Here is a 58,838-nt window from a genome sequence, read left to right as displayed (position 1 = left end):
GAAGCACAAAAATGGACCCATAAGCAATGGAAAAAGTTGATGAGTTTTTACAAGCCAAAGATTTACAGATTTAAGTCAAAGGAAGCTTACAACCAACAATGTTTGCATGTTGTTGTTGCCACCCGTTAATCATGGTGGTGGATCTGTGTGTGTGAGTGTGTGTGTGTGTGTGTGTGGCTTTGCCACAGGATGTGTGTGATGCATCAGTATAGTGGTATATTAGTAGAAAGCACATGCTGTGTACCTGCTTGGTTACTACTTTTCTGCTCTCAACCACTGACGCTGGCTATCTCCTTCAGGGGTGAAAGGAGGAGCGGAGTGCTTAAGCGTCCTCTGCCAGTACAAAGCCTCTCCACCGCCAAGACTCCTCGTGGCTGCACATGGCAGCTGGGTCCTGTACAGTCCCAGGCTAAGCTGTGCAGGATCTCAAAGCAGCAGCTGACCCCTGAGACAAGGTGCACAGGTCCATTAATGTGTGGATATGCCCTAGCACTCATCAACCACTGCCCCAGCTATGGGCAAATCGCTCCACTGCCTTCGAGATGTCTTGGTGAGACAAAGACTATGGGAGTAAACCCAGAGAGAAAATCTGAAGTGGGGCCCAAAAGGCAATTGGATGGCATAACTGCCACCTTCCAGCAGCCCCATACAATCACATTCTAGATAATCCTGTGCTTCCCCAACAGTTTGGGGAAGGTCCGTACCTGTTTCAGATTGACAATGCCCCCAGGCACGCATATAAAAATGGTTTTGTCAAGATCGGTGTGGAAGAACTTGACTGGCCTGCACAAAGCCCTGACCTCAACCTCATTGGACACCTTTGGGATCAATTGGAAAGCCAACTGCGAGCCAGGCCTAATTGCCCAATCAGTGACCAACCTCACTAATGCTCATCTGGGTGAGTGGAAGCAAATCCCTGCAGCAATGCACCAACATCTAGTATAACGCCTTCCCAGAAGAGTCTGTGTTGTTATAGCACAAAGGGTGGACCAACTCCATATTAATGGCCATAATTTTGGATAAGATGTTGGATGTCAGGTGACCACATACTTTTGGCCATGAAGTGTATATAGTGAAATATGGTGAAAGACACCGGTTATTACGTTTAAGGGGGAAACTATTTTTTTTTACATGGGTGATATGGGCATTTGAAAACTTTTTTCATGAAATAAATGAAATAATGGCTTAAAATGTGTTTTGTGTTTACTCAGGTTTCCTGTGTCTAGTATTACATTTTGTCTAAAGATATGAAACCATTCAGTGGGAGAAATATGCAGTAATAGAGGAAATAAGGAAGGATAATAAGGAGCTTTTTCACGACACATACAACACATGCATGCGGAGGGACAATTGTAAATGACTATTTACCTGGCAATACCCTTTTCAACCACATAGATGTATTGTAAGAGCAGGTTTGGTTATAAATATTTGGTTTTAGTAACAATTAAATGAAAATAATCGGAGCTTTTGGGTGACGTAAAATGCCCAACATCTAACAGACTGTTTTAGCCGTATTTTGATATTTTGTGGTGTAACTTTCATTTGTTCAGTTTAACACAAAATATCTAGCTACTGCATGCTGTATGTAAAGAAGATATCTGCACCCTAACCAGGGGTTGGCGCTGCAGACCCGTTCGAACTACCATTACAGCAGCTGGCGAAAAACACTTCCTGCAAGTGGTCCACCGTGTTTACTGTATTACACACCAAACAGCCCTAAAATACTGCTGCGACATCTGCAAAGAAAATGCTTTTATCCTGTGTCATTTGACATTCTTAAAACGCACAACGTGCACATGTGTACAAAAGCAGCACGAGTGACCTTGGGAAGAAATATAATTGTTGTTGTTGTTACCTTCACAAGCTTAACGCGCCTCATTTTGATCTCTTTTTTCTTCTTCATTATTTTGAGAATTACGACAGCAAACAGGATAGCGCAATACACTAAATACAATCCGGGTGTGAATTAGGAAAATGTTCTCACCGTTGTCGCAGCCACCAACAGCTACGTTGACTAATACCGAATCGAAAATCTGAGGAAGAAGCACAAACAGGAGAAAACACAATCGTAAATGGAAGTCTCGCCCCAACGAACAAAGAAACTCTTCATGCAAAGACAGCACCAAAATCACATTAAGGAATTAACAACTGGTTACCGAAGACGTGTTGGTTTAAGCGTTATTTTTTTCTTTGACTAATAATAATAATTCCTTCAGCGTTTTGGCGCTTCTCAAGCTTTTGTTCAGAAACATTCAGGGCCAGCAAGCACAATGCTGGATGTAAACATTGACCAGCTGACGCTCTGACGTCACGCGCAGTAACGCAGAAAATTCAGGGTAAGTAGCCTATAAACTGTGAACTGTGTAGCCTACGTCAAGATGTCAGTTTTACCGGTTTTCCCTCGCTGCTTATATAGGCTACGCTTTGCACTGTTAAGAATATATATAGCCGCAATACATAATTTTAGTTTGCCTTGCCTGAAAAATTCTCATAAAAGTAACTAATTTTCTGAACGTTACGCGCGGGTTTGGGCCTGGAGCTAGTTTACAGCCTCATTTCAACATCAATGCGAATGTCACTACCTGGATACACAGTCCTCTGTTTTAAAAGTATTTGTTGTGTTTTTTTTTTCTCTTCTTTCTTCTTTGTCTTAGTTTCTTAGTTTGTAATAAAAGGCGTCCAACGTGTGTAAGCAGCCAAAGCAAATTCGTTAGTTTACTCATTTCCGAACTAGTGTGTGTGCGCGGGCATGCGTTCGTTTTTCAAATTTATAGCCTAGATAAAATTATGCATATAGGCGCCTCTTTTCACCTGGCACTGACAAGGAAGCAGTACTGCTCTACATGTAAAAGCACAGACCCACGTACCACAGAAATATTTAACCCTTTCTGGACCTATTGAAATACTGTGTGGGGGAATATGGATTTAATTTCCATGACAATGTCGGATTGATAAAGGCGGGCTAAAATTAGAAATGTATGGATTGCACTGTTCCCCTGGAGTCCATCTACGCTGCCCTGGGCAACCGCTGGGAAATGCTAATAGTCATTATATAGCCGTGATATTGCCAACTGACCTCTCTGAAGCAGATGGTCGGCTGCGACTCTAAATTTCATTTCTGAATCATCAAACAGCTGCGAATGCATTTCATTTTTCCCAGAGGAACTCGAATTGCGGGCTATAGCCTACCGCGTTTCCCCCTGTTATTTTCTGGATGTATTTTAAGCCTATAGCGAAAACATTCTGTCATGTTTAATATTTCTTAAATATATGCGCATGGTATCTATTTGATCAATGTCTCGAATATTTTGCGAAATTGTTTTCCCCAGCTGAACATTACATTGGTGTCAGTGCTGAACGCGATTACCCAAGGGCAGAATGATTGTGGTCTCCTAAAGCGTGTCGACTAGAGCGGTGATTGGACGTTGTATATTTTTCCGCAATTATTTGGCTGCAGTATCTGACATTTGTTTTTTCATGTTCCGTTTGTGTTCCAACAGAATTATTTTAAATAAAAAATATTATCATGCCACCAGGTGGCAGCATTTATGTATAAAATATTCACCGTGTAGGAATTCTAAGTCACCCATTTTGTATACTGAGGGAAGGAAGTCATGGGCAAACAAAATAAATGCTACTGAAAATGCGTACTCAAAACGTCTATCACTCGGGATAAAATGTACTGAAAAGTGAAGTGGTTTTGCAAATATAATTCCGGTCGATTATACAGAAGACGATGCAGGTGAGGACGATAAAGATGACAGAGAAGCTATCGGCTAAGCTATAGTTGTAGTTAAGGCACATAGTTAAGCATCAGGGTATAGTTATACTAGTTAGAATAACTAGCGGAGATTAGATGCAGTAACTGAGAACAAGTTAGTGTTACGACAGCCTAAACTCCCATCTGTCAGCTGCACAAATACTGTACGTCAACACAGACCTCTGAGTTTCTGAACCAAGGTTTATCTTGAATGCAACCCAAAGGTATTATTGATATCAGTTTCTGTCACATTCTTTATTCATTATTTCAACTTTCAGTCGCTTGAACACTTGGTTGCTTTCTGGGAGACCCACCTGGGAGAGGCCACTGGTGTTTTTTAAACCTTAAGTAGACAAGAATTCAATGAATAGGCTATATGCACATTTATTTAATAACAAATTATTGAATATACAAAAGTATAAACATTTTTCAAGTGATACCTACAATAACACAAAACTATTTTTAAAGAGTTTTACTGAAAAAATCATATTACACATGACTTTCCTCAAAATAGCCTCTTTTGGCATTAATTACAGTTAAACAAATTATTGGAAGTCTATCCAATCGTTTTGCCAATGGGGAGGTGGGAGGGAGGTGGTGGGGAAGTTAAATTGAGTGAAATCTTCTCTAAGTTTATTTTTTTTAAATTAACCAGAAGTAGCCTAATGTCGTTGGCCTGTAGTGTAAGTAAAATAGGCAATAAAGTTGTATGAAATACGGCAAGGTTATTCGCTGTGATAAATGGCAAAGTAATTTAAGATTTCCAGGTGCAGTGTTAAGTACACACTCAGAAGGGTCCAGCTGATGGGCAGTAATGTTAAGAGGAGAAGGAGACCAGGCAGGTCAAGAAGCAGTAAATAAAAAAAATCATCTGGTGTCTAGCAAAAGAAACCATTGTAGTATTGCACCACAACTACAAGAAGAACTCAGTGCAGCTAGAAAGAAGCCAGTTCACCTGACTACAGTGAAACAGAAACTATGTCCTACTGGTCTGAAAGGATGTGCTATTTTATTTGCACAACATACTAAAGCTATTAGGTTACATGGGGTTTCAAAGAAAAACTTAATGTTGATCTGATTTCACTCAATTTATTCACTTGCCTCCCACTTTGCAAAATTATTAGATAGACTTCCAATAATTTATTTAATTGTAATTAAAGCTAAAGGAGGCTATTTTGAGGAAAGTTGTGTCAAAAATTATTTATAAGTAAAAGCCATCTTTTTGTGTTATTGTAAGTAGAAAAAAAACTACTTGTTTGTTTGTTGTTTTGTTATTCAATAAGTGTCCATTTATTACCTATGACTTTTTTCATATTTTGCAGCCTCTGAATGGCTTCCTTGGCTTTCATTGGCACAACTCTGGTCCTTATGCTGATAGATATTCCTGGAGATCTGTAGGTTTTCATTTCAACCTTAATTTGGCATGCCTGATTGTATTAATTAGTAGCTCATTGAGATCTCTAGCTGTTGAATAAGGTGTGCTTTATTAGATTTGGAGTGAACACCTACAAGACGATAGATCTCCAGGAACGTGGTTGGGCAGCCCTCCATTAGGGTCTGTTCATGGCGCATTTCTCCTATGTTTTCATTCTGGTTGGAGCACTGTAAGCTGGCATCTTCATAATAATGATTTTTTGTCTCACACGCACACGCACACACACACACACACACACACTCACACACAGACATACACAACCTATCATTCTGGAGGCAAGAATTGTTCCATTGTTTTATAGACATAGTTGACTGCTGTTGTACCCTTGAGCAAGATATTTAACCTGAATGGCTTTGCTAAAATAATTCTGTATAGACAGATAATATATTAGAGCATACCTTGCTCTAGACTGAAAAAAAATCTCATAAGCAAAGAAATAGCCTAACAGTTAAGTTCTACAAGAATGATATTAGTAAATACATTCTCCATTGCGACTAATAATTTTAATATGACTATAGATACTGTTATCATGCGGTGTAAAATAGAAGAAAAAAATAATTCACAAACATAAATCACACACTTTCTTTTTTATTTATGAATGTGTCCATAGATAACATTGAAATGGATCATACTCTGACAATAACAGACATCACTTCTCTTGTTCATAACACTGACACTGGTACGAAAGTCCACAGGTTCACAGACACGGCTTCACAATCCAGGAGGATTTACAGAGTTCACTTCAAAAAAAAAAAAAAAAAAAAACACAAATCAGGCAGTCAAGGCTTGGCCTGCTTTAGAAAATGGTAGGAAAGCAACACTGCCTTTGAAAAAAACCCTAGAGTTCATCATTTTGGAAGTGCTTGCCATTTTGGAAGTACCCTTGAAATTTCAAAAGGATATCAATATCAGTACCTAAAAAATCACCAGTAAAAATAGTTCCTCTCTGTAAAAATGTGTTAGCAGGGCAAACCTTGACCAGATAATTCACATACTGTGTGCACAATGTTTTTTATTTTTATTTTTTATTTATTTAGTACAACAACAACACTGTCATTTAATACAAATTTGTACAGAGAATTCCACTTGTTTCAAAATAATGCCCTGAACGTATGCATTATCTATCTGTTAGTGTTTATTCATATCTTTCCTCTAAAATAATTGAAATATTAATGCAGTTTGGTACCTGAATCATCTTATCAAATCACAGTTTTGCTTTATGTATTATTATCATTTCTCTCTCTGAAACAGAATGAAAGCGTCGCCATTTTGCACTCTATATATATATATGTGTATTTTTTCCCACGTTCTCTGGCAGTGACACGTTTCACATGGTTTCCCCCCATTCTGTTCATTTTTTCAGCCCCCTTGGGGACTATGCCATGCACTCTTTAATAACATCCTGAGCGAGATTTGAAACCAGTTACAAATGTAAACATACCCTTTTCTGCAATGAATGGAGCCAGAAAGGCACAAATGATAAGACCTACACAGCTTTAAGCTACAGTACCTACAAGGGAATTTTGGTTATATTAGCTTAATAGAAAGTTCCATTCTACCAAACATGCCTTTCTCTACTGTGTGTTTGTGTGTGTGTGTGTGTGTGTATGCATGTGTGCTCATTTGTTTGTGTGTCTAAATATGCATTTTTTAAGTTGTCCTTTTTAATTGAAAATTCAGGAGGGTGCACATCTTTCAAGTATAGGCAAGTACTACCTCCTCACCTATTTTCCAGCTGAGAACAACTGTGTGTGTACTTGTTCTACGCATCATGTGATCAGTGGCATGAAACAGCTAGGGATGTCTTGAGCTAGCACTACGTGTGTGAGTGGGTGTATGTGTTTGTGTGATTACAAAGCCAACACATGGATATGCCCAAAGAACTTTATGGCCCTCATAGCACTTTAACTGGTAGAACTGGATTTAAGACCATGAGGAGAGGATACCAGAGTTAAGTTAAATCTTTATCATGTTTAGCGTTGGTCCGGGTGGTTGTGGTTACTCGCATTGCATTTACTGAAAAGTTATTTTGCAATGACATTATCCTGACTAGCCAGTCACCACATAGGTGCTAATTGCTTAGTTGTTATAAAGAAGTACCTTAGTATTTTTAACAAGGTCACAAAATATAATCAATTAAAATATGAATATTAATGAATACTGAAATCTTTCCACCATTCATATGCAAATGCAAACATGTTCTATGTCACCATTAAATCCACAGACACCCCATCATTTTGGTTGTAATGCCCCATTATAGTACCATCATGGTTGTCATGCAAATCTTTGTTTCACTGTGTTCTGGACACCTGAAGACAAATAAAAAATCTTGTTTCACCTTCAGCCACTTCAATCAGTGAAACAAACGTCATAGGTTAGAATTCGATATGTCAAAATTTAAGAGCGAGCATATTCAAGAACTTGGTCAAAGAGAATATAATTGATATGATTTGTAGTTTATATCAATATGAAAATAGAATCATGTTTATCGGGAGAAAATATATTTCCCAGTCAGATGCATTAACTTTCTCCCAGAATCAAGCTCCAAAGTAAAAAAAAAAAAACAGAAAATAAATGAATACATAAATAAAATCAGATTTCTTTTTTGATATCAAATCCAGTTTATGCTTCAAACTCCACTTCGTTCTTCTGGTACAGGGGTACAGTACAATAATCTCTTTACCCATGTTTCATTCTCTTTTTCAAGACAATGACTTTATCCAATCAAAGCTGGAGCTAGGCTACAAAGGATTATTGTGCTGTAAAAATGGTTGTTCTATTATTAAAATGAATGATGATATAAGTATCAATTCAAACAAAATAAAAATTGTGCAAATTAGAACAAAAATAATACAGCCTGACGTATGTCATTCCATACACTTGTTATTTGTTATTCTATGAAAATTATTATTTGCTATTTAAGAGAAAAAGTGAAAACCTAGATTGGATCAAGTCCCTTGTCTTTGAACCAAAAAACATTCAACAATTGACACAGGACAGAGATTTACATTTAGTAACAGCAAACAAAAACATACATTTCTCCCAGTACACATTCTGGTGTACTGAATGGATTATTGGCTGACAATCAATGCCAAATTCTCAGGGTCAAGGCTAAAAGCTTTTGTTGGCATACCTGGTCATTTTCAAGAGGGCACGACATTTTGCTGTGTGTTATTGTCTATTGTCATTTCAAAATCTTTCTTTGTATTGTATGAGCTTCCAAAACATATTAGCAGAATGCTGCAGCTAGCTACCACATAACATTTCCACAAGTTTGCTTATTAGCTTGGAGACATTGACTGAGACTGTAGCGTGTAGACATTACCTGTCTGCAGCTTCACAAGCTTCACAAGTTCATTTACATTTTCATATCCATATCTTAATGAATTTTCTTGAATAAATTGACTGAACACTCTTACCAAAGTTGTAATTACCTGACTACTGTACATGTGACTAAGCAAATGGAACATCCACAGTTAACAGCTTGTGCAAGGTACAGTGTCTGAATGGGTACTTCAAAATTACCAAATTGTGATTTCTTTGTCTCCAAAGACAATGATTTAGTCAAGATTACCAACAGTTATCTACACTATATATACTTAACACATTTGTCTAGGTAATGACAGAGTTTGTTGAAGGAGATCAAAAAGATCAGCTTTCAGCTTTGAAAAAGCTCATTTACCAAGAATCTTTCTTTTTTAAAAGCCACCTAAAGCCACAGTCAACCTGGTCTGTATCAGGATTAACCTCTTGAAAATTATACAGTTCACAGAGTCATTTAGACAAATATCAACTTTAGCTTTTGATAAGCTACAAGTGAAAGAGCAGAGTTAACAATTACACTGGAAAAATATATGTATATTTATATATAGTTTTTTTTTTCTTTTTTATTTATTATTTTTAATTTTTTTACAGAATGTATATATAGTGTATTTATGGCCTTCCTGGCAAGAAATAAAGGCATTTATAACAATCACAACTCTATTGTAAGCCACGTACGAGTGACCAGAGGGTAGCGTCATTGCTGAATGAGAATACAGAAAGTAAGAGTTAGTGGCACTTTGTGCATTGAAAATAAAAAACGAGAATAAGGCTACAAGGGTATATGCTTATCTGTAATAAGTTGTCTTAGGATTCAGCCATCCCTAAAAGAGAAATTTCTTTCAGCATGTGTTTTCAGACCCATTTTGACCAGAAACACGTTTTGGAGACAGTGTTATACGTTCCAGTATGTCATCATGACAGACTGATAAAATAATGCAATGGAAATGAAATAAGCACAAGGCAGTCATGATATTAAGAATGTTTCAGGAGAGCCAACTATGGCTGCTACAGAGTGCTCAGAGGTCAGAGACGGTAACTTTTTTTTTGTTTTGTTTTTTGCAGTCTACTTTGCCCTGTAAAAATCAACAGGTCCAGTGACTACACAAACTCTGGGACCTACAGCAAATGTTTCTTTTTACAATCTGATAGGAAGAACTGCTGGTATATCATGGAAACATTATTAGTCAAGGTGTTGTGCAATATTTTTTTTCGGAACATGATTTTTCTTTTATTTAAATGTCAACGGAGGTGTATGTTCATACTCAGCCACCACAAACACACAGACAGAACAAAATAAATATACAATATTACCATTCATGATTTCTTAAATATTAAATAAATAATAAATACATCCTTTTCATCTTATTTCACTATCAGTTGCAGATGTTCACAGATACTTTGTGGGAACAAAAAAATAATATTAATAAAATAAAAACCTTTAAAAAATTATCAAAAACCTGTCAGTTATAAAATACTTGCACTTAAAAAAAGTTTTAAAAATCCCATCCTTCAAAATAATACAAAATATAAAATAATTAATCATGGTTGATATTCTAATTATTTTTCTTTTTTAAACACTAATGAAAGAGACTTCTCTCTTCCCTCGTGGTCATTTAAAAACATTAACAGTTTGAGTTGCATTTTGTCTTACAAAACAATAAATTCAATCAATAGATAAGATTAAATAAATAGGCGAAATCAACATAAAATAGAATTAATAAATTACAAATTTAACCTTCACAGATTCATCTTAAATAAGTTATATAACAATAAGTCGAACTACAAACTACTCATTCAAATGAAGTGCAATTTCTATGCTCATAAATACTATCAATATTACTAGATGGAATTGGAGTTTATTTACAGAATATATCATAGTAGTTTCTTTTCAGGAGAAAGAGGCTGAGATTGCTGCACTTTGAACTGGTTTTCAGTTGCTGTTTTCTTTGACTGAAGCGTTATTGGGGGATTTGTCCATAGAGGTTAAGTGACCAAGGACCGCCTGCTATATTGGTAACACTATCCTTGACCATGTGCGCATGTTCCTGCTCCTTGACTCAAGAAACCACAGTCCGCAGAGCCCCGACTCTGGTTTGTCTTCTGCTCTGGTTTGTTCAATTCATTCCTTTCTTTTCGCTATGGTGGGCCACTGCCAGCTACATCTCAGTCCCACCCCTTTCTCAAAAAAGTGAGACAACACAATGTGCAATTTAAGGCCCTAATGCACACCATTGTGTTCATTAAGGAAGGAGCCTCTTCTCACAAAGGCAGAGGGCCACTGTATTTCTGCTAACCGCTATATACACATAAATAACTTGTTTTGATGGGCCAATTGCAGTTTCTTCAAATACAGCGTGCTGAGCAAACACACAGGGTATGAGTAGACATTCAATTCATTTTCTTTCCTTTGTTCATTTCTGCAGAGGCAGGTGCTGGCATCCAATCTGACATCTGCGTGTTTGATCCTGATCATTATTTTTTTATTTTCTTTTTTTTTTCAACAGCAGACTGAAGACTGCTGAGTATGACAATCTGGGACAGCCAAACGTCAACAACAGAAAAAAAAAAGTAGAAAAGGAAAGAATTTGGTTCCGATCCACTTGTCCTTACAATCCCAGTGGCAGCAGCATGGTTGGATTTGGTCCTGGTATTTCTATTTATTTATTTATTTATTTATTTACTTATTTATTTTTGTTATGGAATGCTCCCTGGAAAGACGTACTTTGCAGCTGTAAAACCTGAATGCCCTTTTTTTGTATTGTTTGATTATTTATATATATATCAATATGCATGTTTCCTTAAATTCTTCAGATTTTCTTATCAGACCTTGATGCCTTTTACTGCTTGGTTAATGGTTTCTAGCAGGGCTTTATTCTCTGGGTTCTGGTAGCATTCCTTATTGGAGTACATGTCAGTGAGGATATTCACGTAGGCGTCGAAATTCTGCTCAGTTATTGGCTCCTGCTGAAGTAGAAAAGTTCAGACATTCAAGGATAGAACTAAGTAAAAGAAAAGTAGAACCTGCTGCAAAACGTAGTACAGAATGGCATAATTTCCATGTGACAGTTATACAATAGTGTGAGGCGGAATGCATAGCTAAAATATACTACCTCTGGTTCTATGCCTCCTAACAAGATTTGATTTGAACCAAGATTCATAAGCATAAATATGAATATTTTCCCAAATGTGAATGCGCATGGACAGTAGGTTGTTGACATCTTAAAACAGAAGGTCCCTTAGAATTTTGCTTCAAACATATGACAAATAATTATTTATGACAGCAATCCAAATAAAAAATATTAACATTTAACATTAATTAGAATTAACAATTAAGAATTAACATTAAAAGTTAAATTTAAAAGATATAACCCACACTATTCTGTGGCAGTCTGTTTACTTGACTCACTACACACTTTTTGACCTGGCCTGACATACGCTATATTCAAGTGTTAAATCAACTCTAAGTCCAACAGGGACCATATGTACTCTGTAAGAGTTGATTTAACACTGAACATTTTACCGTGTATATGCAAGCATGTGCGTAGTTGAATAAATGAGCTTGGCTCACCATGTGTGGTAGGCGAATGTTGGCCAGGCTATGGACCAGAGCCTGGCTCAGTCCCGACAGCTCCATGAACAGGGCCTCGTTCTGCTCTTCAATGATTTTGTTCTCTTCCTCAATGTTCTTCAGGTTCTTCTCCATGGATGAGATCTGTGAACACCAAAACCAGTGTTTTCATGTATTGGAATGTTTCCATAAGGCTGATATCTCTACTGAAAAACAGATGGTTTTCATCTCTTCCGCAAGAAATAGAACGTAAATCCAAAAGTTACAACCTGCAACATCCTGTTCCATGCTTACACTCAGCTTAAGCTTAAATAGTGAAGCAAAAACTAGAGTAAATGAAGACTTCAATGGATAAAAGGCCAATGAACATACCTGTGTCTGAAGGTTGACCATGTCAGCCTCCATCTCAGAGTTGGACTCATTCAGTTCACTGATCTCTTTGTTCAGTTGCTTGATGTCTTCATCATTGTCTAGAACTAAGGAGAAAAGAAAGGACACTAAGCATTTTTAACCTGAGAGAAAGTGGAACCGACTTTACCCAATGATTCACTTGTTCGTCAGAACCACTTTAACCTAACATTTGAATTAACATTGCTTGTGGGAAAAAAGCTTCATAATGTCCTTCCTTCCAGTCTTACCATCACTGGCCCTGAATTTGGTGCTTAGATATTCATCCCCAGGAAGCTTGGCTTTCTTTTTGGCGAAGGAAGCTCTGGGGCAGCCGGAGAGACTGTGGACACAAGTGGAAACATCACCTTTTTAGAGAACCTTTGCTGACACATGACTTACGCATGTCTATTCATTGGTTTCACATGACATAATATTCCAGATGTGCCCCTATATGAGGTCTTAATATGAGGAACTGTACATGGGAGTCAATGGTGCAGTACAGCTTTGAGGTTCTGGTTCTGTTTTCAGTGGTAGAAACACATTTGGCAATCCCAAGTACTGTCATTTTTCAGAATAGTGTTTCTGAGCATTTGAGTGTAAAACAATTCCACTTCATTATTATTTGGGGTTTAGACACACTGTAGGATGGTGAATATGACAAGTTGCCACGGAACAAAAACCTATAAAAAACCTCCTGTATGGGTTGTTATAATTGTCATCGTGACATTATTGTATTAATTTATCAGTCTCAAAGAGCAACATATAATGCAGGAGAACATTTCTATGGCATTTGATAACGCGGGCCCCAAGAAGCCAAGCCCCTGTTTCCTGGCTTACCTCCTGTGTGTGAGGAAACTACCGTTGGCGTGGCCTGAGCCATCACAGCCAGGGGTGGGGCAGGTAGGGCCCTCGGTCTTGAAGGACTTCCAGGAGAAGGGAGAGCCATTGAGAAGCCCCTCCTTCTGTCTGCGTGCAGCCAGTGGGCACCCGTAGGCACTGCGGTGGGTGGCGTACTTCCCACTGATGTGACCCAGACTGTCGCACCCCGGAACCGGGCATCTGAAAAATGGCATTGGGAGGAGGGGGGAGGGGTGGGAGTGGTATCAAGGGTAGGAAGGAAGAGGGAGATGATATCAGTGGGCAGCAGACAGAAAAAATGTGGTCGAAAGGCCAGTGATGAAGACAAGTGAAACTGGTTGAAATATCACCTTGTAACAGTCATTTTGCCACAGTCTCCTGCTATGATCATGTTTTTAGGTTTACATCAGGGGTTTATTATTACCTTGTGCTTTTGAAAGTTGAAATACCAGCAATACCCCGTCAATTTGAATCGTGCCAGCACTCCACTGTGCAATTTCCCATAAAACCTTTCAAATCTAAATTTGCAATGAGGGTTTCCAGAAGAAAGGCACTTACAGATGTCTGGGAGATGGTATCACAATAATGAAGCCTCCATCAACTTACTACTCCAGCAGAGACGGGAGTATTCTTCCTGATTGTACAAGGTAGTATTTTACCAGATAGGATTTCTCATTGCCTTGATATTTTCATGGCAAAATACAAACATCCAGCACAGGGAGAAAAAAAAAAAAAAGGACAAAGGACAGTTTGCATCGTCCTATGAGTAGCATGCTACGAGCAGTCACAATCATTTCAGAAGTGATCTGAAATGTTGTCCTATTTTAAAACTTTAGGATTAGTACACATAACCTACACTGGTTTACTCTACCATGAGCTGCAGCAGTATAACGCTGAGGTACCAGGGCACCTCAGGTGGGGATGGGCATAGGAGAACATGGCGTGGCGGCACTTAAGAGAACAAGCTGGATGGGACACACGTCTCCCTGCCACACGGCTGAGGGCGGGAGCGGCTGTCTGACCGTTTTGTTACCAAGGAGTATTAGCATAAAAAAAGACAAAAGGTGTGGCTCTCTTTCCAGTACGAACTTTAGGAGCTCGGAGTCCTCCTTGTCGTCCTTGGTGGGAGTTGTTTTTATTCCACCTTTCTTGGCACGCGGGCACCCAGACAAACTGAAAAAAGAAAGCGTGAAGCCGATAAAAAAAGGTGGGAAACACCTTCCAACAATTTCTTGTTTGTTTTTTTTTTTGTTTCTTTTTTTTTTTTGGTGTGGATGTTGCTGTTGAACAAAGGGGATGGAGAGATGGACAAAAAATAAAGAAGATATAAACCAAAACGAACAAAACAACGGAACAACTTATGAAATTAATAAAAACGAAAAAGTAGAAAAAAACTAAACGCATGTAGTAAAAAAGGTTAAAAAAAAAAAAGTTTCAAAACGTGTTATATATGCGAGTGTCCTGTCTAAAGATGCGTTTTTCTGTGAATTTCAAACAGGGGAGACTGACTACATAACTCTAAAGCTGTCCTTCCAATGAAATGGCAAGCAAGAGAATGATGGTGATGATAATGCATGCGTACCTTCTGTGGGAGGCGTAGTTTCCAGTGATATGACCAGACCCATCACATCCTGGAGTGGGGCACCTGCGAGGAGAGAAGGGGGGGTGGGGAGGTACAAGGAAGGGACATCAGCATGACCAATATGCTACAGAACGGTATACGACAGCATGAAACTGCATGCACCCGACTGTACAACGTCTTCATACAAATACACTGCTACTTAATTTCATGTCAGATCACCAACAGCACTACTTCAGTATTCCATCCCATTAAACACATGCTGGGCAAATGATGACAGATTCTTTTTTTTTTTTGCTTCATTCAACAACCCATACATCAAATAACAGTGGCAGGACTTTAATAAAAACTGAAGTGTGACTACAGCTACAGGAAGTCAAACAGACATGGCACTCCAGGGACAATACTGGTCCTCAGTATGTAAATTTATGTATTAGAGACCATGTCACAATTTTTGTAGTTTGCACACCGTGCTGACAGTATTGGTTCAGCTCAACTCTAAACAGCAGATTGTGAGACCACAGCAGAGCAAGCAAAGCCCGGAAAATATGATACACCGGACATGCGGTCTTTCTCTCATTCCTTTCATGAAACATTACATGAAATGATCAATAATTTGTCTTTAAATCAAGTAAATAGATATTTTAATTGGTTAACTGATCAGGATCAGAAATTGAATGGAATTTGACAGGGCTGAGACTGTAGAGGCAGGGCAGTGGAGGTTCAAGGCAGACACAGTAGTCAACATGGTAGCAATAGTACAGTCAAGTTGGGAAAATAGCACAGTTGAGAACAGACATACTTGAGCTCAGCAGAGTGGGCTGCCATGAGGGACCGCAGGCTTTTATCAGCTAGAGGACAACCAGACAAGCTGGAAGAGAGGGAGCGAAGGAGAGAGGAGGAGAGAGAAGGAGGAAGAGAGAACGCGAATCAGGTCAGAGGAAAAGGTGGAAACGGAAGAGAAGCCTTTCCATAAATAAACCACTCTTTAAAAAAAAATACAAAAATTAGCTTAGCGTAATTATGCGCATTACATACATTTAATCCAAGGCTGGAGTGAGATAATGTGACTCCGCTAGAGTTTAAACATTGTTGGGCACTGCATATCTCTCTATAGCATACCTGCGATGGGATGCATAGTTTCCAGTGATGTGGCCACTTCCGTCACAGCCAGGAGTAGGGCACCTGGAGGAAAGTGCATGAGGGAGACACACTTGAGCCAACTGGACTGACATCACAAGTTTATAGAGCTTTACAGACTAATTTTCCATGCTAAATTGGCTTCCCAACTGAATTATTTCATGTTTGACTCCTTCAAACGCATGTGCTATCCAAATGAGTTGCTTAATTTCTGTGTGGAATGCGTGTGAAACCATAATTAACATTTCACATCGGTGCTCATCGGTACATACAAAATGTGACAACCTTGAGCAAAACAACCTTCCTGTAGGAACTCCATCGCTAATGCAATGGCTTAGCATTCCTGGCCTGGGTGCTTCATTCCTTGTAAACAAAAAATTTAAAGACCTACATCTGACGATCATTTGTTCTGGATTCTATATCAGATATTAGTTTTGTGATTGGTCGTTAGCAAGTGCAAGTGACCACACCCACAGCTACGCTGCAGGGTAGTGTACTTACAACAGCAGCTCTTTTTTGCAGTCCTTGGTCTGGAATTTTACTTTGAAGCTGGGGGTCGTGACCTCTCCAGGGTACTTCCTGTCTTCCAGGCAGTCTTGCATCATCTCGCAGTCCTCAGCATCAGATGAGGCAAATGACTGTGCAGTCTGTTCCATCTGCGCAAATAAACCAAGATATTCCATTTCTTTCTACCTTGTGAGATCCTGGTGATATTAATTTGCCATGATGAACACTACTTTGTTTTAAATGCTTTGTTTTATTTCAAGTATAAAAAGAAATAAAGAAAAAAATAAAGCTGACCTCCTCCAAGTCTTCCTCCCGCTGGCGATTGGGTTTGGTGTAGTCCAGAGGCCCCTCCCACTCCTCCTGTTTGTAGGCGTGGCTGGGATGGGGAGAGGTCATGTCACTGCTGCCTGGGTGCTGGGAGGAAGAGGAGGAGGAAGGGTCCGGCGAGCGCACCCCAGGACTGACACAGGACAGACTGCCTTCCCGCTTGACGGGTTTCTTCATGCTGAGGTCCAGCGTGCCGTTCTCATCCACTTCAATGTCCATGCTCTGAAGGCGGGAGGAGGTCAACCATAATCAAGCCCTGACATCATCGTACATTACTGCTGAAAATGTATTTCCTCACACGTGTCCACACTGTCAGTCTGTAAGTGATGGCTCCATCCATCCATAGCCTAGACTTCATTCATGAAGAGCCAGTGCAGTGTTTAAAAGGACTGATAAGAGCTGGGGGAAGGCGAGTGAGCACTAGGAAGGAAATGGGCTTGCTTCCCAAATAGCTCCATTCCCCCATTTATCATCCTTTTTATCCCAATCCCAGAAAAAGAAATTATATCTGGAAATCGAAAAGTGGTGGAAGTAGTCACTCTCTAAGGAGCTGAAAGCTTTTAAAAATCACTCTGTGAAAAAAGTGCTGGTGCAATTATACCACCAACAGGGAAAAAAAAAAACATTTTTACCCACAGAATGTCTGATTGTACCAAGTGGTAAAAGAGAAAGGCCACCTGGCCACTTTAATAGACAGCCTGGCAGGAAGCAAAATGTAAAAAAAGGAGTGCACCAGCAGAGAATGATGCAATTTCAGCTCAATATTTTTCTCCTTCCGCATATCAGCATTCTACCACTTCTGCTACAGCAAGTAACACAATGATTATCACTGTTACTACGGCCACAACTGCTGCTGCGTATACAATGACTATGACTATCTATTAATTGCCTCGGCTACTCTGTAAAGCACTGTACAGCATTCTTCTCATTATTATTATTATTATTATTATTATTATTATTATTATTATTATTACCACCAGCAATACTACTAATGCTGCTTCTACTGCCTCTACTACAGCTTCTACTGTTAGCACTGAATGTTTTATTAACCTCTTCAGAAATTCCTCTGATATGAATCAGAGGACCAGAAACAGAATGGTGGAAGAGGGAAGGGCTTTAATGCTTGGAATGAGAGGACAAGGGGAGGGAGAGGCCTACCTTACTGGCCAGGTCCTGTTGTTTGGTGCTCAGGTTCTCCGGCCTCTCCCAGCAGCGGGTGGAAAGGTTGAGAATGGCGGTGGCGGCCATGTGGGCGGCCTCAGCATCATGGGAGTAGTCATACCCGCTGGAGGAGGAGGAGGAGGACGAGGCGTTCTTCGCATAGCCCCCCGGCAGGCTGCGACTGGGGGACGAGGCCTTGGGGAATGGTTTGGCTGCCAGGCCGAGAGGGACAGACACCAACAATGTTACACTTCAAAAGGCTGCCATTCCTCTTTCCAGCTCAATGTATGTGAATTTCTTTTGCAGAAAGGTACGAAACCTTTTCAGTTTGGAATTTTTGCACTCATTTTTGCCCACATGCCCCATATAAGTTGCCCTATAAGCCATATTGCTGCATATGGTTACTGAATATAGTTACATTGCGAGCCACCTGTAGTATGGAAAATAGCATAGAAGAAAAAGACTCGGAACAACACCCAGAAAACTATAAACTCTACAAGTGCAGTGCAGACTTCAGGATCCTTACGTTTAAAGGCTTTTGGTGAGGTTTCACTGGTGTGTATCTTTGGCGCAAGCATGCGTTTTCCAAAGACCTGAACGTCGAAGCTTGCATAATCAAAGGAGACTTTGGAGTACTTTTCCAGCTCCTTGGCCAGGTTGGCGCGGGGTGTGGTGGGGAGCACGTTGGGTCTGTAGCTACCGTACTGAGGGATCTCCAGCTGCTTCACAAAACACATGGGCCTGCGGGCGGGCGGGAGAGAGGAGACAGAGCTGTGAGAGGAGAGGAAACAGGAGAGAGAGAGAGAGAGAGAGGAGAGGTGAGGCGTGGACAATGGAGACAATGACAAAAAAATTGTAATGGGCGACCGAGAGCAAGAGAGATGGGAGGGTTCAGTGACAGCCGAAACACAGGAGGCACAGCATTTTTTTTTTTCAATTTCTGTTTTAGTTTTGGAGGGAGCACAGCAGAAAAGGGAAGCAATAGGACACGACAGAAAGATGAGGAAAAAAGAAAGAGGAGAGATAAGAGAAGGAATACAGTGAGAGAGGAGAGTGTGGAAGAGGAAACAGGGAGGTGGTTTAAGGAGGGGGGAGAGAAGGGGGCGAGGGGAAAACCTGGTGTGGGAGTTCAGTGAAGGCAGAAAGATGAGAGAGTGAGCAAGAATACAGCAGAGAGAAGAGAGGGACAACAGAGGGGAAGAGATAGTTGCCTTGGGAGTAAGAGGTGCAGGGTTTAAAGCTGTCTTATCAGCACAGGGCACATTTACATATTGTACTGCCAGGAATTTAAGAGCTTTAAACCCTCTCATTTTCTTGGAGAGCGGAGTGCCCTGTCAGATGTGCTTGGGTAAATCCACCAGCAAACGAGTGCGTCGAAACAGATTCCATGCTCTTTTTTTCATCCGGGGCCGGGCAAATTAAAGTGGGAAAGGTTGGAACGATATCATACAGCTCCCTCCCATCTCGTCCCAGTCACAGAAAGGCAGGAACTGATTCCATTTACAACAAAACCTCGGTTAAAGTCGCCCGTGCAGTGTGGTTCTAACCCAGGGCTTACTGCTGGAGGAGCCAGGCTTCTCCTCAGTAAAACACTCTTAATATAGAACAAAGACTGCAGGATTAGTATGACTAATCAGTTGTATTTCCACATCTTATTTCTCTAATGTGAACAGTCCATTAACAGACAGAATGCGAATTTATTTAAGTCTCTTTTATGTTTTGCATGTATTGTTCACAAGGTTTCACATCATATAAATGCTCATTTGAATTTTTAAAAGGAGCTTAGGTTTGTTATGGCTTAATCCTGCATGCTTTGCCTGGCCATAGATGAGATGCCTCAAAGAAAGCCATTTTTTCTAGACTCAGAATGCCCTATAACTTACATAATTAGCTTATTTGCTGCATAATTAAAATACCCAGAATGTAACATGCACTCAGCATAAAACCACGCAAGTCATTAATTATAATTCTTGTATATGTGAGGAAGGGAGGGGGGAGGGGGTGTGTGCTGGTGCACAGATGCTTGGATTCAAACTGTATTTTTAAGAACTGACCAATCACATAGTACTTGCTGGAACTGCCGTTTGATTGAGAAAAGCAGTAAAGCAATCACATTGTTTTCTGTAGTTTCCCTCTGATTACTTGTTCACAGACAACTAGAAATACCATTGTGCAGACACACCACAGTGCATTGTGTGAGTGAGCTCCGAATGAAGTTTTAGTACCAGTTAGGACTGAATAAGATTCAGTGAGTATTCAATGGGACTGGGCCATCAGTAACCACTTACCTGAGTACTCTGTCAGAGTTGGGGCTCCCTTTGGGGTGTTCGCTTATAGGCTGAGGGAGCTGTTGCTTCTCGTGAGTTTTAGACAGCTTCTCCGCTGCTGCGATGGGGCACCCTGATAAACTGGGAAGAAAAAAAATGTGACTTGCGAGAGCAGTAGGGATTATATTCTAGAATAACTTCCGCAATTACCTCCTTACTAGCTATTGTTTCACCTAATTTCCCTGTGACTATATGACAAAAGAAGGCACACACTGTACTGTTAATTGTGTATCTATGTGTATCTTACCTTCTGTGGGTGTTGCGGTTGCTGTTGACATGACCCTGTCCTGTGCAGCCAGGCGTTGGGCACTTCAGCACGTTTTCGTGCATGGCCAGGACTGTGTGTGTGGACAACAGGCAGAACAAGAGGTGGTTTAGATCACACAAACTGATGGGGGCAATTTAGACCAGAAGGAGGGGGGTGGGTAATAAAGCATCCTAATGAAGCATTTTCTGGTTTGTTATAATTATGCTTTGTGAGTTTTGTCTCTTTAGTGTGGCATTTTAATGTGCGTATTTTCCTAATGACACAGTAAAAATGCACTATCCAAGATTAAATGTGCCTTAAAATGTGCTAATGGGTCCACTGCTTGTTAGTCTTGGAGCCATATGGGTCTCTGGAGAAAGTTTTAGCACAAACCCATACTCGATTAAATTTGTACAAATAATGCTGTTAATACTGATGGGCTGGACAGGCTGGGCTATTAATCAAAAATCAATCAGAAAAAACTTTAAACTGAAAAAAAACTTATACTGAAACTAATTTGTGTCCAACAATTAATGGGTGGATAGCCATTAAGAATGAACCTGTACCTAATACAAATTTCCTGTGCCAGATTCTATCCAGTGGCAGACTGAGGGACAGACAGAAGAGAACAGTACTCACTCTCTGGAGGGATCCTGTCCTTGTGCGGGCAGCCAGACAGACTGCGGTGGTGGGGGTACAACCCTGTCACATGGCCTGTCCCATCGCACCCAGGGGTGGGGCATTTGATTTCCCTTTTCTCTGGCCTAGAGCTTTCTGTGGTGGGAGAAGTGGGGAGCACTGATGGTAATGCTAATCATTCTCAAAGACCTTGCCAACTACCAGAAACAAAAATAAATATATAACTACAGACACATTTATTATTGTAATTATTCTCATTATTTATGATGATATGATTCGATTTTAATATGTACCAATTATCACAGGCGAGAAAATTAAAAGCCTGTGGCATCTTGGGCTCACTGAAACAAAAAATTGCTCTTATTAAGCAGCTCTTAGGGCCCTGCTCCGGTTCGGATATGTTTGCATTTCTCTGATTTAGGCAGCAACCTCTACAGACAATAAGAGTGAGGCAACTGCTATAGATAGAAGAGAGAGCAAGAGAGAGAGAGAGAGAGAGATGTGCCGCTCCAGTGGCCTGCAAATTGAATGTTAACAAGACATGCACCTTCTAATTAAAGCTGGGCAGAGTGTGAGCTACTACACGGCAGGAGAGGACTCATTCCACTGCACCCACATGAGTAAATGGAAGGGAGAGTGGGCACTGAGCCAGCTCAGAGGAGGCAGGTAATAGCACAAGAAAACAAACAAGGAATCAATCTAATCATGTCACATCATTCCCTCTCCTCTCCACACTTCCTTATGTAATTAGTAATTATTCTGTCTATCTTTATGAACCAATCCACGGAGAGATACTTCATTAAGAGAGCTCATTTACATATATATGTATATTTGTGAGGGGTTATTTGACTTATACCTTTGAAATAGCCCTTGCGAATGGCGTCCATGGGCTTACTGGCACGGTCCTCCATTGTGAAGTACCTGAGGTGGTCTGGGGCGCGGCCGAGCTCACGCGGGCCCTTCACCTGCTCGGCTTTGAGAGCGATCGCCTGCTCCAGCAGCCCCAGGTTTCCCCGTGTCATGTCATACATCTCCGACTCGTCAGTCACCACTGACTTCTGAGAGAGGCTGTCATCGTCCTCGTCTTCCTCCTCGTCATCCCCATCCTCGTCGTCGTCCTCGTCCTTCTCTGACTCCTCTGACCGCACCTCAATGATGACGGAGGCCCCGGCCTTATGGGAAGTGTAGTCCTCTGGGGGTGTGGGCCTGTTCCCCTCGCTCTGTGATTCAGTGTCCAATCCCTGAGCTGGGCTGCCGGTGGTGATGGCACTGGAGGTGGCGTGTGTAATGCTGGCCCCCTCTTCCTCATCATTTTCATCTTCAATGTCCTCCTCTTCTTCCTCCTCCTCCTCCTCTTCTTCATCTTCCTCCTCCTCCTCCAAGGTCTCCTCACACTGTCTCTCCGGGATGGCCTCTTCCTCCACCACTTCCTTGGCTCGGAGCTTCTGGAACTCTCCACTAAAATATTGGTGGTCTGAGTTGTCTTTCTGGCTTGTGCATTGCTTCCTATCCTCTTCTTCTTCATCATCATCTTCCTCTTCCTCATCATCCTCTTCCTCTTCCAAGGTTTGTCCCTCTGCTAGCCGCTCCACAGTTACTCTTCTTTCCTCCTGTGCTTCACCTGTGCTTTCTCTCTCGTCTTCATCATCCTCATCCTCCACGTCGGCCTGGTCCTCCATGGCATCGTGCTCTGCTTCCTCCTGACTGTCCGCCTCTGTGTCCATGGCAGCCTGGATAGGTGCGTCTTCGGCTGGGCTGTGGCTCTGGTTGATCTGGCCCAGGTTGAGCAGGGAGCTGGCCACCATCTCATGGTAGCTGGTGTAGTCCTCCTTCTGAGCAACGGGAGTGGGTGTGGCTTTGGGCGACTGCTCGCCTTCTTTTGATTTTACAGTGCTTTCCGATTCCACTACCAAACATTCTTCTGTAAGAGAAAACATGTCACAGACAAAGTTAACTATTAGAAGCTTGTGCCCAATCAGAGTTGATAGCAGTTAAGCATATCATTAATAAATAATCTTGGCTGTACAATTTTAAATGAATTACAATGACTGTTTCTACCATTATTAATCTGTCTGGTCTGAAGCCATACCATCTGCATGTTCATCTGTACTCTGTGTCTCTCTGGTCTTCTCTTTCTCCTCTGTCACCTCCTCCTGCTGCTCTTCTTGGGCCTCCTCTGACTCCTCGGCGGAGTCCTCCTTGGCCTCCGTGTCCTCGCTGCTGCCGTCACTGTCCACGTTGTATCCCTCATCCAGCGCTAGCTTCAGGGGGTGAGACTTCCTCTTAGAAGTGGGCTGGTCCTGGTCCGTCCCCGCCTCCTGGAGCTTCCTCTTCCGGGCCAAGGGACAGCTCAGTGCGCTGTGTGTGTAGGAGCAGGGGCGGGGTCAGGAGGGACACAGGGGGAGAAAAGGGACGGGTGGAGAGGCAGGGCAAGGCTTCTGTCCCATCCCAGCCACACAGCATAAACTCATTCATCGGGCATATTGATCATGGCCAAACAACACAACAGCAAAATAAACAATAATGTAGCCATTCATGAGTAAATGACAGGGGATTTGATGTGAATAATGGATAGACGCTGAGAATAATCTCAACAGGGAGCAATGTGTTAGCACACAAATAATAATATGCAATTGACTGGAAAGTTTAATTAACAAAAAAAGGCAGTGGAGGGCAAAATTCAGTGAATCATTTGCCTAGAAACAAGGATAAAGGGAGGGGAGGGAGGGATCTATAATATGGATAGTCTAAAATTGGTTCTACAATAAATACACTTGTAAACAGGGAGGCGATAAACCTGCGACACGTTCCAAAGCACTGCCTCCCGGCCAGCGACAAACATTGCCTTGGCACAACCGTTCAGCTGTCCGGGGAGGGCAGTCTGGAGCCCTTTGCCATTCTCTGCTCTATTCTACATTGCAGTGCCATAGGGGCTGGGTTGTGTCAGTCTGCCCTACCTTCTGTGTCTTGCATATTTTCCACTGTTATGACCTGAGCCATTGCATCCTGGGGTTGGGCAGCTGAATGGAGTCAGAGATAAATTGGGTCAAATTAGATGATTTTAGTACTTTTCCCCCTCACTGGAGAATGTAGGTGTCTTGAACACACACTGAGCCAAAGAAGTCAGAGGCCACACACCCACACACGCACACGCACACACACACACACGCACGCACACACACATACTGCTAAAGCTGCTAGTTTCAAAAACTACAACTCTCCTGTACCTTCCTGAACTATGACTACACATACTCAAAAACCATAGAAATGTTTCTGCTGCTGTCGCCCTTTGTCACATGTCAAATATCCTCAACCCCTCAGAGTCCTAATTCGGGTTCTCATTAACTGCTCTTGGCATTTGCCATTATTGTTTTAATCAATATTACAGTATTACTTTTATTTATTACATGCTTCATTAACATTTTAAATTTGACAGCGCACCCACTCCAATGCCCCGAGGTGTGAATGCTAAATGTTGATCCTTGCTGTGAGGCGAGGCATGACAAATAAGGAATTAGTCAGAAAATGACTGCGGGATCAGAAGCAATGGGTTTGTGAAAACAGATGCAACCATGCTGGAGCAAAGTACAGTTGTGTGCATTCACAAAGGGTGATGGCTTCTACTACAGCCTCCTGATAAATAACTTCAAACACAAACGAAGGAGCAGTCAATGCAGATTCATACTTGGCAGAAACAGTTCAAGCAGAAAGTGACCCTCCAGAATCCTGTGAGTAATTTGACCTTTGACCCACTCTTTGTTCAAGGAAATGGAAATCCTCAAAAATTCTATCGCTGGCAATGACTGTTGGCTTTACAGAAGGGTGCATCAGAACTGCATTTTCTCTGGGAGCATAGTGATAGTGCCCACTCCGCTTTCACATCACTTTCACTGTGCTGTATGCTCACAATGTACCTCAAGAAAAATGTGATGGTTATCACAGAGACCTTGATTCAATCTGAACCTGTGTATGTATTCATGCTTAAAATGAACTATTTTTTAGGAAGGGGATCATGTCAATTTTACTTTAATTCCACAGCTAAAACTTTCATAACTTATTACATATAGTGGTTATTATAATGGGGATACCAAGGAACCCCATTATATCAAATTTGAATTAATCTGGACTTAATTTAAAAAAAAAAAAGTTATTTCTCATTGTCCGGGGGTCAATTAATAATGGTCAGGTTAATGTATTCAGACTCAGATTTTGTCACATACAATACACATGGAAACATCTTAAATCTTTTTTCTTACCTTAAATCTTGTCCTACAAGCTCTGAAGGTACTGAGGGATAGAGAAAATGAAGCATTGAGAAGACTACATTTATAAATCTCAAACGAGTCACAATAAGACCTATGCTTGTTAAATCACAAATGAATATAAATCCTACACACCGTAACTTTTACAGACACACATGTGGAATCATTAGAGGCAAACAGGCCTAGCTGAACCAGCAAATCCACAGTGAATCAAAAGAAAAACAATTATGCTCGGACTACTGAACTGTATCAGAACATGATTAATTGTTGCAATTCATTTTTTTCTGATGACAAGAATGAAATTGAAATAAAATTGCACGCATTGGTGAAAATAGACTCTATACATTAAAATGTATGTACTATGTATGTACTAGAAACAAGGGTCATGGCAATCAATGGATTAATGGGGGTGGATTTGAGAAAAAAAAAAGGCATTTAATTTGAAATGTTCTGACTATGAAAAGTGCTACAGAGAGCACTGAAATCTTCAATGTCCTTTTCAGCGCAGGCAGCGTTAAGGTTGACTTTAAGTTTGTCTTTGGAAATGTATGTCAGGGTAAAACACAGTCAGAAAGAAAAAAACAATACTATAGCGTGAATGTGAGAATTAAAGTTATCAAATATACTGTACAAACATAATCTAGTTCACTAAAATATCTGGCTAACTGATATACCAGTAATACTGGTACCTAAAATCTTGTGGCGCATTCCCCATCCAAAAATTAAACTTTTTTTCTAAACTACAATCACACATGGTCTCAGAGACAGCCCAGATACAGACAGCAGTGACTGGGCTGGGTCTCTGACCTCTCATATTTGGAATTTGCACTTAAAGTCTTACTAGGCAGTTTTAAAACAGCTGAATCTGCCAGGGGAAAAAAAAAAAACTGCTGACAAGAAAAATGATATTTGATGGTGAAGAGCTACAGCAGAGCACCTTTCAGTGATCAGTGCACTCTAGGAATACAAGGACAGCTCACTCACCTTTTGTTCCCTTGGATCTTGTGCGTGTTCTCTTCTCATCACTGTCCAGGCTCATCTACCCAAAAGCAGAACAGATACAGACGGTCAGGAGATCAGGAAGCAAACATTTATGTCCACAAACACATGCACAGAATCATGTTCTCTCTCTCTCTCTCTCTCTCTCTCTCTCTCACACACACACACACACACACACATACAGAAAGGCACATACAGACAGAACACGCACGCACGCACGCACGCATACGCAATAGATCCAAATATTTCCTAACTTACTCTTTCCACAGGTTTTGGCTAAGCTAACATTGCTACATTGCATTCACTACAATGCCCATTCCCTTTCAGTCCCCATTTTGTATTGAGAGAGCACGGGATGAAAACAACAACATAAGCAAACGTTGAACGAAGAGTCTAGATGGAGGTCTGTTACTCTTAAACCATTCAAAAACGGAAGAAAATAGCACAAAGGAGAAGTTGAAAGATTGGAGTGGTGAAAACGGAAAGCGGGATGAGCTTCTATTAATCTCGCCACCGCTGTGTTTGTGCAGCAGTATGCTTTAATCCTCATCTCTTCCTGTAATTTACTGCACCTGAACGACCAATGTGACTGGGTGCTACACGCTTCAGCACCAGCGATGCCCATTTTAGACCACTGCCTCAATGATAATAGTAATAATAATAATAATAATGATAAGCACACATGCACATGCAGCCCCCACTGCTCCCCCCTCCCGGCGCTGCCCAGCTCCCTGCATGGCCGCAGGTTTGAGCTCGGGCACAAAAGAGCAGGTGTCACCCCAACGCCTCCGTTCCATTTACTGTGCTTTTCAAACATTCCACTCTCTCGGCTATCGGATGCTTTTTCCACAATGAGGCTATTAGTTTTGATTACTAGGGGCTCCACGTTTGTCGCAAGCCCTGCACTTAGAGGCTTTGTTCCTGGCAGCGCTGAAGTTGGCAGGGATATAGTTGATTTAAACACAGTCTCTGGCAATTGCCACTTCCTGCTGATAAATTATTTTAAAAGAGAGAGAGGCGAATGAAAAGTGCAGTGTTGCCGAGGCCGCGCTGAGTGACTGGGGCGTACAGGTGCAAGCCCAGGCTCCTTTTCAAACCACACTTTTGATCCATCTAGATGAATGTTCATGTGCACAACAAGTCGGCTTTGTGTACTCAACCAAGGGGACTTTAAAGGAGCAATCTCACACTTAGTTCATAGTTTGCAGAGTGAAAAGTTGCAGGGATAAAATAACCAGCACAGGCTATTGGACTCAGCTCTAAAGCTCTGGTGAGGACACTGTGTCGGTTTTTCGTTACAATCATTAGAATTTGCACGTTCGGGAAGGAACACAATACAAGGCAGGTGACATTATCCTGTTTCCTGCTAAGTGTCATTTTACATATTACAAAATGGTTATTGATCACTAATAGCTTGTATACATTTCCTTTGTGGTCATATTACTCCAACTTTGATTCCTGGCAGCATGGTGATCCACTGCATCTACAAACAGCTTTTTAAAAAGGTAAGCAAATTTGAACTCTAATAAAAAGGACAGCTTCATTCATTTTGTATGAGTAAAAAGTCCTTTCAAATAAGTTGCAATCAATAAATATAATGAAGTGATTCACCTTGTTTTTATAACGGGCTTCGTGGGACTTTTAATGGGTGTGCAGAGCTGTCCTCCACCTTATTTTTAATTACATTGTTTAAATTAAAAATGTATACGGTTCCCCAGTTGAAAGAGAGAAGGGAGAGTGTAAGTTTTACTGGGAAGCAGGCGCAAGAAGGTCTGAGTTTCCCTGCAGGCGGTGGTGTACATTATTAATAATGTCCCTCTTTGTGCTTCATACTGGCAGGAAGGCTTTCTGCATTCTGACAGCTATATGTAAATTTCTAGCTGGGGGCAATGACTTCATAGAGAAGGTCACCCTTCTTCCCCGCGTGCATAAATGAGCCTTTTATTCATTTTCACTTTTACAAGAGAGACCAGGAGCAGCACACCACAGTCAGTGGGCAACATGAGCTGAGCTAGGGAGAGAGGCTGACGTCTCGAAAAATTACCTACGGACCGCGACTGCCAATTAGGGACCCGTCCATTTCAGCGTACCAGCACACACGTGGCACAGCGCAACATGCCAACCATATCATGGGTTCATTTGAGTAACAGAGGCTGTCCAGAGCTAGTAACATGCCTCACCAACTCTCTGCATTGTAGTCCATTTCCCCTAGAGGCAGGTTATTTAGCTGTCCCAATCTCCAGGAGAGAGGAAGCAAGTCATTGATGCAATATTTTGAATAATTGAATCACATACTTTAAAGGAAATGTCCATTTCTGCAGGTTGAATTAAAACAGAAAAAAACAACCAATGAAGTGATTTCATCAGTGTCGGTGGAAGGCTGAAAACTGTACAGTGTTCAGCAGGACCACTCCTCTCAGCACACATGTAGCCCACTCACAGATACAAAAATGAGAGCGGAGAAGAAACCCTTTTCCACTGACACAAAACCAAAAGAGGTATTCTCAGTGAGGGGATGGAACAAACAGAAAAACGTCTTACTGCTGAACAGAAAAAAGGAACTTAACTTGAAGACTTCCTCTTAAAAGCTTTAATGCTGACTCCTTAACTGGCTCCTTAAAATAAAAAAAGCTGAACAAGGAGGATTTGATTTGTCATGTTTGAGGGGCTGAAGTGTGCTGCCTGGCTCAGCTACACTATGCATAATCGACTGCTTCAATGCCCCCCCCCACCCCCCACATCCACCAGCTCTCTCTCTTCCCAGTGCGCACTCCATCCTCTGCCGACCAGGAACTGCTCGGAAAGCAGAAATGAAGTGCAGTGTCACTTACTTTGATTCGTCTGCTCTGCAGGCTCTTTGTCGTTTCACAACTGCTGATCCTCTCCCCTCTCGTCCACCTCTGATTCAGCAGCTCTCCTCGGAATTCATTTTCTGTCCCAACCAAGATGGGGGGGGGATGGGGTGAGGAGGGGAGGGAGGGGTAAGATGGGACAGGAGAGAGGGAAATAAAAAATAGACATCAAGAATCAGCATTAGTGGAAGACCATCCAGACCGAGAGACAGACAGAGAGGAGAGAGGATGGAGGGAATGGGAGTGGGTGGTGGGGGGGCCAGCCCCCAGGTGCAGAGCACCATGAGAGTGTGCACGCACATGCCAAGTGTCCCAGCTGGAACTCTGTCAGTCTGCTATTAGGATCAATCAAATTTGCACATTTTATTGTCCTGTTAGTGGTTCCAAGGGTATGAAAATGGGAGGAGGGATGGGGGAATGGGGGGAGAATGGGCAGTAAATAATGAGTCTGCCATAAATCAAGCTTTTCTCCATCGCAGTAATGGCTGAGCACTTCTCCCCCTCACCTTGGTAAAGCAAGAGAAATCTGGGTTTGAAAGCATGCAGTTAGGGTTCAACCCTAAGCCATCAAATATGAAAGTTAAAATATACACTAACATCAGTAAGATCACAATATAGGCAAGCACAAGGATGATTATGTCACAAACAGAAGATATGTATTTTTTTTTTTACTTCCACTGTATCCTACCCCTTCACAGTTTTAGCGCATTTCTTCACATTAAAAAGAATATAACCGAGGGCGCAATTTCTCAAGAGTTGGATAATCATTTCTAAAATCATTAGCAATGAGCTTATAAATGTGTTCAGCTCTAAATACATTCAGAACTGTACTTAGCTTTTACTCCAGTAAAATTTTCTAAACACAATATTTGCCCATTTCTGTTTGCAAAGTAAGAAAAGCACCCCTTCGAGGCTATCCTAATTGCACTTAGTCCAACATATCAGAAATCACACTTACCTGAACAAATTCCTTACAGTGGCAGATCAGAGTAATATTACTGACTTTTCCCTCTCTGTTTTTATTTAATAGGTAACACAGTAAATGCAAATTAGAGTTCTTCCGGACAGGCAGAGGGAAGAGTGATCACCCAGCAAGCCCCATCCACCCTCCTCCTCCTCCTCCTCTTCTTCCAATCTGGTTAATTTCCTGAGAGTGAGTCCCCCTCCTCAACCCCCATCTGTCTCTCACTCGGCACTGACACAGCAACCTGCAGTCGCTGCCTCCCTGACTTCTGCACTGCGCAGATGGGAACGCACGTGGAGAAATTAAACAGCCACATTCAGTACGCCGCAATTAAAACCAACAAACTCCTGCTTCACCCGCCTCCTTCTCCCTTTCTCTCTCCCTCTCTCTCTCTCTCTCACCCGCTGTCTCTCGCTTTCTCTATCTGACTGTCTGTCTCACACTCAGAAACTTACTCTTGCTCTCCCCTTCATCCTTGAAGATGCTCAGGGCAAGAGCAAGACACATCCATGCGCTGTTTCCATTTTTAAAAATGCATTTATTCAGTTATACATTTTCAGCCCCCCCACCCCCACCCACGCTCTCCCCACTCCTATCACCACTACAGAGATTTGAACAGCAGTAAAATGCAAATGGTTCAAGGAGACGGTGAGATGCTTGTGGGGGGAACTTGCCAAACTGACTGGTGATGATGAACAAAAAGGCAACAAAAGCTTGGCAATGTCAGTTCCTTCCTGACGGTTCCTGATCCACCCCCCTTCCCTCAGACAAGCACGCAAACACACTCATAAGGATATGTTAGTTGCTCAGTAATAAACAGCCTTGAATCATTGCATCGTGTGTATATATATATATATATATATATATATATATATATAAAACATAGTTACTGTCCCCATACTTTTACATTTAACAATATATTGTGCATGTAAAAGTATGGGGACAGTAACTCTGTACTCAAACAAATTTTATTTGAAAACAATATGAGATTAAAGTACGGACAACCAGTTTTAAATAATAAGATATTTACATCCATATCAAGAGATCTGTATAGGAATCACAACTGTTTATAGTCCTCCCACTTTAGGGGAGCAAGACAATTGGACAAATTAACAAAATCTGAAATAAATTCATTATATTTAATACTTGGTTGCAAATCCTTTGCATTCAATGACTGTCTGAAGTCTGCGACCCATAGACATCACCAGATGCTGCACTGATAAAATTTAAGTAAAACAAATAACAAATTGAAGTAAAATTTTTGATTTGTCCTATTATTCTTTTAGTGAGGGTACCTTCCCTGGTGATGCTCTGTCAGGCTTGTACATTCAGTCCCTGTTTGTTTGTGGGGTGTTTTGACTTCAACAAGTGAAACTCCAGTTCAGTTGGGCGGCAGTCTAGTATGATGGGTAAGGAGCTGGTCTTGTAACCTAAAGGTCACAGGTTCAATTCCCAGGTGGACACCCTGCCGTTGTACCCTTGAGCAAGGTGCTTAACCTGCATTGCTTCAGTATATATGAAACTATAAATGGATGCAATGTAAAAGTTGTGTAAGTCGCTCTGGATAATGATGAGTTACTTTCTTTCTCCACATGTTCCTCTTTCTATCACTTTGTGCTAATACTCATTTTCCCATAAGAATTTTTTTTTTGTGCTTTTTACCAAACTCTAACCTGTCCATTCTGTTTTTGAGACTTATCAGTTTGCATCTCATGGTGAACCCTATCAGGTTATGTTTTTATAGTCTTTATGGTAGTCTTTGACACATCTATGCCTACATCCTGGAGAGTGCTTTTGATCTATTTGATAGTTGAAAAGGGGTTTTTATACCAGCTGAAAGAATCATTTGGGCAGACACTACAGTGGTCTTCAATGGTCTACCAGGTCATTTACTATTGCTGAGCTCACCAGTGCATTTTTGCTTCCCAATGTTTTTGCAATGTCTCTGATTGACTTATTCAGATTTTTCAGCCTCATGATGGGCTGCTTTATTGAAATGGACACTTACATGATCAGAGACAATAGCGACAGGCTCTAAATGCAAGTTTGACACCTAAAATCATGTCTAGACCTTTTGGTAGCTTTTTGTGCATGAACTAATGATTCAAAGACACACAGCTGGCCAAGAAAGTACAGAGCAAAAACAACAAAAAATGTGTCACTGTCCCAAAACTTTTGTGTATATATATATATATATATATATATATTATATAATTATTGCTGTGTGATAAATGTATTGTGTGTTGTTATTGTGCTCTTTTTTCGGTCAGGAAATTATTTCTGTTTAATTATAATTTAATTTAAAATTGCACTGCAATACACTATTTTAGAGCACTATGAAGTGAATTGAATTAATTTGATTAATTTGTGTGAGTACGTATTCAATAGTGTATTGAGAAAATGACAAGCTTAGCTTATAGCTTAAAGTGTTCATTTAAAATGACTGAATCTAGACATACATGAAATGCATTCACTTAACATGCACTACATTATTTACTCAACATGTTTAACATTAAAGAGAGCCAATAGGATTCGGCAAATCACTGTAAAACCAAACTATATGATAGAGTTCTGGATGTTTAAGCAGAGACAAGCACACAACCCATAGTTTAGAATAAGTTTGGCTTTACAATACAAGCACAAGCTGCCCAGATGCACACTCAAGGAGATTTAAAGGCAAATTTGTGTGATAAACAGGATGTAGAATTCCTGTTTATCAGTACCATTCAGTGTATTGCATTCTGTGAGCCAAGTAATGCCTTAATCAACACTGTGAAAAGAGCAAGACAGCGACATTCACTTAATATATTTTCACATAATTGTAATTGTATATCAAAAATAATGATGATAATCTGAATTCAAACTGTATAATAATAATAATCTTTTTTTTATATTATTATTCTACACTGTTAAAAGATACAATTGGCCTTATAAAGGAAATTGCTTGACAGTAGACAGTCTTGTCTGACAGTCAGAGGTCTCCAAAACGGAACACCATAGCAACCACAGTTTTGGGAAGTCCTCATCAGGTGTTAAAAGTCACATAATCGTGGGGGGAGGGGTACACATAAACAATCCCCCCCCCCCCCCCCCCCCCCCCACCACACTATTCGGAAACTTTACAGCATTTTACATTTAAAAATATTCAGGTTTTTTAAAACAAAAGTTTTTTGTTGTTGTTGTTGTGCTTTCCGTTACTTTTAGCTACTAACTGCTATGCAATAAAGAAGCTCTGTCATCCCTGACAAATCACAAATTACATTGAAGCTTCCTATGGGTTTTTTATGACAACGTTACTCTCAAATCGAATATTCACTGTCTAAGCTGAAAAGGGCGGATTTCCAAAACATGTAACTGCATGACTGTCTTGATACAATTTATTGCTCCAAGGCCACTCGACTATTTCCAACGTCACTTTTTATTGACGACTCGGGCAACCCTGACCCGCGTTCCAATTGTCATATTCTTTGAAAAGGGAAGACCCGAGTTTGGCACAGGTGCTTCATTTTTGATGTGCATTGCAGTTTTCACTGTTGCATTCCTACAGCACCTGGTATAGTTACTAAGGGCAGATAATGATTCAAAGTCTACACTCCCACATACGCCTAACAGAACTTGCGTAGGCACAAATACAGTAAAGTACCAATTATAAAGCATTGCCTAAATACATTTACGAGAAAAATACATGACACAGCAATTCCAATAAATATTACAACTAAAAAATAACAGGATGGTTACTGTACTGAATACGTTGATTGCAACGATGCTGATTTACATACAGAAAAAGAATGCCAGAGGCAACAAGAACATCACGGAAAAAATGGAACAGGAGAATAACACTGCACAACGACATATTATCGTCGCCGTTCGCCACCATAATCAATGTATTCATCCAGAAATTTTGATTACAGGCCAAAATACACCGAATCCCATTACCACAGTGCTTAAAATACGGTTATATAGACCACATTTCCGCGCGCTGATATAATCTTTCGAAGTTATTATATTTCGTTTAAAAGCAAGACAAACAGCACATGCACATAAAATGCAAGAAGGAGAGATGCCGTTTTAAAAAAAATCTGAATATTAAAGAAAACAAAAATGATGTGGACGAAACCAAGCAGTCAGCTTTAACCGATTATCATAATTACTTTCTTAACCACCCTCGTAATAGGTAGTTTACTTTGGCCCTCCTCGACCACAGAAAAACCTGCGCCCAAGCACAGTAATGCAAACTATACTGTGTAAAACGTTTTACGTTATATCTCCGCTCTTTCAGTGATTCCGCACCCACCATTTTACGACAGGTGAGCTCCAGAACACTCGAGATGTAATGGCCTATGTACACGTACACAGAACAATAATGGGAAATTGGTGCGCATTCAGATATATGTGCAGTGTTACTCCTTTAAATTAACCCACGGAGCTTGTCAACAGTAGTAAGATGGGGGAAGGCATACAACTGTAGTATAGGCCTACTACTTTCAACTCTTAGAAGCTTGATTCGTTTTATGATTATACTGCGCCACACACTAGCACAGGTTGACACTGAGCAGCGCATCCCTATTCTGTTTTCCGATGCAGAAAACCTAATGAACACCCGCCCCCTTCGTTTTTCTTTCGGTGGGCTGGGAGTCCTATGTTATGTCCATTGTTGATCCATATTTAAAGAGAAGCATATGGAACACATTCCTCGAATGCACCCTCTGTCCGTAAGTTCTACGAGCTCGTGCGCTCAAGGTGCAACTTTCAAGCTCTATTTTATTCATGTGATATTTAAAACAAATGATGATATTTCATAAACAAAGATACATGTACACATAGATGCACAAGGCACCGAATAAAACACACAGTTGAAAGTTAATTGTAATCACTCTAATTTAAGTTAGTCCACCGTCCGTATTTAAATAAGCCTACTGTCCAACGAACGTAATGAAACATCCCTGCATTTGTACAAACCGCAGTAGGCTAGTTTATCATTTTCCCGTAACTTTCCCTGCTATCTTTATGCACCATCTTTATTGAATGTATAAAATATGCACGAGAAATGTTACAAGTTACACATCCACAAACCCCACCCAGAAATAAGATGATCATATCTTTGTTAGCATTATTTCATCCTACGTCATAGTTCATAAGCACCACAAACATCCGACAGAAAACCACGGTTAGAATTACCGAAACTTTTCAATATAAATCAGCAAATAGTTCAATAAAAGAAACAAAACGAGTCACATGTTCGTAAATACACAAAGTAATAATAATAAACTAATGAACCACAATTGTGATCATAATAGTTGTTGATGTCTTGTGCTGTTTGCGCTATAATCCATATCCTCATCCTGTGTATTACACACATTTCCATAGTTAAACAGAATGATAATACAAAAAGATTAACATCAATAGAACTCGCTTTTATATTATTGTTCTTCGGAAAACAGTGCACCGACGTCTTTAAGAGACTGCCAACTGGGCGTCCATTAAAGCAACCAAGAACAGGTTTTTGTAAATAGAAAATAAATTGCTTGCATGTTAATAATATGGTTATATAGGCTATATTGCACGATTATGTGTGGATTAAAACGCATACACATTCGAAAAGTCTGACATGCACAGTATGTACGACATAATAAACAAGTGCTAATTTACGAGAATTACCTGCGGACGAATATTCCCTTCTCAAACCCAGTCCTATGACAAACACGAAGGTTTTCCTCGCGTTATTTCAAGAACTTCAATTCGAAATAAAGTAGTTCTTCCGCGGTGTCCCAGTTGCTGCTTCAATAACCGTAATAATTCTCCAATGATATCCAGCCGGTTAATTTAAATAGGAGCACATTTTTTCCACTTCTTCGGACTATGCAGAGTGTTTCGCAATCGGGGCGTTAAATGTTACTTATTTGTAAGCAAAAAAACATGGCTTCATTTGCCTTTGTCAGCGAGAAAACGTAATATTGACTTACCTTTCCCTCATGAGCCATTGTCCCCCCTCCCTCCCCTTGCATCATGACATCACGGAAAGCTGTAGTAAAACCTACAACATCAGATGGGCAGGGCTTTGGGTACCCCGCAATAATTAAACGGGCATGTGCATACTCTCTCTCTCTCTCTCTCTCTCGCTCTCTCTCTCTCTCGCACACACACACACACATATACATTCAACATATAGATGCCAAAGCATAAGTCTCTATCTATATTTTAATAGGTTTAATACTTAACTCCAAAAGGCAATAAATATATAAATATACTAACCAGCCGGTTTCATTTGTATGATTGTATGCAGAAGCGGATGAATTTCACTCAACGGCATATTTATAAGGATGATACCATGTTTAATGTTACATTTGCAAAATATAAATACAATTAGGTATAGATAACCATTGGTTACCCCCGATTCACATGGTGAGAAATACAACAGAAGGTTCTTACTTTACGCAAAGTGATTAAAATTTAATATGCCCGATATGTTTCCACAGCAGATAGAATATGCCATTATCATTTGAGCCTCCCCCTACAATTCTTTGAAATGGCACTGTCCAATAACTCACACAATGGACACTCTCCTGAGCAAGGAATTGATGTATGCCCCAAGTTAGCCGGTATAGCAAGAGATGACTACATTTGATAGTGTGATCATTTGGTTTCCGTCACAGGAATGAGTTCTGAACAGCATATAAGCTAACATCTTTTAATGTTTTTCCAGAGAGCCGAAATTAGAACGTTAAGTTTGTGGAATGGGCCACAACAATACAGAGTGAAGTTACTACAGCTGTACAGTATCAGAAGCATTTTTCAAACCCTGTTCTAGAACAATATATCCACTAATTTCGACATTTAACGGATTTGAATTAATATTTAAAATACATATTCACATCGACGAAAATGCTTCATACGGCCTGTAATAGCTTGCCACTTGAATTGATTCCCCGAATAATTAAATGGATTTTCAGTTGTTTTCCAGATATCCTCTGTACTGTGTGAAAAAGAACCACAGTAGCTAACTTAATCTTACAGGCTTACATTATGCAACAATCAAGACATGCTCAAGAACAGCCATCGATCCCGTGACGATGAATACACATATTGGCCAACATAAAAAGGGATTACGGGATAGCTACTTGCATATAACTTAACTTCGCTAACAGGCAAATAAATAAATAATTAAAATAAAATATTAATGAAACTTTGAATTTCTCTAAAATGTTGCACATAGCATCAATTCCTTTGTTGTTTGGTAACCATTAGTGAAAATGACAACCATTCATTACAAGCCATTTGAGAATATTCTCAACAAATGCCATCCTTTATCTCGTTCCTCCACACTGTGCATGCAGAGAATATTCAAAAGCCAACCTTCGCCTTTCAGAAATTCTATTAAATTCTTATCTCCTTGCAGCAGGCGTTTTTTTGCGCACCCATTGTTATGCATTCAAGCTGAAATCAATCACTGGTGTCCACGCCGCATCAGTATGATTTCACTTGCAACGCAGCGCGAAGCTGCATACACGGAGCCACAAGCCACAATTGAGTAAACAAAGGGGCAAAACAAACGAATCGCGCCGCCTGCTATACCCAGATGCGCTCGGGAGAGATAAAAGAAAGCAGGTGTAAAATAGAGTGCAATACGTTGTTTAAACATAGCATTAGGACAGAAAGCAGCCTAAAATTCTGGTTGTACTCTATGTACGGGTACGCTGAGCAGATTAAATATATCGCATTTCGTGTCAATTGTAACTTCAGGACCAGGGACAGCGCCCTCCCTCGACAAGCAGTACCACGGACAGCACCTTGGTATATGCAGCAGTCTTGCAAGTTTTTTTTTAGATTTTAAGTGCTATTGTTTTTTATTTTAGATTTTCCTCTATACGTATACGAATAATAATAATAATAACAACAACAACAGCAACAATAATAATAATAATAATAATAATAATATCACAACAACGATACAGCAACAACAGCAATAATAATAATAATACGAATTATTATTATTATTATTATTATTATTATTATTATTATTGTAGTAGTAGTAGTAGTAGTAGTAGTAGTAGTAGTATTGTTGTTGTTGTTCTTCAAACCTCATACCAAAAGCCAATGTGATATTATTAATTCTAACATGAAAACAGTAAGAAGTGGGCACTCTTGAGAATGTCTGTAAATCAGCAAGACTCGACAATAAACTCAATCATTTTGCAAAAACCATTGGTTTCTGTTCAATGAAGCTGCCATTCACGAGGTCCATATTAAATCACAGAAAATTGCAAGAACGAGAAAAATCAGCAGCGACAATAGCAGCAGAAATAACAATAACATCACCAGTAACAATTTTACCAGTCTATGTATAATAATGGCATTGTCATAACTTTGGTTTGTGCATGAATATGCGAGTTTTTGAGGACAAATAGGTAGACAAAATAGTCAGTAATTACGCTTAGACAGCTTTGATATACATCAATACAGCTATAATTTACGTCCTAGTGGTAATCAGTCCCATTGTGTTTGTAATTCGTCTGTCGAAAGACTGTACTCAAACTGTTCAGAAGTTTCGAAGGACAATTCAGAAGTTTTTGCATATTTAATGAGTCTGTACTTCTTCGGTTACCAGCTGGGACACTTTTTTTTCCCTCTGAGCCAATTCTTAAAGCTTAGATGCAGATGGGCAGCCCCGACGCAGCAGACTACAATTAGTGATGGGGCTATATTATGACGGCCGTCGGCCTATATAAATATTGCATACGGTGCCAGCTGAGCGCCCGTATTATGGAAGCCCAGCCCTACGAAGTCCCTCGACAGATGGAACAAGCTGACAGAGAGAGAGAGAGAGAGAGAGAGAACTTTTAATAAGCCTGCGGGCTGGCATTGTCTCCATAGATCCCAGAGAACACAAACTTTCTTTTGTCTACTCACTTGTGCTTGGAAAAAGAGTTTTAGAAATTCTGAAGAGGTCAGTTCCAATAGGCGAATAGTTGCAAACTTTTAACGTACAGCAGTTATGGTTAAGGCACAAAACGCTAAGCCTAAGGCATTCCCACGGAAGTAAACAAAATAGCAAGGTGGAAGCCATAAAATCAGATGTTAGCTAAACACACTTAGTTCGGGGCGTTTAACAATCCATTTCTCAGAGGCTCTAACTTTTCCAGAAATCTAATTAGCACAACGAATCAACATTAAAAAGTCTTTGTTCTAAACATCAACAAGTGCTCATGTTTCATTCTCATGTTGTCATAATTATCGCCTTTGATTCCAAATCCTACATTTTTGGATAAATTGCGCAAAATCTAAAAGTTTTGCATACGTCACGACATTCGACCTTTTCAACTCACAAGAAAATTTCAGTCTAAAAATTGCGTTTTTCATATTACTAAATCACAGTTTCCGTGCTAAGCAACGCCAAACAGTTGCCTATTAGATGTTAAATTGTCATCACATTAAACGACTTTTCACAGAGCTGAACTGAATGAGAACTGAACAATAATTAAGTAGACTAAATGCAATTCCTTTAAATATATAAAAACTAAATCAGAACTCTCACCTCTTTCCTTAAACCTATAGTCTCAAATGTTTCAAATAGGACAGTAAAGACGTCACCGCGCAGAGTAAGACAAAGTACTTGAAAAAGTGAAAACAAACCTAGAAAAGTTCCACAGAGCTTCATGTTTGCGGCGTTTCTTCTTCCACGCACGACCATCAGTGCTGAAAAGTTATCTTAATTCTTGAAAAAGTTACTGCCAACAGCATACAACTTATCCGTGCGGGGGGAGTTGGGTGGCGTCAGGGGTAGCGACTGTTCTGCGCCAAGCCAATCAGAGGCAGTCGAGCAAGTAATTGTATCTGAATGCAGCCAATCATGTTAGCCAATCACGGCCACGCATTCTCTGAACTTTTTACAATGGCCATTGAATACGAACACAAAAGGCATGTGGTGTCTTCCACAAGTCAGAGAGGAAGCCAAACTAGTTTCTTCAACCCAGCTTTTGTCAACTGCTTTCACATTTAATATAACACCTTCTTTTTTGTGTGGTGTATGTAGTTATTAAAAAACCAAAAAAAAAATCAACAAAAAAAAAAAACAACACGTCATTGCCTAGATGATAAAAACAAATACAAAAATGTATTATTAATCACTATAAACATCCACCATCTTCAGAATTGATATGAAAAAAATAATAAATGAACAATGTCCAACAAGCGCGTATGCATACAAAAGTGATCAACAGGCACATACAGATCTGAAAACAACATTGGCAAACTAAAAGCACAATGAACCATATATTTTGAAGAACAAGTCCATCATATATTTCACAGCACCCACTGTGCACAATAAAATATTCAGTGTTTAATCAATTCAGATAGAGTACATTTTACTTTGATAGACTACATTGATCCCTTTGGACTTATTAACTTAGTTATAGTGTACAAGGAACACTTTGGCTTCCTTAAAAATATATTTTTTCCTTACTTGCGGTGTCTTGATATTGGTGATGTCCCACATAAGTACAAAATTAAAATATTGACAACATTTTGAGTTCAACCATGTTTACAATAAAGTCAGATTATTTGCATGATCAGTACAGTAAGTTCCTATGGGAGTTACTTCTAAAAAGCAGTGACCACATTGACCTGATGTCTTATTGATTGCAAGCAAAGAGGATGGAAGGGGGTGTTAGTGACAATGCTGGATAAAGTTACCACTCCAGAGTGAGTGGCGTCACCATGTGTTACACAAAAGTTGCGGAAGAGGCAAAGTTGGCTTGACTCATAGCTTGATTCTGATCTGGTCATGGGCATCTCACATTACAGGAAGTGCCATCCATGTTATACTGTGTGTTGTATTTAGCAGATTAATGGAATTCATTTTTCCACAGTGTACCTGAAATAAAGTGCTCACACTGCATCTATAGAATTAGAGTTAGACGTTTTGTTCGGTCTTGCAAATTTAGAAAGAAAACTTTGGCCCGTAGCCTGTATTTTGCATGTGTAACATGCAGAGGTTTGCTGCAAGACAGTTAGAACAAAATAAAAAAATAAAATAAAAAAGTTTCCATTCCATTGTGATTTTTTTTGTCCCTTTAGAGTGGTTAGTTATATGTGTAGGTCCCAAATAACCAACATCCGTCATTAATTTGCTGAAGCGCAGAACAGTATGTGCAGACAGCGGCCACTTATTATCTCTCTGCAGTCCAGCCTCTGAGCTTTACAGCTGACAATATGGGCTTTAACAAGTTCACATGTGCGATGTATCGTTTGAATACATATTGCAGATCAGGTTGGATAAAAGAACAAAAATAAATTTGTGCTCAAACAGAAACTCACTCTGCTTCAGTATATTCAGCTAAGTAAATTATTATCTTCTAGAGTGAGTGTGCCAAAAACACATTTTTTGGAGCTTGGTTTGAAGTCTTTTGCATTTCGTGTTTTCCCAGTACAGTAGATGTTTTGTTATTTGTTTTGGATTGTAGGTTCTCTAGTTCAGGAATTAACCCCAGAGAGTGAATCCTTCTCCCTTTGGGTCGACTCAAACCAGTCACACCACCGTCGCCCTACTGCTAAACACATCAATCTTTTCTACCTCTACATCAGCATGGAAAATGCTTCCTCTAGCAGGCAGTTGTTTCAGTGCTGTGAATGTGTGTGTCACAGAAGAATAGAGCAGCATCCCTCCCCCCCACAAATAGGAAACTTCATCAGATGCATTCAGAGACAGGGAAGCTCATTTGTTCTATCAAGTGACAACAGCATGTTATTAATCAAACCTGACCTCTCATCTTAGTCACGTACATTTTCAAACTCACTTTTTAAAAGCTCACAGTGGCTAAAAAACATTGTGTCACCTATGCAGGATGTGACTGTGCTATTTAATGAGAGCAGCAGAAATAAATGCTTATGAGCAACACCTGCAGTGTTTTAAAACACATCACCACTGCCTGCACTTATTTATATGGCAGTTTATGTTTTTATATACATTTTTCTTTTAATTAAAATGTTAAAAATAACCGCATGAGACACTGTTTAGACATTCTACAATATTGTAATGGGGTATTGGACTGCACGGTAAGCCTCATCTAAGAGGAAAGATGAGAAAAATAAAACACACCAAACAAGATAGGTCACCTAAATGTGGATCTGCTATTATTAATCGAGCCTCACATTTGTTTGTAAAGATTTTTTTGTTAAAACGTTAGTTTAAATTTTTATCTACTCTATCTTTCAGATGTAAATGGATAGGGTTTTTTTTTTTTAAATAAAAAGACAGCCATTCACAATGCAGTCACCAAGGGTAGTACTAGAAACGGCAGCCACGTTTATCAGCATAATGCAAAAGAGAAATGCATGTTTTCCTTTTCATTTACCCAACCCCCTTTAGGTGGCTTTTGCTAGTGACCTGGAGAAGGTGGATCATCACTCAACAAACCCATTAGAGAAAATTGACCTCAAAGTCTCGGCCTACATAGAGCATGCCGTGTGGAAGATGACACTTATTTGCAGCTCTGGGCATGCAATAAAATGTTCAAACACTCAAGAGAGTGCGGCGAGGGATCGCATTTCCGTTTGTACTCTCGCAAAAAAGAGGCAGAGAAACCAGGCTGCTGACGCTCGACTTTCTCTTTCTCTCTCTGTCTTCCTCTCAGTGGTAGTTGCTGCAATCTATTATTATTCCTGCAAATGCATGCTTTCTTACAGTGTACATCCTAAGTAAATGCTGGACCTTGCACCGATTCAAATGAGTTGGAATTGTCCTCCCCTATAACAGATGGCCCAGTAGATAATGATGCCCTTCGCTGTGGTGTCTCAATGCACCCTCGTTGCTGTTGCTATGGCAAAAAAGGGGGAAAGAACATGTAATGGATTCACTGCTTATTAAATTTGCTTTCTCTGTGCCCTCACAATGAATGCTTTTCTCCCTAAAAGAGTGCTGGCCTTGCTAATGTCTCTGGAAGGTTTTATCTGAGAATGCCAGACACCCCCTTATATTATTCCTGAACCTCGAACACTCATTAACCTATTAACTTTAAGCCCCCCAAGAGAAGGCTTTCACTCCCATTCCACCCCATGATGCTATAGAACGAGTCCCTGAACTCTGACATGCCCCCCAGCTGTCTGGGAGAGGAATAGAAAGTTTAAGCAAACACAGACCTAAGTGTACACAAAATGACTAAAATGAGAACTTCCAAAATAGTTTTTTAATTACAAATCTTTCAATTCGTTAACACCTATAAATATATATATATATATATAATTTTGGAGAATACAGGATAATAATGAAAAAAATAATAGTGAAAGGTAATAATGAAAAAATAAATACAATGTAAATGCCGCATGCGTTGCATAGCCACCAAGAGCCTGGCTTTGACTGATTATCAGAAAGAACTGGGAGAGGTAGCGGAGCAGAAGTGGCTCAGGTTGCACCCGTAGTTGTGCACAAAGCAGGGCTCCTCTGTGATGCTACTCTCTCAGAATGAGATTTCAGAGAGCTGAAAGACATTGTGCTCCATTGATGACTTCATTGCTCTGATGTACAGACAACAATGGAGTCTCTCAGCTGCCTGAAACTAGTTTTTTTTCCCAAAATATTTAATAGTATCAGTGTCTGCTCCTTTTTTCCTCTTCTACTTAGCTTTTATTAAAAAAATCAAAAAAATGAAAATGCTGCTTTAAATAGTTTAATGCCGCAACAACCGTATTATGGAAAGATGAGGATGACATGCTAGCTTTATCATTGCCTGAATCTTCTGAATAAATGGTGAATAAAAGCCTAAAACAAATCACAACTGATTAAAAAATAATGATTTATCTCACTGATGCAGAACTTTATATACCACTTATATAATTAATTTTCTTTTAAGATAATATAAAAAATGTATTGCATTAGTTAAATTATATTTGAACTCAGCCTTACATTCCTAGCTAAGGAAATACTTATAATTGTCATCACCATCACTATCATGAGTATGAGTACGAGTAGCATAAATATTAGCGGTAGTAGAAGCAGTAGCAGAAGAGGTGGAGTCGCTACTGCTAGTATCAGAGATATTACTGTACATATGGAGGAGGGTCAGACAGAAAAAAAGACCGACAACAATGCATCTCTGTTGCTGCCTCCAGCTCCCCTCTGCCCCCGACCCCAGTTTGCAGTTTCAGTAAACTGCAGAGCACAGTCTGGTCCGGTTGCCAGGCCTCATGAATGTCATCTGCGGGCCTTTCACCGACAGATCTACAGGGCTGCAGGGGAGCTGGGTCAGCCCTGCCAAAAGGCATCTCGTCTCTATCTGCCTGATGGCCAGGCCTAGCGGGAACAGCCAAAGCCCAACCCCCCGCCCCGCTCCCTCCCTGCCCCTCCCTGTGCTGCAGCAGCGGCAGCAGCAGGCTGGGTAAATAAGGGGTCTGAGCAGCGGTAAATACAGGCAGCACTCCACAAACAAGGCCTGATTACAATGACAAAGGCCGCCACACTTTTGGGTGGAGCTTGCAGCAATTTGAGGCCGCCAGGCCATTGAGTGAGTGGCATACTTAATGGGCTTTGTGCGTGAAAGAAAGGCCCTGGCTACTGGGCCCAGCTGTCACCGTGGTGAAAATCAGACCGATGCAGCTCTCCTCTCTTTCTTAAAAAAAAGAAAAAAAAGAAAACCTTAGTTGGCAGACAAATAAAAGAGAAACCTTTGGTTTAAAAAAAAAAAAAAGAATCTAAATGTAGAGCCCTGAATCTACAGCAATCAAATCAATCTGGTGGAAAAAAATAATAATTAAGGCCAGGGTTTTTAAAACTGTCCTTTGTCGGTGCTGAAGTCTCATTTTGTGTCTGAGCAAAAGCAAATTATTGCTTCAGTAGGGGGACAATTATGTTTGCTCAGTTTATGAGAGTTATTAAAGAATGCATCGTTTGCTACAAATGAATACAACAAAGAACATTGCATAAAGGCTGTAATATGCAGTGCTTGGCAAAAAAGTGAAAAGTTCAAGTCAAAAGAAAATGCTTGACTTTTCTGGGTAGAAAGGAAAGGAAAATAGAGGGAACCACACTTCTGTGTACAAAAAAAAAACAAACAAAAAAACAACAACAACTGCACATAGTTATAAAACTTGCAAACTTAATGACAGTCAGTAATGTATAAATACTACAGAGAATGTCTCTTTTAGCAATAGATGCTATTGTACCAAATATCTTTGATAAGCCGGTCGTACCACTAAGCCCTGGAAAATCAGCTTAGCAGATGTCCTGGAGTATTAGGTGGCTTGTTTCAAAAAGTGAAAATGAAAACTATGGGTGGGGGGTGTTGCACATCCATATCCTCAAACACTGGTTACCGCAAACCCTCCAAATCTTACTCAAGATACAGCCACCCCTCCCCCCTCCCCACACCCTAAGCATGCCTTATTACAAGCCTTTCACTTCTGACTCCCTCCTCCACCACCTCACCCTCCGTGTCTCTCTGCAGGGTGCAGCAGCAATGATCACGCCCTCCCCCCTGCACCCCGCCACCCCTCCCATTCCAGCAGTCGGGACATGGCTCCCCACATTAACTCAAGCCATGTGTTCCCCTTGTTTCACGTCAGATTACAGACTGTAAAGGGGAAAGTAGAAAGGGGGGGGGGGGGTTTTGGAAAAAAAAAACAACAAAAAACAAGAATCCCCAAATATCAATGGCAATTATGGGGCCACCTGGGCTCCCGGAGTGCTCAGACTTGAGGCCGTCACTGTGGACTAATGGCTGCACATTTTTGGGTGGCTGCACATGTCGCTGTTACCATGGGCTCAGGACCTTCCCTTCAGCTGGTACAAAGTGGGGGATTTTTGAGGGCATCTGTATGCAAATTGCATTATGGTATAGAAAAATAACTGGGGGAAGGGCAATGTATGCTATCAGTAGGATACACTCGTCCATGCAGGAGTTCTATTTCGCACAGCGCTGTGACTAGCATTCTTACCTCTCGTGCTACTCCAGCGCAGCTCGTTTTGACAGTCCTGAAATATGCCCTTACACCCCTCCCCCTCCACACATTACTTACTGTATGAGAGGTGCCTGTTTGGAATGCTCCGTGCTAAATATGACCTTCTATTTGGCTCATCCATCACTGTCCCACCTCAGAGGACCTACGCTGGCGAGGGGCTGTGTATAAATAAGAGAATCACACAGACTTGTGTCATCCAGTATAGTTCATTAAAAGGTGATGGGGCTCGTTTACAGCAAAACAATTAACATAGGGAAAGTGACTGGTTATATGTTGCAAAAATGTATTATTCAGCCATGTGAAGACCTCCTTCTTTTGAAGCTTGCAGTCATTTCTGGGAAATACTCTAAGAGCACATCGGGGTGCCTGATGAATGTCTTGTAGGACATGCTTGTAAACCCCCCATGAGGCTTTTCCTATCCAGCTGTGAGGACGCCAAGACCGCTCATGCACAGGTTTATGCGTCCGCGGAAAGGTAACATGGCCAGGAGGAGGGAGGATGAGGCTCAGGAAAAGAAAAGAGAGAAGAAGACGCTCTGACTTCATTCATCTGTCTTGTGATTGTGCTCTCAGGACGGAGAGACACTGCCTGATGGGTAATTGAAGCAGTCACAACACAGATCGGGGGGCAGTGTCACGCCACGCCCTCAGCCCGCCACGCTTTCCTCCAACATGCATGCTGTGACACGCTCGCCCCCCCCGCCCAACCCTCCCCCCCGCCCGCTCAGACACACAGCCTGCACGCTCTCTCCCTTTCTCTCTCTCTCCCTATCTCTCTCCCGCTCTCCGTCAGCCCCTCAGCACAGGGAGGGTTCTCAGTGAGGCGCAAGGTTCTCCTCCTCTCCTCGTCTCTCTCCAACTGGCTCTCCTCCAGTTTAAACAGAAGGCTTAAAAAAGAAGTGGGACCCATGAATAATTCATGGGCCCTGTAATGAAGCGAGTACACTCTTTAAAGTGTTTCTTGTGTAATGGAGTTTCAGGGACAGAGCTATCATTTTCTCTTAATGGTGTTTTCTACGCTACTCCGTGTATTCCTCACCCCCCTCCCCTCAACACGCTCACACCCGACGGTGGTCGCTGTGCAGTGTACAGAAGGCGATTACCAACAGCTGCTGGAGTTTTGTTGCGGCAAAGTGTCCAATTTTCCCTCCATCATTTAAGGAATAAACAGAGTGCTTGATAGAAAAAAATGAGCTGTATGCATTATTGGTCATTGTCATTCCGGAGAGGGTGCACATATTGCTCAGGACCTCGGGGGTGGGGGCCGTCTGAATGGCTGTGCTTCATGCCACAATAGGCAACTACATGATTCTGGATGATTATCAGCAGCAGCAGCAGCTCACTGAGAATGTGCCACACGTTTGGCAGCGATCTTCATTACCAGCCAATAAGCCCCACACCAGATTGAATTATCTTTCCTCCCTCAGAATAACACCAGTAAAAGTGTTTATACATGCTGGCAGTTAGTCATTGCTTTTGGCTCCGAGGCATACGTAAGCCTCTCACCCAGGAGGAAAGGCACAAACAGCCTTGCATGCCTTTTTAGCAGCTAGCTAAACGAAGGAGCCGCAGGAGCCAGAGACCGTGCGCCGCTCTCTTCACAGGCAGAGCCGTAAAACAGGGGAAGGCAAGGGGAGAGGGCAACTGACACACCGCAAACCTCTACCTTAAAACGCAGCTGCGGGAGGAAGCGCAAACAGAGTTCCCTCGAAAAGCAGTGGACAAGATGGCTGTCGCTAGATTATCAGGAGCAGAGATCCCATTGTCTGGGGAAACTAGTTTCACTGCCCCTTTTCTTAAAGACGGGATTTCCCTGTTGGACACTTTCCGGAGCGCACCCTGTACAAGACGCACAGGACAGACCTGATCTCACAGGCATGAATCAAGTTGGTTACTAAAGAAAATAAAGAATTTGCTAAATATCAAGGGTTTGAAATGTGCCTCTCCTGTGATTGGCCCTGGCACACTAAATAGGATATGCCTGATCAGTCCGGGGCTTTGTAACAAACCACAAGATGAGATGAATGAGATCACCCTTCGCAGAAGCAGAAGATTCTGCTCTACACCTGATGCAAGCTCTTCCATTGTGTGTTCAGTGTTTTGAAAAGCAGACTGCTGAGCACTGAAAGATCAGCTGAAAAAAATATATCTTGACCTTTACTGAACAGAGTCAACAGGTGAGCACTATCAACTGCATCTGTGCATACAGAAGGCCTGGGTACAGGAGACAGGGAATGAACCTGTCATTCTCTTTTAATCTCTCTCATTTTCTGTGCAACACCTGCTGTCTGTGGCATGGTGCTGTTAGGACTATGTGTTGAGACAGGAATGCTAGAAAGTTTTCTTTTCTTGGGTGGAAAAGAGCATTCAGCTTGTTTTCGAGCAAACAAACAGTTGGATGCGATGACAAAGCCAAGCTCAGCACCTGCTAGGGCCTTTATTCAGCGTTCAGGACCCAGACTATACACATTAACCCAACCTCTCAATGACAAAGCCCCTCTGCTCTGTGCCCCTCCCCTCTGCTTCAGCAACCCGCTACACATACACCCGTCGTAACCCACCCTGCTCCTGGTGGTCTACCATCCTGTAGGTTTTCATTTCAACTCTCATGTTAAACACCTGACTATACTAATTAGCAGCTGAACAAGATCTCTTGCTTCTGAATGAGGTGTGCTTTATTAGGCTTAGAGTGAAGACCTCAAGGAACCACTGACATACACCTTTAAACCTCACACAGATCAGCTTTTATGGTGTAAAGTCACAAGCATCCAAATATCATACAATAGCACACAACAACTCTGAAGCAACGAAACACAATGGAAATAAAGAGCTTACACAAGCAAGTGCAACCAATACTGAAACAAAGGCACAGGATCAATGTTCATAAACATGCAGCGAGCCTGTATAGAGATATGGGCAATATCAACTGACGGTTTGAAGGGTACATGTGATACAGTTGTTAGAGCACCTCACTCCTGATGCAAAGGTCACTGCTCCAGGTCCCCCTGAGGAGGCTGCAGCTGTCTGAGGCGCAGTCATGTAACACAGATGCTTGCAGAACACTGCACTGTGCATCGGTGCGTTACGGAGTATGTAATATGAAAGAAGGACGTCTGCGCAAATGAAATACAGTATATTCCTTTTCTGAGTCTACTTAAATTGTTGTTTATAGGGGTAATTCAATTTAGATGCTGTGCATACAGTGCACGGGTGTATGTTTGAATATGTGTGTTGTGCATGTGGGCTGCAACCGTGTTTTCCTTTGTGAGTAGGGGTGTGTGTGTGTGTGCATGTGTGCATGTGTGTGTATATGTGTGTGCATGTGTGTATTGTAGGTGTGTGTGTGTATATATGTATGCATGTGTGTAGGTGGATGTGTATATATATATATATATATATATATATATATATATATATATATATATATATATATATATATATATATATGTGGTGTGTGTGTGTAGATGTGTGTGTGTGTGTGTGTCTGCATGTATGTGTCCATGTGTGTAGATGTGTGTGCAGGTATGTTTGGATGTGTGTAGGTGTGTGTGCATGTATGTGTGGATGTGTGTAGGTGTGTGTGCATGTATGTGTGCATGTGTGTAGGTGTGTGTGCATTTAAGTATGGATGTGTGTAGGTGTGTGTGCATGTATGTGTGGATGTGTGTAGGTGTGTGTGCATGTATGTGCGCCTGTGTGTAGGTGTGTGTGCATGTGTGTAGGTGTGTGTGCATGTATGTGTGTATGTGTTTAGGTGCGTGTGCATGTATGTGCGCCTGTGTGTAGGTGTGTGTGCATGTATGTGTGTATGTGTTTAGGTGTGTGTGCATGTATGTGCGCCTGTGTGTAGGTGTGTGTGCATGTATGTGCGCCTGTGTGTAGGTGTGTGTGCATGTATGTGTGTATGTGTTTAGGTGTGTGTGCATGTATGTGCGCCTGTGTGTAGGTGTGTGCGTGTATGTGCATGTGACTGAGAGAGGTGGGGGTGGGGGTCTGTGGAGCTGTATAAACACACAGAGACACTTAGTATTCCAGCCAGCGTGGCTCACGTCTGTCAGGCACACTCGCTGGGATCTGAGCGGGCGAGATTGAAACTTTGAAGGCCTGAAATGTTCATGCTCATGCCTGCATGCAAATGAAGGAAATGACACTCTATTTTTTCTCGCTCTCTCCACTGTGGCTTTGAACACATTACAGGAGAAGGGGGGAGATGTGCAAGAGCAAATATACACAAATCTGCTCATGTGCCGAGGAGGGGGAAAATAGAAAAAAAAAAAAAGATGAGCACATATGTTGCCTCATTTTTTCTGCTTTAAATAATGAAGGTTCTTTTACATCACGGCCGGTTGGGGGAAATTGAATTGCTACACACCCCATATCTATTGATGGAAATCTCTGCAGAGATAAAGTTCATTTCAAAATTCATTCTTACTGTGAAATAAATGAGTTTGCAGCAGCAACAAGGAGCATCGATCCACACATGTTAATGGAGGCACTGTGAAGAACACTGCTCTTCGACCAGCTCTCTGGTATTTCTGACAATGGAGCCTAACAAGATGAAAAGAACAAAAGCAATTCACAGAAAAAAAATGAGATGGAAAAGATCAAGGGCTGCAGGGGGAGTACTGGAGAGGGAGACCTGCATGCAGGGACTAATCCTGCCATTATACCCATCCACCCACGGGGCCACAGAACACATATACTGTAAATAACAGCACACCAAAGTCCGTCACGACCCCCGCATGCCCCACAGTTTGAATGTTTAGGAGAATCTGGTCATGGGCTGGTAATATAATATGTTCACGTCAATCTGGTAATGAAATCAGATCAGGGCTCAGTGTTCAGTCTTTATTTCAGTGACTGGTTTGCAACCTAGTGAGATCAAAGGCATTGGTAATATTACTTGCAGCCTCTTAGCCTTGGAGATGGCTAGAGCATATCTATGTATACATATAGCTTGTTTGTGGTGCAAACATCATGGCAGGGTCTGACACAGCGAGCCATCTAAGTGCTGTGCATGCAGTGAAACACAGCTTACAGTGAGAAGATCTCCTGGAGGCTTAGGTTAGCTGAATTGATGGTTGGAGACATCATTTCACCGAGCTGTTACACTGAGCTTATACGAAAACTAAGCATCTGTGGTTAGCCCACAGCTTGCTATTCCTTGGCCAGTCTGGAGAATACATGTATTGCACTCAGGTACAGCTGAACTGCAGGCAAGCTAGGTCAGTGGAAGTATACTTAATCTTCTCATACAAATAATACAGTGCATGCTACAAGATATATGCACACACATAAAAACAAATGCACACAATGAAACGGAGATCTGAAAAAAACAAAACAATTCTGGTCAATTTCCATTCCCCCAACCCCCAGCTCTTTATTGCCATTTGCCATTGTCCTGCCTGCATTTTCTAAAAAACTTTGTGCAATCTAAACAAAGTGCTCTGTATACTCCTGGGAGAACAAGAGAATGGAATGCAGTAACAAAAGACTGGATGATGGGGAGGGGAGGTGGGCAGGGGAACTGAAACAGAGGGACACAGAATCCAGGAGGACAGCAGAGTGTGTGGTACCCGCCTGGAGCCCAAGGCCGCGGCCCTGTCCTCCCGCATGAGCCCATTATCCCGGCCAGCTGCTCAGAATGCAGCCTGCTGGTCCGAAAAGACCAAAGGAGCCGAGTGTAATTTATTTACTCCGCACAATAGTATGTTTGAACAAGCTCCAGAATATCAGGCAGGGGAGGAGAGGGGTATATGGGGGTGGGGGTGGGGATTGGGGTGGATGTACGGAGGGGGGATGGGGGCACAGAGCCCTGGAGAAGGAAAATGATCACAACCAATGTGCCAGGGTTGCTCTTATAAACCGGATTAGTGGCACGACAAGAAATGCATACATGGGGAATTAAGTAGAAACGTTCTTAATGACCTCATTGCTGAGTGTTATTTTAAGTGCTAATGCTCAGATTAATTATTTACAATTTTGAAAATCCTGATTCATTACGTATGAATATGCAATTAACCGCCCCAATGAAATTAAGTCGCATTTTGGCTACATTTTAAAACATTTCTTGCCGTACGGCCACCGAAAAATGACAAGGTGACACAGCAACATTAGCATGCATGCTTGCTCTCCGACATGAAAGGGGGTACGAGGGTCAGTTTGAGTGCTTCACAGCAGACCCCCCTCCCCCCCAGTCATGTCTGTGAGCACTTCCAGGTCATGCTCTGGCTCAGCAGGAAAGCTGAGCTCTGGACATGGGGCAGTTTCACTGTTTCACCTCTGACCTGGCTGGCACCACAACAGCCCCTCTCTGCTATCTTTCAGGAAGAACAGGTGATTGAGGCCAAATAACCCCAGGCCATATTTTCCTGCTTGTATTTTATGCTTTGTAAAGAAGAGGCTATCTATCTAAATAAAAGTATTCTATTTTAATTATAATATCCCCAAAAATATGTTTGTTTAGATTTTATATGATATATAAATTATATTAATATGGGTTTGAATGATTTTCAGGTTTTAAAAGAATGCCTTTGAATGTTCATCCATGTTATGTGCTCCTCACTGATTGTCATGGTGGTGAAAGTTGCAGTGGATGGGTGGGTTCTGTCAAAGGGAAAATCCCCTCAATAGGGCTTGTTATGTTTTGGATTATTCCCCAAGAAGCACCGCCGCAGCTTCTAGTAGCTGAAATCTGCGCAGATAATAGCATGTGCACGCCGATTTCGCTTCATGCATTTAAACTAGCAGGTTTCAGCTCACCTTATCTATTTCAAATAGTGTGCGCTCTGCTCTGGTCTGTGCTATTTTTCCACTCCTTTCATTTCCCCCATTCTGATCAGGGGCAGGGGGTTATGAGCACTGTATTTAGTCGCCATGGAGACCGCAAACACCCCATACAGAATATTTCATATGGAATAATAATCATCCAATTGTGCTGCCTTTGCTCCTGAACAAAACAGAACAATTTCACGTCAACGGCATAAAATGTTTTACAGAGTCGTATAAATGACAACAGCATGCTAATGTCTCATTTTGACGTATTACTCCACAATATCTGGGACAAAACAACGAACAACAAAAATAATATCAAAGAGACAGGCACAGTGGTGAAGATGGTGGCAAGAAAAAAAACCCATCACCTTTAAGATAATAATAATAAAGACAATCAGAGTATTAACATGAGGAAATGGGCATAACATATACTCATGAAAATATACAATAACATTTGAATTAGAGTTTTGCTGAAAAATATGTTTAAACATGATAAGCCTAACAAAATTTACTTTGTCACTGATAAAGCAATTCACTTTCCATGTGTATACACAAAGGGTTGGCTTGATTTCCTATTGCAATTGATTATAGACTGTCGAATTGTTCATTGTCCAGAAAGAATCATAAACAACTCAATATACCCTACAGCGACATGGCTTGCAAATGCTGTAAACATTCCCAATTACAATACTACAAAATAAAACGGAATGGCATTACCCAGCGAGGGGGAAAAGCTTGTCTCCGTATCGTTCTTCAGCCGTAGAGAGGATTACTTATGACCTCCGACCCTGTAGGGTCAGCATGGCCAGGCCAGGAGCTCTTGCTATGCGTGAACACGTATCACGGACTGTGCAACAGTACTTCACACCCACTGAAGGGCCAGCGTTACATGAACCAGACCTGGCAGTCACTCCTCCCTTCATGCACCATGCTAACTTTCCCACCTTTAGATAGAGCTGCAGCACTGACTCATCTCAGAAGACTGAAGCATTGGTGATCAAGCAGCACTATGTGTCATCTATGGGATGCAATGGGACCCCTACCCCACTGGTTAAGTGTCTTGAATAAGAGAATAGTAATGGGTGGTGGGCTGCAATGATAAAAAAGCAAAAGCTGGAAGCACTGAACTAATCCTGTTTTTAAATGAAAGAAAATAATAAGGTGAGATATGACCATATACACTGTAAGATATAAAAGCATATGCTAGATGAATGTCATACGATGTAATATAACATCTGTCCTTAAATTACAAAATGTGAAAATAATTGAGTTGCTGGTAAAGCAGATATTTTGTCAAATATTAAATGGGCCATTGCCTCTGATGGCTACAGTATAAATATCTATCAATGAATTCCATAGATAGGTAGACAAGAGGCAGACAATAAGAGTTATGGGCAGAATAGCCAGACTATATATTTATATATATCAGAGGTGGGTAACCCGGCTTCAAAGAGTAAAAAGACTGACCATGTATTTGCTTCACCACCATGCACTAAACCAGCTGATTACAATAATTAGTTCTCCTATCATGCTGAAGAGCTATGCTAATTAGAGTCAGCTGGTTTAGTGCATGGTGGTGGAGCAAATACATGGTCAGTCTTTTTACTCTTTGAAGCTGGGTTACCCACCTCTGATATATATATATGGGCACGTTACTCTCAGGATCATCTCTGTATGCATGAGCGGGCAGAATCAACCTTGCAAATTAATTTGGAGAGGAGTAATGAGAATCTGCGCTCCACACAGGCCCGATTTCACAGTCACATCATTACGATAAAATAAACCCCTGCCCTAATGCGGAGCCCGCCAAGGTCAGCCGCCATGTCGCTTAATGGAAGCTGACAGGTGAAAAGTGCTGTCCCTCACTTTCCCATTAAAGTTGCATTTTTTTATGTTGTGCCCCAGAAAAGACTACCACAGTACAGCCTGTTAGTGTAAGGGGGAAACTGGGGGTGTAGGTTATTATTATTATTATTATTATTATTATTATTATTATTATTATTATGGGCGCAGGTTATGGACATCCTCATGAGCACTTGCACCTTCTGTCATCCAGTCACTGAAATGATGCAATGTTTTTAATTTAGTACAAAACTATAATAAAAATCATTTGCACGTTTTATGTGTGGAAAATATATGTGTAATATTCACGCAAAATGCCTAATAGATTTGAAGGAAACATTTTCTGAGATGATTTGTTTAGTCAAGGTGTGGAATATCTCAAAAGAAAATATAACTTTGAACAACTGCCAGCTGCTATCTATCACCTGAAATCATAAAACCAAACGACAATGTCACAAGTAAGAAAATATAAGTCATTGAGTTGTCATACCTAAATTGTGAATATTACAGTATTAACAAACAAAGACAATCTAGTTTATTCAATTACTTTTGAAACCATAGTGACTTAAATCCAGTAAAGTTATCTAGTTGGTTGAACCAAGCATTAACAGATCTGCACACCAGCTTCCTAGGTTAGTATCTGTATGTTAAGCACTATCACATGTAGATGTATTGGCTACAATAGCACAAAGTAGGATTAGTAAATGTTTGCAGAATGATTCAGACATCCCTTTAATGGCATTTTTCCCCATCTTTTGTCTGTGTAACATTTTTTAAACACCCTGAGTTTGGGACAGATCCAAATGGACACCATTAAAAGGAAATATTCCACAGCTATCCTTTTCTAAAATGACTATAATACACATGGCAATTTGTGACAATCGTTTGGTTGAGGCAAGCCAGTACAGTCAATAATAGCCATGCTGACACCATTAAAACATAATTTAAACCGTTCTCTGTGACATATCTGCGGGAGAATGAGTTGACATCACTCAAAACCACATATTTTTTATATTAATGAAGTGCCATTTAGTAAAATTTCTTGTTCTCTGACAGACTCTATTCTTGAATTATTCATTGTTTATTTATTCTGGCAGACTTCTCCTCCCCATTTTATTTCCCCCTTTAACTGACAAAACTCCCTTTAACCTCTATGGATTGTGTTATGGGTTATTTGAATTTCCTGAACTTTTGACAGAGGTCTTTTTTTGTAAAACTAAAATTTTATTAAGCCAGTCATGTAATACCACCATGAAGCTATTTTGACTCTGAAACCATTAATAGAACGATAGGCCACAATGTCAACAAAAGAACATCCATTTTGAATAACCTGCAATGAAAAAGACTAGCAGTGATTGAATAAAAAAATTTTTTTTCACAGTTAGAAAATATGTTATTACCAAGCAAAGGCCAATTGCTGACATGGAATCTCCCAATGGTGATAAAAATGGAACACTTTGTGTCACAGAAGGGAGTGTTGAGTGATGAGTGGTGTGCACCAGCTGGCAGTTTCTGTACCCTGCTGGCCTTGTTCACAAGTTCAGTGCTTCACTATGTCTTGATGGAAACAAACTTTAAATGACATGATTGGTTATGAGGCAGCGTTGTCTGGAGGTGCTTGTTTCAAAGTCAATGCCCTCTTTTATACGGCTGCTTCATATGAATCTTGTATCTCACCAGTAACCACTTAGCACTTCATCTTCATCAATAACCACTTGATTGTGATTCCAATTTGGTCATTTAAATATTTCATAACTGAAATTAAGATTTTTACTCCAATGCTATCGTCAAGCAATTTAGAAAACTACACAAAAATTCAGATATGTCCAGTCACTGCTCGGTCCTCATGAGACCACCTTTCCACTAACAGCAGGGCTGTTAGGAGAACTGTACAACTTCTGGAGCGGTGCAGGCAAGCCACAGATTTCCGGATGAGACATTATGTGAGAAGCCAGTGAATATCCTGCTGACTGAAACCTTCCCACCACGGCCAATGTTCTCAGACTCTCAGCCACAGTTGGATTGCATTGTCAGGAGTCATTCTGGACCATGGGGCACATTATTATACAGATAAATAAATGCCACAGCTGGATATATTAACTGACGCCCCGTTGTTATAATTATTAGTACAACCACTAGTTATAATGATGATACACCAAACGGTGTGTTTTGGTCTCATCCTTATCATTGCATGATAGGGATGAACACCCTAGCTTTCTTTGGGAACTAACATAGTCATGCAAAAAATTTTCTTATGGGTCAGAGAGATCCAATAAAAATAATGACTGCTAATCATGCAGACAAATTTCAGTCTAAATGCCCTTGGACAAGTTCCACTTGTATTTGTTTGTTGATTATGTTTATTTTCAAGTCAGAGAATGCTTTCTGCACTTACAAATTCAAATGATAAAATGTATTATGCATGCTTGGCTGAATGTCACATTCCTGGATTTTAGTTTTTTAAATCTACAATAGCATGCATTCTGGACAGCCTACTTTTTATCTTCACAGGGTACAAAATACATTAATCACTTATTAAATCATATAATCATATTATGTTGTGCATGTGTATATGTGTGTGTGTGTGTGTGTGTGTGTCAAATGACTATGCCCTAAAAATCAAGTTAATCATAGCATTCATGGCAAGGATGATCGTGGTATGCCTTGCAACAGCCTAACAATCTTATTAAGTGCGCTAATGTTCTTGAAACTAAACTATAAATTCATTAACTGTAATGTGGAGCATAAAATGAGATTGAAATCCTTGATAGAAAATCATAACAAAATAGAAAGAACCAAGCAAAGTTAAGCCAAGTACTTAATTTATCTCTGATGTGAAATGGAACCTATTGATCTTGAATTAGACCCCAGATGTTCAGGGGATTCCTGAAACAGTAAACCCATGAAGAGATTGTCTGGACATACTGGGCATCAATAAACTGATTGGGCTATATACAGAATCTGCATTGTCTGCACATTTAATTGCAGATAACTAAAAAAATCACTAATGCTAGGCCATGGTTTGTCTGCTCTGCTAGCTTGTCTCAGCCAACTTTCTCACACCTATTCAGTTTCAAGTCATACATATATCAAAGTCACAAGTCAAGTTTTTAGTGAATTTACCTTGGTGCGCATAAAGTGCAATTCTATCCTGAACCAAAAACAGAGTCAGAGCTCTGGAAGCGAATAATGTCAAGCCTTCCTACCACACAGTCTACAACATAGACAAAACTCCACAGTGTTATACAGAGTTTGGCTCCTGGAAGAAACAGAAGTGAACAAATGGCATGGTTTAGATCCTATCATCACATCAATTTTTTAAATGGTGTGTAGAGTTGAATTAGCATTGAGACCTCTGCTGAGTCAGACCAGGTCATTTAGCATTGTGATCCTATGCTTTAATGTAGAGAAGTAGGGACCCTGTGATGGGGTCTCACATTAGGTCTTTAACAGCACTAAACTGGATTTGTGGTCTTATTCTTATTCGCTGTGATATCTTGGTCTCAGCACCGGATTTGTGGTCAAATGGTTGAGGTCCCTGCCTCGGTCCAGTCTTTGATCTCTTGGTCTTTTGGTCGGATGCAGGGGTCTGCATTCTTTCACTAGAAGGAAGATTTAGTTACCAGGCTTTCCGTCCCTTCTTCCACTGCATCACATAATGGAGCATGTTTCCTCATGCATGAATTTTAATGTGGCAGAGTCTTTATAGTCCAGCAAGGGGGTGAAGACATTTCAATTGGCGTCCCCTTTGGAAATCATTACTGCAAGCTTTAACTTTAATGACTGTTGGTTATGGTAATTTTTAAATTAATCTAAATTAAATGTAATCTAATGTAGCATGTGGCTTAAGTGCATTTAGGCTTGTCTGACAAGGGACAGAAATAGTTTAAAGGATATGCATGATGAAGGAATGGGAAGAATCATTATTATCATTA

At 40.8% G+C, this 58,838-nt stretch overlaps 2 protein-coding genes across 15 annotated transcripts in view; both read right to left on the bottom strand.

The window, feature by feature from the left end:
* Positions 1-2,307, bottom strand: part of LOC135234012 (protein-L-isoaspartate O-methyltransferase domain-containing protein 2) — a 9,472-nt gene extending 7,165 nt beyond the window's left edge. For 2 of the 4 annotated variants that reach the window (XM_064298098.1, XM_064298100.1), the window contains exons 1-2: positions 2,157-2,307; positions 1,985-2,033 (exon numbers count right to left, since the gene is read on the bottom strand). The gene's annotated coding sequence lies outside the window, so the exon portion shown is untranslated. Of the gene's footprint in view, positions 1-244; positions 428-1,984; positions 2,034-2,156 lie in introns of those variants that run through there. The other 2 variants (XM_064298097.1, XM_064298099.1) reach the window with 2 other exon arrangements.
* Positions 2,308-5,763: 3,456 nt separating this feature from the next.
* Positions 5,764-40,039, bottom strand: myt1b (myelin transcription factor 1b). 11 transcript variants are annotated; one of them, XM_064298076.1, is made up of 23 exons: positions 39,970-40,039; positions 29,355-29,455; positions 26,509-26,563; positions 25,519-25,549; positions 24,220-24,282; positions 23,352-23,620; positions 22,119-23,183; positions 21,263-21,397; positions 20,624-20,714; positions 20,338-20,457; positions 18,576-18,820; positions 18,047-18,261; positions 16,856-17,110; positions 16,556-16,710; positions 16,037-16,099; positions 15,717-15,785; positions 14,918-14,980; positions 14,425-14,508; positions 13,315-13,536; positions 12,726-12,817; positions 12,460-12,563; positions 12,088-12,231; positions 5,764-11,483 (listed from the first exon to the last, which is right to left on the bottom strand). In XM_064298076.1, exons 1-23 carry the CDS (start codon positions 40,025-40,027, stop codon positions 11,340-11,342), a joined length of 3,843 nt encoding a protein of 1,280 aa, XP_064154146.1. In that variant the 5' UTR covers positions 40,028-40,039; the 3' UTR covers positions 5,764-11,339. The 11 variants fall into 11 exon arrangements, with proteins under 11 accessions (XP_064154146.1, XP_064154147.1, XP_064154149.1 ...); XM_064298077.1 differs by having other exon boundaries at positions 5,764-11,480; XM_064298079.1 differs by having other exon boundaries at positions 18,576-18,790.
* Positions 40,040-58,838: the final 18,799 nt, after the last annotated feature.

The sequence above is a fragment of the Anguilla rostrata genome, chromosome 11 (genome assembly GCF_018555375.3).
Source record: "Anguilla rostrata isolate EN2019 chromosome 11, ASM1855537v3, whole genome shotgun sequence".
NCBI classification, from domain to species: Eukaryota; Metazoa; Chordata; class Actinopteri; order Anguilliformes; family Anguillidae; genus Anguilla; species Anguilla rostrata.
Note: the sequence above shows the minus strand (reverse complement) of the source record. Positions and strands in the feature narration are given on the sequence as shown.

Bases quoted from the DNA above. Each gene is read 5' to 3' on its own strand.
- myt1b (XM_064298076.1), bottom strand. From the start codon at position 40,027: ATGGTCGTGCGTGGAAGAAGAAACGCCGCAAACATGAAGCTCTGTGGA. The intron at 20,715-21,262 runs GTGAGTACTGTT...CCACACACACAG, and splicing joins GGACAGGATCCCTCCAGAGA to TCCTGGCCATGCACGAAAAC. The intron at 16,711-16,855 runs GTCAGCTTTATT...TTATTTGCGCAG, and splicing joins GGGAGGAAGACTTGGAGGAG to ATGGAACAGACTGCACAGTC.